Genomic DNA, 68,031 nt, shown 5'->3' with positions numbered 1-68,031 from the left:
ATCAGCTCCAGAACCATTTCTTTCAAGGCTGGGAAATCCTCCCTTGTGCAGGGAGCGATGGATTTTGGGGTTCAAGACCTACTTGCTCGCTACGGGGATGGACAGCCCAGATGTGGCAGGTAAGTAAGGGATACTCATACATTGTTTTGGCATAGAAGTCCAGGAAATATTTGAGCAGCTCATAGAAGATATGTCTACTTTTGATACTGTGGTAAGTGCTCTCAAAAAATACTTTGGGCCAAAGAAAAGTGTGATGTTAGAGCGATATGCATTCCACCAGAGATCCCAGGGACATGGTGAGCCCATTAAACAATACGTGAACAGCATTGCAGCAATTGGCATCTACATGTAAATTGGGCACACTAACCAACAAATTAATTCATGACCAATTAATTGAAAAAACTGCAATTCCACAGATTAGGGAACATCCCCTCATGGAGGATGATGATTTAACCTGGGAGAAAGCCATAACCTTGGCAGTCCAGATCGAATCTGCCATGTTAGATTCAAAGAGGTTACACACACAAGCACCCTTAGACTCAGGGTTGCAGACACAGCTTGCCCATTCAGCTTCAGTGCAAGGGTTACGGACAAGAAGACCTCATCAACCTCATCAAAATGTGCCCCATCATGTCAATGAGTCGATTCGCTTAATAATACCATCTGCTTCTAGTTGTTTTAGCTCCGGTGACACTTCAGCATGGATTGCAAACGGCAATCATCTCAAATTTTGTGAAACTGATCAAATTGATGAGTCAACGTGAGGATCATAACAGTACCCTTTGATCTTCCTAAATCCAGTAAATAAGGAAGCGTACTGGTATGTATAATCTGCATCATCAATGCCATTAATGTGTGCTCCGGTGGGGTCTTCAAGTTACATACGAACATTAAGAGCAGAAGTAGGCCATTCAGCCCCTCATGGCTGATCTGTTTGCTCAAATTCCACACTCCCATCTATCTCCAATAACCTTTGATTCCCTTGCCTAACAAAAACCTATCAACTTCCTCCTTAAAAATATTCAAAGACCCCGCCTCCACCACCTTCTGAAGCAGAGAGTTCCAAAGTCGCACAACCCTCTGAGAGAAAAAAATTCTCCTCATCTCTGTCCTAAAAGGGTGACCCCTAATTTTAAAACAGTTCCCCCTAGTTCTGGACTCACCCACAAGAGGAAACATCCTTTCCACATCTACCTTGTCAAGACCATTCAGGATCTTATAAACTTCAATCAAGTCTCTCCTTACTCTTCTAAACTCCAGTGAAAACAAGCCCAGTCTGTCCAATCTTTCCTCATAAGACAACATGCTCATTCCAGGTATCGATCTAGTAAACCTGCTCTGAACCAACTCCAACGCATTTACATCCTTCCTTAAATAAGGAGACCAGAACTGCACACAATATTCAAGATGTAGTCTCAACCATGCCCTGTCTAACCGAAGCATAACATCCTTACTTTTATTTTCAATTCCTCTGATAATAAGGGATCGCATTCCATTAGCCTTCTTTATTACTTGCTGTACCTGCATACTAACTTTTTGAGACTCATGCACTAGAACACCTAGATCCCTCTGCACCTTGGAATTCTGCAGTCATTTTCCGTTTAAGTAATACGCCGCTTTTTTATTCTTCCTGCCAAAGTAAACAACTTCACATTTTCACACATTATAATTCATCTGCCAGATTTTTGCCCACTCATTCAATCTATCTACATCTCTCTGCAACCTCCTTCCATCCTCTTCACAACATACTTTCCTACCTATCTTTGTGTCATCTGCAAATTTAGCTACCATGCCATCGCTCCCCTCATCTAAGTCCTCAATTGATATAAATTGTAAAATGTTGAGGCCCCAGCACAGATCCTTGTGGGACTCCACTCATCACATCCTGCCAATCAGAAAAGGACTCATTTATGCATACTCTCTGTTTTCTGCTAGCCAGCCAATCTTCTATCCATGCTAATATGTTACCCCCTAGACCATGAGCTCCTACTTCGCGTAATAACCTTTGATGCAGCACTTTGTCGAATGCCTTCTGGAAATCTAAGTCCAGTACGTCAACAGGCTCTCCTTTAACCACAGTGCATTTTATTCCTTCAAAGAACTCCAATAAGTTGGTTAAACATAATTTCCTTTTCACAAAACCATGATGTCTATTTCCAATTACCTTGAGTTTTTCTAAGTACCTAGCTATAGCCTCCTTAATGATCAATTCTAACACCTTCCCCATGACAGACGTCAAGCTAACTGGCCTATGGTTACCTGTTTTCTGCGTCCCCCCTTCTTGAATAGAGTTTGAATCTAAGCCTATCAAAAAGGTTTATCTCCATAAGGCTTCAGCCTTTAGGTACATAGAAAGCGAACCAGTCTAGGGAGACATTTTTGTGGTGTACTGGAACTGTGATCGTCCCTGAAACTGAAATGATAGAGTCGTCATAAGCTTGAAGCGTGTCTGTTGCAGGAGTGAGAGAGAATTGCAAAAAACACGGATGGTAGAGTTTGTCATTCAAAATAGATACTTTTGCGCCAACATTGATAAGAAGTGACACTTTTTTATTACAGTGATCATTTAGGAATGCTCTGGATCAGAAGGTGGTGCTATTCCAGCCAACATTAGCAGCATCCAGGTCTTGGAACACGATATACATCCTGTCTGGAGAAATGTGCAGGTGCTTGTTGACCAGCTCGAACAGAATTTTGGAGTAAGTTTTGTTCTGCTTGCTGCCGATTTTGCCGATGCCTGCAATCTCGACTGAGTGCTCCTTAAAATGACCTGGTGCTTTACTTTTTGTGATGGTACATACATGTTGTACCTCACTCTCAGGAAGAGACTCCCCACAAGTTGAACTGATGACGTTTTTTCTTTCAACGACCTGCACAGCTTTGCAGAATGGTTCCACTTTAAACATGAGTTACACTTTTGTCCTCGAGCTGGACATGGCGTGTGACTTGATGAGCATTTCCACAAATGGGCACATCTTTGAAGGTAACTGGTAGACTGTTGCCACGTAGCCCAAAGAAAGTATGTCGAGTATTTCTGATGTGTTATATCTTGCACTGTTTTCCTTTTAGATGTGGAGCACAACCAGATCAATCGTGCTCAAGTGTCTTTGACATCAGAGGTCAGTTCCCTCCGCGACACCCTGGTCCACTCCTCCATTACCCCCACCACCTCGTCCCCGTCCCAGGGCACCTTCCCTTGCAATCGCAGGAGGTGTAATACCTGCCCATTTACCTCCTCTCTCCTCACTATCCCAGGCCCCAAACACTCCTTTCAGGTGAAGCAGCGATTTACTTGTACTTCTTTCAATGTAGTATACTGTATTCGCTGCTCACAGTGTGGTCTCCTCTACATTGGGGAGACCAAACGCAGACTGGGTGACCGCTTTGCGGAACATCTCCGCTCAGTCCGCAAGCAGGACCCTGAGCTTCCGGTTGCTTGCCATTTCAACACTCCTCCCTGCTCTCATGCTCACATCTCTGTCCTGGGATTGCTGCAGTGTTCCAGTGAACATCAACGCAAGCTCGAGGAACAGCATCTCATCTACCGATTAGGCACACTACAGCCTGCCGGACTGAACATTGAGTTCAATAATTTCAGAGCATGACAGCCCCCCACTTTACTTTCATTTTTAGTCATTTTTAGTTATTTTTTCTTCCTTTTTTTTGCATTCCTTTTTACATTTTTTGCATTTATTTCATTTCATCTTAGTTTGTTCAGTTTGCTTACCCACTGTTTTTTTCAGGTTGTTTTTCTTCAGGTTTGCACTTGCTGATGTTCTATATTCAGTATATTCACACCTAATCTGTACTAATGCTTTGTCTTTCAAAACACCATTAACATATTGTTTGCCTTTGCTCCGTGACCTTTTGGTCAGCTATGTGGCCTGGTCCAATCTGCACCTTCTCCTTTGTTATCTCTTGCCCAACCCCCACCTCACTTGTTTATAATCTGTGACTTTTCTAATATTTGTCAGTTCCGAAGAAGGGTCACTGACCCGAAACGTTAACTCTGCTTCTCTTTCCACAGATGCTGCCAGACCTGCTGAGTGAATCCAGCATTTCTTGTTTTTGTTTCAGTACCCACTATCTGGCTGGGATCTTCGTCAATGGTGTATACAATCTGATGAGATCCGAGATAGTATAGTGAATCTCAAGGAGGTGGAAGTCCCGCCCAAGACCAATTAAAGGCCTGGGAAGTGTAAAATCCCCGTCTGGCTCCCCAGGCTCAACGGAGGTGGACTCGCCACTGACTTTTCAGCCGGTAGACAGGCCCTCCCGCCCAATGGAAAATTCTGGCTTTAGTTTCAGTTTCAACTCTTAAGCTCTACCCATAGGCTTAAATAATCAAACATGATCAATCAAACACTACAAGGCCTAATCCCCCAACCTTCTGATAGTTGAGCCCAATTGACACTGTTTCTAGATAGAAAACCCAGAATTTGAACTCATCATGGAAATGGTACTCAGAAGGCATCAAACCCAAAAGTAGATAGATTGGCACAGAACAAGAGTGACTAAGTGAGTGAATGTGCTCTTGCAAAAATAAAAGATGCCTAGCCAGAGATCAAAAAATGGTTGAGTCATGTCGAGAAGATTGCCACGTTAAACCACCAGTGGCACCAAAGGCTGACCTTACACTCTGAGAATCACAGAAAGTGACTAGAATCTTTCCAGTCTTTAGAGAAAATTAGTGGTTTTAATACTGATGTCAGCACTAATTCTCGCTGCTGAACTGGGTGCCAGTGATTACATGTTCATGTCTTGAACCCTCAATCCTTTGACTCAGAGGTGAGAGAGCTGCCAATTGAGATAAATTTTCAGTTATTCACATATTGGCACCTGCAATCTCTCCTCTCAGTCAGAAGGTTTCAAGTTCAAGTTCCACTCCAGTGACTTGAGCACATAATGCAGTCTGACAGTCCCAGTGCAGTATTGAGGGAGTGTTGCACTGTCGGAGGTACCAATGTTTGGATGAGATGTGAAACTGAGGCCCCATCTTCCCTCACTGACATCTCAAGCCATGTTTGATTTCTCAAAGGAGCATGTATCATTATGTTGTCAAAAAAGTATGAAGACAAGGAGAGAGAAGCATGGGAGGGGCAGACACTGTCGACCCCATGGGATGCCATCTAACCTCCAAGGGGCATGAAAACAAAAGTATTTGTCAATTCGGAAGCCAGCACCTCCAGATGTGCAGGACATTCGCTGAAACAGCTGTTGGGCACCTTGCATATGCAATTCGAGGTCCAAATGCCAATTGTAGTTCTCACCCCTAGTCCCGACATGGATTTTGTTGACCTCATAGAGACAGATAGAAATTCCAACTCCACATGGCAGAAACCATGCCCTGAATCCACCAAGTTCAGCGGCCAGCAAATTTGCTACTGTTTCAGCATATACCAGCAGAAGCTACAGCAGTAGTCCACTGGACCAGCCATGACATTTCATCCCCCCTCTGCCAGATGTTTCCTCACCAGATCCACTGCACTGTCTAGGATATCATCAGATTGTATCCACTATAGATGAAGCTCCCAGCAAGATAGTGGGAACTGACATCTGACGTCAAACAAGACACTTGAGCACGATTGATCTGGTTGTGTTCCACATCTAAAGGGAAAACAATGCAAGATTTAACACATCAGAAATACTGTACATACTTTCTCTGGACTATGTGGCAACAGTCTACTAGAGGTGTCATGAACACAAAAACTTCATCAGTGAACTGAAAGAATGCTCAATGACCTTTCTGGTGTACCCTGATTACATCTGGCTGAAGTGTGATTGTCTAACAAATATCATTAGACAGCTTTTCAAAAGGTCTTCACCGTTCCCTGTAAGGTAACAACCAAAAGGGAAACTTAAGTATATGCTACAAGACTAGCATCAAGTATTAATCTAGAAGCCAGTCTCCTAATATTTACTTTCTGATGAACATATCGCACAGATGCACCTAAGCAAGAATGTATGGCTCATGAAAGAAAGAAGTTGCATTTATGTAGAACCTTTCACGACCTCAGGACATCCCAAAGCACTTCTAGCCAATTAAACACTTTTTGAAGGTGTAATCACTGTTATGTAGGAAACTTGATAATCAATCTGTGTACACAAGTCCCTACAAATGCCACTATAATAAGTGAGATTTTCTATTTTAATTATGTTGGTTGAGGGATAATTATTGGTTAGGACTCCAGGAGAACTCACTTGCTCGTCTTCGAATAGTGCCATGGGATCTTTTATGTTTAACATCTCATTCAAAAGACCGCACCTCTAAAGTGCAGTTCCTCGGCACTGCACTGAAGCGCCAGTGTAGATTATGTGCTCAAGTCACTGGCTTTCTGACATGCAGGCGAATGTACTAGAAACTGAGCCAAGAGCCAGACACTTTATAATGGCATTATGGTGTGAACCAGAGACTTTAATAATAATTCATGGCCAGGCCCCTGCCCACTGGCTGAAAAATTGGGGGCGAGCCACCTCTGAAGGGGATGGAAGCCTTGCGATTTTGTGTAGCCCAGGCCCTTAATTGGTCTTGGTCAGGGCTTCCGGCCCTCTGAGGCAGGAAGTCCCACCTCCAAGGGCTGCCAGCCAATCAGTGGACCAGCAGCTGCTCAGTCCCAGCAGTGCCACGGGGACGGTGGCCACTGCTGGGACTGCACCCATTGAGAGAAGCAACATGGATGAAGCACACTTAAAATAATCTGTTTAATTGGAGTAGTCAAGGGGATTACTCTTCCTCGCAAAGAGAGGTGTTTGATCACATTCATCGCTGTGAAGTTTAATCCAGCTGTTCACCTGCAGATTATAGACGGTTACTGTTGAACCACTCAGTCCAAGCTATCACCTGAAATTTCCATGAAGGTGATATGCAGAAACCCCCGCACCACCACCCCACCTTCCCAGAGAAACAGTGTTAAAACTGGCTGGCCATACTTTTCTCCAAAAGTTCTGCGGATCTCTCACCTAAGATATAGCAGTAAGTTAGGAGCGCCCTGTGAAAATTTAGGATCTATTGCTACAAAAGGTGTTTCATTGTATTATGAATTTAAACTCTCTGGAGTCAATTTTCCTGACCATTGTGCCTCCAGGGACCTCTATTCTCCAGCTGCTATGGCCAAGTAACAGGACAAAGAACCACTATGTTTGGTCCCGATCTCCTTCACTTAGCTCCCAGAACTTCTGAGTCTACCCTGCATCCCACAAGGAGCAGAGCAAGTACGTGCCTGGAAAAGATTACAAACAGTCTGGTTCAGTTTGAGACAGTGGATGGGGAGGTGATGGAATTGGTGGCGAGGGAACAGAGTTTGTGGTGGGGGCTGAAGATATTGTAATCTGTCTTCCCAAAGTTTAATTGGAGGGAATTGCAGCTCATCCAGGATGACAGATAAGTAGTCAGGCAATGCAGAGTTGGTAGTAGGTTTAAGAGAGGTGGTGGTGAGGTAGAGCTGGGTGCTGTCAGCATACATGTGGAATCTGACATTTTATTCCTAGAAGTTATCAATGTGTGGCAGCATCTGAAATAGGAGAGGGCCAAGGATAGGCCCTTGAGGGATGCCAGAGGTAATGGTGCAGGGGCGAGAAAAGAAGCTATCGAGGGAGAATCTCTGGCTACGACTGTACAGGTAAGAGTGGAACCAGGCGAGAGCAGTCCCACTCAGTTGGACAAAGGAGTTGTAGGTGAATGGCTTGGCCAGCCATGTCGTAGGATACAGAGATGTCAAGAGGACGAAGAAGGATAGTGCACCACAGACACAGTCACAGAGGATATTTGTGATTTTGAGCAGAGCCCTGTTTCAGTGCTGTGACAAGAGTGGAAACCCGATGGAGAGGTTCATGGGTGGAGTTGTGGGAAAGATGGGCACAGATTTGGACCAGAGAAGAAATGGAGGTTGGAGGTGGATTTGGGCAGGGGTTAGTTTGCAAGGCCAAAGGGATCAAGATTTTGAGTTGAGGATATTGGCGGCAGATTTGAAAGGTAGGGAACAATATCTGAGGAGAGGGAACCATTAACAATATCCGCTAACATTGGGGCCAAGAAAGGAAGTTGGGCAGTCAATAGTTTAGTGTGTACAAGGTCAAGAGAGCTGGAGGTGGGCCTTGTGGATAAGGTGAGCTCATAGAGGGCGTAGGAAGAGAAACTAGAGAAAGCTATGGGTTCGGGGCTACGGTTCGGGGAACCTCAGGCGAAACTTGACTTGGTGGCCAAGGGGAAGCGAGGAATATGGAAGAGACAGCTGAACGATTGGTCTCAATCTTAGTGACAAAGAATTCCATGAGTCCCTCACAACCTTGCTCCTTTTTAACTTATATTTCTTCAAGATTTTGAGTTCCCTAGACATTACCCCTAAAATGGACTTTACCCTTTCACTGAGGACTTCCTTATCATTAATATGCATTGGTCATTACAGAGTGTTTTATGATCCATCTGAACCTTTCTTTTACTGGGTTCTGAGTAGATTAACGCACTAGTATTTCACTCCTCGAACCTGGATTTGAAGGCAGGCCAGACGTATGTCATCAATCCTTCCCTTCCTGCTGGCTGTAAGGGTTGTGTTTGAAAGAAGTCTGGGCAATCTTCAGCCAGTTCAAACTGGGCAGACGTACAGAACTCCCCACAATTCAGGCACAAGTTATGTTAAATTGGCAACCTTAGAGTGGTCAGGGTGGCAAATGGAAAAATGGATACTGGTGTAATTGTATGTTTTTTAATTCAATTTTGTGGTTGGAGCAAAGGCACATTGGATGGAAAATCACGGAGTGCGATGAGGACAGGGGTATACTTGATTTTCCAATATGCACTCACAGTGCACAAAGTTCCATAGCAGGAGGGCCAATAACAAAATGTACCCCATTGTTGGGTCTGGTTGGAAGTGCTAATTTCAGCAGCTTGTCCGACCTTGCTGTGATAGGCTCCCAGTACTGTTACCCCTTTCCTTAGTGGACAAAAATATTTAGCAACAAATATTTCTTGAGGGTGGCTAATAAAACACAAATGAGCTTAAACCATTTTACTCATTTAAGAATCTCAATGCAAAGTGACTACTTATACATTTTGCTACAATCAATAATTCTGTACTGAGGAAAAACAACTTAGGATATTTGTTGGGATTTCGGTCTTAGAAAATTCAATTAAATATACAAAGTGACTCCTGACAACACAGCGCCAACGGCATCAGAGCGCTCCCAGCTTTGCACATGTGCAGAACGGACACTTGGTGTCAGTATGGTGTTGCGCATGCACAGCCTATGTCAGCACCCAGCTTGCCAGGATTAATTCGCGCATGCATGCGAATACATCATCACGTACTGCAACGTCTGCTCGCTGCTCGCTCCCCACCTCACCACTTCTCCCGCCTTGGCCACTCGCTCCCCGCTTCAGCACACTCCCCTTCCCACCTGTTGGCCACTCGCTCCCCACTTCACCCCCCTCCACCACACAGGGGAAGCGGGGGAGAGAGAGGGTGACAAGATAGACAGGGAAGGGGAGGTAGACTGTGAGCGGGAGGAAGCAGGGAGCAGAAACGGGAGGGAGACAGGATTGGAGGCAGAGCAGAGAGGAGGAAGCACCAAGGCCGGGAGCGAGTGGCCAACAAGTGGAGGGGGAGATTGAAGCGGGGAGCAAGTGGCTGAGGGGAGGAAGCGGCAAGGCGGGGAGTGAGTGCCCGACAGGTCGAGGGAGTGAAGCGGGGAGCGAGTAGCCGAGGGGGGAGAAGTTGCAAGGCGGGGAGCGGGCGGTGAGTAGATGGGCACGGGAGGCAGCAGTGAAGAGAAGCACGATGGCAGGATGGAGTGGGGTACTGTTGGGGGTGGGTTGGAGGTGGCAATCACAGCCACTGTGGGCATTTGGGTTTCATTTGTTTTTGTTTTTGTGATAAATTGAGCAACGCCATCATTACTACTGACAGCTGCTAAAAAAGTCGCAGACAGTGACGTTTCAGTGCATGAGGCTGCATTTGCGCATGTACAAGTACTGCGCCACCTAGTGGTTGCGCTGTCAGCAAATGCAACCTTAAATAGAGGTGAAACCTACTTTTTGATGAGTTTTTCTTCATGTTGAAATTTCTACCTTCCTTAAAAAGAATTTTGGCAACATAAATTTTTAAATAAATGATACTTGAGAGATGCCAGTAGAGGTCAGTACATCAACAGTTATATCGAGAACTGTCAAGCCTTTAAGTTACTTTTATCTGCAGAGTGGACTATGCGGAGTGATTCCGCCAGAGTGATTTCCCAATCAGACATCTTTGAAATACAAACCTTGATTTTCCAAGGTGCATCTCCTATAAATGACAGTGCCAGTTGCATATGTTGGATCACAAAATCCCCCCTCTACTGTTCTTTTGTTGTTGTACAAATAAGATCCAGTATACAACAGCCAACGGTGTTTCCTGAAGTATGACAAAGTGAAAGGTGTGCAGTGAAATCTGTTCCTCCCCATAACAAAGTCAACAAAGCTTCAAAATCTTCCCTGGCGCAGCCAAACCTGACAGGCAAGGGAATAAATTGAGTGATACTCAATGTCTGCTGGGAGTATTATAGGGCTTCCTTTACTTCATCCTTTTAAACATAACACAAAAGATATTAGCCTAGCAGGATTTTCCACAAGCTCAGTTATTCTTATGTGAAGTCAGGGCTCTTTACAGATAGTTGATTAATGGTCAAGGGATGTTGTGGTTATTTCAGAGCCAAGCAGAGATACAGGCTCCCATGGACCATGAGGGACTAGGAAAGTCTAAGTAGTAATATTATGTACCAGTGCCTCTTAGATGGTGTGAGCCCATAACCAGCCCATGAAATGACAATGTATGAGATTGCCAAATATCCATCACAAGACCTCAAGAGTAATTTTGCTAGTTCCCATTCTCATCCCGGAGCCTCAGAGAGAGGGATGTCCTCCCTCAATAGAGCCAATTTCTCAGCCTGTAATCTGTCTGATGAGGCTCCATAACAGGAGCGAATCCTTCTAAAATACCCCTCCTTCAGTCTTCGCTACTTTATTACCATGGATCAAACAAAAAGATGTTATAACCATTTTTAAAAAGGTTGTATGCACTCGACCAGTTTCACGTAATGTTTGTTTCCCTCAGGCTTGATCACACACAAAGTGCATAATGGTGACAATTATTAACAGCCATCCAAAATGGATGTGAAGCCAACTTCCACCTGCTTGGCATGGATCTGGTGAACTGCGAGCCCCTAACCATGGATCCGATGAAGCTTGCCAGTTGGGGAGGACGGCCTGAAGTCAACGTCAAGAAGCTGGAACCATTTTCACATTCAGGCCACGTCAGTGTAATTCGATCAAGCGAGAATGGGATAGCTTACCACACGGGCCAGGGGTTTGTGGAGAATCCAGTGGATCCATGGGTGAGCCGACTTGGAAGATAGATGTAAAACTGGGGGAAGGAAGGCGTGCACCGGGTTGGGAGTGGGAGGTGATCCCGTGTGGTGTCACTCGTGGGCCCCACAGCAGTATGGAATATTTTTGTGGTGTCAATAATGGTGATCCTGCTTTACCTGGCCCCACACAAATAAAAGACGAAAGGTGATTTGGGGCATTTTTTTGGACCTGCCTTCTGCCTCAATGGATTGCCTCTGGCAGATCCCATAGCTGGGCCAGTCAACACCGGTATACTGGGCTGAGTTTGTGAGACATGTACCTTGCCCCTTTGTGCCTCAGTAATACAATTGGAGATCCCTGCTCATCTTAGGACTGCAACTTGCATATTAAAATAGCCTCCAGCCTGAAACAGGCATGCACTCTGGCTGCCCATCGATAGGCCCCGACCAAGATGCCTGTGATCAGAGTGCCAAATTAAATAGAGTAGATGGTGACCCATTTGCAGGCTGCTACCATCCCATTTATGTTGGGCAGCCACAGTTAAAACCATTAAGTAGGAGTAGTAGTCTAGCCTGAGCCATGATCTGATAGAGTGTATTTTTCCACTATCCAAAGTTGAGATCACATGTGATATATTCCAGTAAATTGGAGTGTAGTGACTCAGCCTCTGGGACTCAGTACATTTGTCTAGATATTGGGTAGGAGAAAGAACACTCAGATTCATAAGAGACAGTATATCCAATTACAGGAGTGATTGCAGCCACTGAACCCAAGGAGGATATCTAGCATAAAAATCAAAAAGTATAACATGCCCATCAACAGGAGGAAACTTTAATCCCATCTGGCAGGCTCGAATTTAAACAGGCTCCTCGAGTTAAAAGTCCAGTTTGCTACTCTCAATGCCCATTGAGGACAGTCACGCAGTTTAATTCTGACATGGGCTGACGCCAGCTGTTTTTTGACAAAAGCCAGATTTATTTGGCTTGTGATTCCTGGGGGCTGTGGAGACCGCTGTCTGCAGTCCAAGATACAGAGGAGGGAAACAGCATGCCTTTATTTTTAATGAGTGTATCAGCATGAATTGCACAGAGAAATGCCAGAAAATATTAAGGAATGCCAAAAGAAACACTAAGGAATATGCTTAAAAACCAAGGAACAGAGTAATAATCAATAAATAATTCAACAGTCTACCATTAATTGGCAGCTGATTATAATTTTGAGTATTTGGGGCATCGCTGATTTCTTGGAGTAAACATTGATGAGGTGAAATTAACAATATTAACAAACATGAATACATCCATTCACAATTCCTTGGTCTGCTATTTGAACAATGACATCAACCTGTTTTATGTAGGAATTTTGTACAGTTCTATCAATGTATACTAAAACCGCAGGGTGGAATTTCACTCCTAAGCTTTGCAATTACATTTCTTTCCAGACTTTTCTTTGACGCTGTTTAATTTTATTTGCATGCTAATCATTAGCAAGTACCTTTCCTAGGCGAGACTTTCCATTAAAATTAATTGAATGGAAACTCACGGATGGGGATGCAGAATTTCCAGATGTGCAACAGGGGTGCCCAAAGCAGGAAATCTTCCCTCTTGTATATGTACAATAATTTAGTTGGTGTTCCAGGTTTATTGAAATGCTTAATCTTGTGTTGATCTTCTTTCTCAGCTGTGGCTCAGTTGGTAGCTCTCTCATCTCTGAGTCAGAAGGTTGAGAGTTCAAGCTCCCCTTCCAGACACTTGAACATAAAAGTCAAAGATGACACTCCAGTGCAGTCCTGAGGGAATGCTGCACTGTCACAGGTGCCCTTTTTCAGATGAGACATCAAACTGAGGCCCTGTCTGCCCTCTCAGATGGGCATAAATGATTCCATGGCACTATTTTAAAGAAGAGCAGGGGACCTCTCCCTGTGTCCTGACCAATATTCATCCTTCAACCAACATTGGATCTTGCTGTGTACAAATTGGCTGCCATGTTTGCTACATTACAAGAGTGACTACACTTCAAAAAAAGTACTTCATTGGCTGTAGGGTGCTTTGGGATGCCCTGAAGTCTTTAAAATGTTATAGGTGTTTGATAGGCATTATAAAATGGAAGATTTTTCTTTTTCCTTCGATGCTGAACTGCTCAGTGAGCTGTAGTGTTGGGCTATTAGGTTAGATTGTACAAGTTAGCAAAACCAACACAGAGCTTTAAGCCACACCACAGGTTTGGGGTTCAGGCATGATGGTCAGCAAGCCCGCATGATATTCTGTCACAAGGCAGTGTGCACTGATTGCCAGGCCTGAAAGGTGTAATTTTATGACTTTGCACTCCTATGGGGAGCCTTGGCTTCTCAATGCATTACAGAAATTGAGGCATTAATTTAAATAGTTGGAAAATTGTCCGAACCTCCGCTCAGATTTCCAATATGTGTTGCTGGAAGGCAAGGCTCAGTGTCGGGAGAGTTTAGTTGGAACATTAGCCCAATTATGTTAATTCATAAATGCACTCCTGTTGACTTTAATTCCTGGATGAGGCCTTCTGTACTCATCAAGATGACATGGCTAGATTTTCTGCAACAGTTTTACATTAAATAGAATTTTACAGCCATTCAGCCCAACTGGTCTGTGCTTCTCTCACTCTACTTAATCCAACTTTATCAGCATGTCCTTCTCTTCCTTTCTCCCTCATGTGTTTATCTGGCTTCCATTTAAATACATTTATGCTGTACACCACAATCACTCCACGTGATAGCATGTTCCACATTCTTACCACTCCCTGCGTAGAAAAGTTTCTCCTGAATTCCTTATTGGATTTGTAATTGAATATCTTATAACCCCTAGATCTGGACTCCCCTACAAGTGAAAGCATCACTACATCAACCCTATCAAACCCCTATAACATTTTAAAGGCCTCTATTAACAGATCGCCGCCTCCCCCACTCCCCTCAGCTCCCCACCCCACCGCTTTCTCATCTCTTTTCAGTTACAAGTGGAAACAATGATCTCTGCGTTAGGAAGAACAGGGGCTGGTGACATTGTCACACCCACGTGGCTGAGTTTTGTTCGGAAGATGGGGGTCCTGGTGGTGGCTGGAAGATAGGGGGGAGACCCTGCCGCGGCCCTGTGTCGGACCCCTGTTATGATTCCACGTGGGTAGCCAGTTAGCTGCCTACTGTCCCTCTAAGGGACGAGTTCCCACCTCCAAGAGCTGCCAACCAATCAGAAGGCTGGCAGCTCTGCAGTACCAGCAGCAACACTGGGAGCAGTCATGACTGCCAGTACTGCAGGAGGCCCTGCAATACCAAACAGTCCAGAGACCCTGGGACCGGTGAGTGGGGTCGGGGTTACTGGAGCCATTCAGGCCCCAGCCATGGGGTGGGAGGTGGGGTTAGTGAGGATGGGAAGGCTTTTCCCAGGGCGGGGGGCGGCGATCGCTGCCAGAGGGACCATCCAGGGGCCTTGGATTGCCCCTAAAGGAGGGACCCCCCTCCCCACCACACCCCACTAGGAGGCTGCCAGGTTTTACCACGGTGGCAGGCCCCTCCACCTTCCATTAAATTGAGGTGGAGGTGGGAAGATGCCCTTATGTGGCCATTAATTGGCCACTTAAGGGCCTCTATTGGCCTGGGGCAGGAAGGCCGTCCTTGGCCTTCCCACCTGGACTAAATTAGAATGCATTGGGAAAGCGATGGGCACGCCACCCCCATCTTCTGATGCAGTTTATGGACCCCCCCAGCTTCTGTTCCCATTCTGAGGGGGCCCATAACATTCAGCTCCCATGGTTGCAAGTTCAGTTGGATTGTGTAGCTGTCTATTGTTGTTTCCCTTTTCATCCTTAGAATATCGCTTAATGTAAGGAAAAGGGGAAAGGAACCCTTCATGTGCAGTTAATGGATATTACTGCACAAAAAACCCCAATTTAAAGTGTTGTATTTTCAGTTATGAGAACGGGTAATAATGTACATGTCAGTTCTTTGCCATCTTTTCAGACAAAGCATTGGTTATGGTGTAAAATCTGTGTTTTCAGAGAATTATATATTTTAATGAAGGGAGATTATTGGAAACTTTTGCCAAGGCTCTTCATTTAATTCAGAAATGGGAAACAATTTGAACCTGATTCAAAGCAATCTTGGCTGATTTTTCCGATTTGCAACAATGATTTGCAGCAGAACTAAGGATCAATTTGCAGTGCAGCAACATGAGGCCACAACGTCATTAGAAAATTTATAGGATACTCATACTGGACTGGAAAGTGCAATAAAGAGTACTGGCAGTGGACCATTATTAACGATGTTGTGGAGCAACAAAGTTGTATTTGTTGTTGATTTTCCTCAGAACATGAAGGTTTATTTCAGGGTTTCCTATTGCAGCGTGTACATAGTAAATACAGGGAACTGAAAAGGGAAATAAGAATGGCAGGGTGTATGAGGATAGATCAGTGGGTAACATAACAAGGAACCCCCCCAACGTCTTTTATAAACATATAAATAATAAAAGGATAGTCAAAAGAAGGATGGGATCGAGTAAGGCCCAAAAAGATCTTCTTGTGGAGGCAGAGAGCTTGTTAAGGATATTAAAGCAGTGTTTTGCATCTGTTTTCACTAAAGAAGAGGATGCTGCCAATGCCACAGTAAAGGAAGAGGTAGTAGATAAATTGGATAGGATAAAAGTAAACAAGAGTTACTTAAAAGGCTGGCAGCGCACAAAGTAGGAAAAGCATCCAGTCCAGATGGGATGCATCCTAGGTGGAAATTGCAGAGGATCTGACCACAGTCTTGCAATCCTCCTTTGGTATGCGAATGGTGCCAGAGGACTGGAGGGTTATAATATTTCATCGCAGCTCAAATGAGAGGGGAGGTGGTGGTGTCGTGGTAATGCTGCTGGACTAGTAACCCAGAAGCCTTGGCATAATACTATAAGGACATGAGTTTAAATCCAACTTTGGCAGATGGTGAAATTTGAATTTAATTAATAAATATGGAATTTAAAAAAAAGAAACTAGTCTAATGGTGACCGTAAAACCATTGTTGATTGTTGTAAAACCCATCTGGTTCACTAATCTGCTGGCCTACCTGTGACTCCAGACCCACAGCAATGTGGTTGAGTCTTAAATGCCCTCTGAAATGGCCTAGCAAGCCACCTCAGTTCAAGGGCATATAGGTTGGGACAACAACATGCTCACATCCCATGAAAGAATAAAACAAAAATATAAACCTGGCAACTACAGGTCAATTAGCTTAACGGCAGTGGTGGGAAAACAATAATTGGCAATTGGAAAAATATGGGTTAATAAATGAAAGTCAGCACAGATTTGTTGAAGGCTTGATTGAATCCTTTGATGAAGTAATCCTTTGACAAATACATGAATAGGATGGGAATAGAGGGATACGGTCCCCAGAAGTGCAGAAGGTTTTAGTTTAGACAAGCATCAAGATCAGCGCAGGCTTGGAGGGCCGAATGGCCTATTCCTGTGCTGTACTGTTCTTTGCTCTTTGTTCTAACAGAGAGGGTTGATGAGGGTCCGGCTGATTTTGTGTATCTGGACTTTCAACAGGTGTTTGATAAAGTACCACATAATAGACTTGTAGGCAAAATTGAAACCCCTGGAATTAAAGGGGAAGTGATTGCATGGATAAGAGGTTGGCTAAGGGATAGAAAGCAGAGAGTAATAATAAATGCAAGAAATGCTGGAACCACTTCTTCCGAAGAAGGGTCACTGACCCGAAACGTTAACTCTGCCTCTCTTTCCACAGATGCCGCCAGACCTGCTGAGTGGTTCCAGCATTTCTTGTTTTTATTTCAGATTTCCAGCATCCGCAGTATTTTGCTTTTATTATAGTAATAATGAATGGTTGTTTTTCAGACTGGAGGTAATTGTGTAATGTTGACTCCCCAGGGGTCAGTGTCGGGGCCTCTACTCTTCTTGATGAATATCAGCACTTGGGTATACAGGGCATAATTTCAATGTTTACAGATAACATGAAACTCAAAAATGTATTAAACAGTGAGGAGGCTAGTAACAGACTTCAGAAGGACATCGACACACTGATGAAATGGGCAGACAAATGGCAGATGAAATTTAATGCAGAGAAGTGTGAAGTGATTCATTTTGGCAGGAAGAATGAAGGGAGGCAATATAGACAAAATAGTGCAATTTTAAAAGGAGTGCAGGGACAGAGAGACCCAGGGCAGTATGGCCATAAGCCTTTGAAGATGGCAGGACAAGTTAAGATGGCTGTTAAAAAATTGGGAAGGTGAAATGTTATGTTAAAATTGTACAGAACCTTAGTTAGACCACATTTGGAGTACTATAAACAGTTCTGGTCTCCATATTATAAAAGGGATACAGAGGCACTGGAGAAGGTTTCAAAAGAGATTTATGAAGATGGTGTAGTGTATTGTTCATTTATTGTTCATTTGTGCTTGGTGTAGCACTTGCAGTGTGTTCCTAGAGGAGTCAATAATAAACTTTCAGTTTGTAGCAGCAATCCAGAAGGTAGTTTTTCTTCCAGAGATTTACAATAGCAGATCTACAATGTGAGATCTTACAGGTGGTACCAGAGCTGAGAGGTTATACCTATCAGGAAAGATTGAACAAACTGGCACTCTTTTCTCTGGAAAAGACAAAACTGAGGAGTGACTTGATAGAGATCTTTAAGATTATGAAAGTGTTTGATAGGGTAGATGTTTTCACTTGCCGGGTAGACTACAACTAGAAGCCACAAATATAAGATAGTCACTAATAAATCCAATAGCGAATTTAGAAGAGACTTCTTTAGCTCGAGAATGTTTAGAATGTGGAACTCACCATCACATGTAGTTGAGGCAAATAGTGTAGATGCATTTAACACCTTCCAAAATGAGACATATTAATTTCATCATATGGAACATTATTATTTGAACGTTTACTGGACATGGAAATAACTTGTTTAAAAAGACCACAGAACAGTGGCTGAAAACATGGCTGCACATTTGCATTCTAAAGGACAGTTGCATGGAGAGACAATGGGAGCATTCCCTGATCCAATTAGCCAGATGAGATATGTCAATAGTAATGATCAAGAGCCATTGGGCATCATTGAATGTCTAATAGCCAGCATTCCAACCCCCACTGAGAGTGTCTGGTAAGCTGTGAGGAATCCACAAACCATGCAGGCGAGGCTGTCTCAAGAAAAAAGCTGGTCAAATAACTAACCTACTGGCCAACCTGGAGTTAATTGAATTGTGCTCACAGAACAGTTTTTGGAAGAGACTGCAATTGAACTTCAAGAAGAGAGCACTCCCTCTCTCTCTCATGCAAAGTTCCAGGGACCCATGGAAGTAACTCAAGCCTCAAGATAGAAGACTCCTGCAGCCTTCTGGTACCAGCTAAACAAGTTTGAAAGTGTGCACTGGGCCCCAACAAAAACTGCAAGACTTAACTTCAATCAAAGACTTACATCCAACCCAGACCAATAACTGAATTTCCATCTATTACTTAAAACCTTTTCTCCCTTAATTCTTTCTCTTCCTCTGTCTCTATTTGTGTGTGCGTTTATCGCGTATGCCTGCTAGCATGGTCGCATCACCTATTCTTAGTAGTTTTAACTGAGTTAGAGTTTTAAGGTTAATAAACTTACACCTTTCTTGTTTAAATCTGAGAAAACGTGTCTGGTTGATTTCTTTGCAATTACATTTAGAGAACAGTGAGCAAGGACTCACTGAGGGGAAGCTAAAAACAGTGTTTTTAAAAATTAAACCCTGTTATGGCCAAACCAGGAAAAGGCTGAGAGGGGAGCCCTAGACCACTTTCTCACTTGGTCGTAACAAAGGGGAATGTAGATAAGCACATGAGAGAAAGGAACAGAAGGATATGTTAATGGGGTTAGATGAAGAAGGGTGGGATTTGGTGCCTGTGGAGGATAAACACCAATGTGGACCTGTTGGCTTGTTTCTGTGCTGCAAATTTCATGTAATTTGTTTTAAAGACATAAGAAATAGGAGCAGGAGTAGGCCATATGGCTGCTCGGACCTGCTCTGCCATTCTGTAAGATCATGGCTGAACTTCTGCATCAATTCCAATTTCCCACCCTATCCCCATATCCCCTGTGCCCAAAAACTATCAATCTCAGTCAACAGAGCCCTCTTGGGTAGAGAATTCCAAAGATTCATAACCCTTTGAGTGAAGAAATCTTTCCTCATCTCAGTCTGAAATGGCTGCTCCCTTATCCTGAAACTATGCTTTCTATTCTAGACTCTCGAGCTGGGGAAACAACATCTCAGCACCTACCCTAAGCCCTCTAAGAATTTTATATATTTCTAAGACAGCACCTCTCGTTCTTCTAAACTCCAGAGAATATAGGCCCAATTTGCTCAATTAGAGTTGTTAAAACTTCTTACATATGGAGACAGTACCTGTTGAGGTTGTCTGTCTTTGAGGGTGGTTACACATGGTGACTTCCTGCCAGCAAGCTGTTCCATTTAGCCAATCCTCTTTGTAGGAATGAGAGTCCACATAACCTGAACACCTCAATATTGTGGGCAGTCTGTGGGACCAGCACACAATAGTTCAAATGGCTTTCTATTGAGCATGGGATTGTAAGTGCAAGGCATTAGCAACTCCACAGATAAAGACGATGATAAGATGTCAGAATGTAAGTGCCCAGCATTGTCTGTAATGATCTGGAATATGTGAGCTTGATCACTTGTGCTTATGGGCAATGGAACTGAGTTTAAGAGGCCAATATAACCTGGTAACTAGATGATTGGAAGAGATTGAGAAGGGCTAAGTGCATTTTGCTGGGTCCATGTTTGCTATTCTGCTATTACTTGCATGCATCTTTGCTTCATTACAATTTATTGATGATATATTTAGAATGTAGTGATGAAAGGTAAAAATGATGTATAAGTGTGAATGAATCACTGTATAGCAGCATTCATACAGGAATCATGAGTCTGGTGTCTGTCTCAATAATGACCTGATCCTGTATTATTACACTGTGTGTTGTTGCAAGTGTTTTGTTTTTGTATTGAAAGCTTAGAAATCTGTGTGTGTTTAAAAACTAAGGAAATGATTTTTCTCTGTGGACATCGATTGCTGAAACTTGGCGGGTTTGAAGTGAGTGAATTACACAGATTGCAAGGCACTTATTTCCAAGCAACTCAGCAGTGGAATGACGGTCAAGAGTTATGATTGTCATGTGACTTGATTGTTGCGTTTAGTTTCACGTTTGCATTGAAAAAGAGTTGGGCAAGGAGCAGGCAGGTTGAAATCTGGCTGTGACCTGCATGGAGACTAGAGGAAGACCTCTCTCTGTAAAGGAAAACTTGCATCTCTTGCAAAGAAATCCTGCATTTGAAATGTGTCTATGATTTGCCTGGAGAGACAAAAAATACCCAGAAAAAAGAGTTATTTCTCTCTGTAGAGGAAGACTGCTTTTCAGAGAAGAAACCCATGTATGCCAGAGGTAGCAGATTCCTATTACCTCCAGTCTTTGAAGAATCCCTGCCTCAAGAGTGACTCCTGTTGCCTCCCGTGTTTTGGGAAACCCTGAAATCTCAAGAAAGCTTCTACAGCTAGACTGCTGCTTTTTAAAACCCAAGCAGACCTGTTGCTACACCCTTTGCTGAAAGTCCTGTGTGAGGCCTGCTGCAGATAAATTGCCTTGAAAACCTACCCATCACAGACTGTTCATCAACCTCACCTGGAGAGACGTTGAGTGGCATCTGATTATCCAACTCTAGGACACCTCACCGTACCGAAAATATCCGACCAGAATGTGATAAACTCAATAATTTTATTTTTTCCTTTTTATTCCTGGAAATAACTGTAAACCAAAAAATCCTTTTTTCCTGGTTAACCATTATTTTTGAATGTATGTGTGTGTGCATGAGGGTTAAGGAAATAAGGAGCTTCTCATATATATAGATTTATCTCATTAGTAGTTGAGACTTATTATTTATTTTCTAATAAATAGTTAATGTTGTTTAAAGAAACCTGGTTTGGTGTGCTTTATTCTGGGGTCAAATAGAGTGTCTAATTTGGCTATTCTTTGGTAGGTGGAAAACTTTCTTGATATGCTGTTACCTGTGGAGTAGTGGGACTGAATTAATAGTGCATTACTCCCACCTTGGTCATAACAGTGTGTTTGTATAGCCTGTTGTTTAAGGTAACGAGATGAATTCGAGCGAGAAAGCAGTTCAACGCTCTTTAGAAGAACTAAGTTCTGGAGTTGGATATAGAATTGAAAGTGTGAGTTATATTAAACTATAGCCTGTTTTCCTAGGTGTTCTTCATGTCTCAGCCAGCTGTGCATCAACTTATTAAGCAAAAGGGGCTGTTATGCGAAATAAACTTACAAATCACACTGGCACAGCAAGATTTTTCTTAATTCAATGCTGGTAACTCCTATCTTTGCTCTGTTTCCTTGTCTGCTTAGACTGCCAGCTGGTCAAGCAGGTGGTGACAACTTGCCCTTGGCCTCTACCAGTGCTACTTTATGTCAATCATGAGGAGGCATACAAGTTGTCCAGTGATGTCTCTCCTACTGACATTGTGGCCTCTGCTCAAAACATCCTCGCTGATGCACAATGCCATGGGTGGGATGGTGGTTGAACCCATCTCACCTGGCACTGTTAAAGTAGCTGATTGCTGATCTAAGATAGCACTGAATGTCTGCCTGAGGACTGTCGGGTGAAAGCAACCACTTGCGTTATAGTATAGGGCAAATCTGAGCTTCCCAATGGAAATCCTCACATTGTTCCAAGAAGTGGAGTGGGAGGAGGCTCCTGTGGAGCACAAACCCCAGCATAGACCAGTTGAGCTGATTGGCCTGTTTCTATGCTGTGCAATCTAAGTATGTTTCTATGTAAGAACTACCGCCTCCTTCGTGTTCCTATTCCCATTCAATCCCTGCCTACCGCCATCTTAATTTGGTCTACTTTATTGGTAGCCAAGGTGTTCACCTTACACTGGCAGGAGCCTCATTAAACTGGGATGACAGTGGTCTAGTGGTAATGTCATTGGACTAGAAATCCAGAGGCCTAGGCAAATGCCCTGGGGACATAGGTTCAAATCCCACCATTGTAGCTGGTGGAATTTAAATGCAATTAATTAATAAAAATTTGAAATTGAAAGCTGCTCTCAGTAATAGTGCCATGAAACTATCATTGATTGTTGTAAAAAGCCATCTAGTTCCCAAATGCCCTTTAAGGAAGGAAATCTGCTAGTCTGGCCTACATGTGACTCCAGACTCACAACAACATGGTTGACTGTAAACTGCCCTCTAAAATGTTGTCAAGGGTAATTAGGGATGGGCAGCAAATGCTGGCCTTGCCAATGATGCCCACATCCCATGAAAGAATGAAAAGAAACATGAAAATCGGGGTCCTGCCGTGTCATTAGGGCTTCGATGCCATTTTAATGGTCTATTGATCTCTGCAAAACTTGGTGGGAAGAAAGAGGAGGCCCATTTAAGGTCTGTCAGAAACTTTCCTTTGTGGGGCCAGAGGGAGCTAGAATTCTCAACTGGGCCTCATGTTGCTTATGTCATGCTGATGAGAGGTACACAATGAAAAAATTATGTACTAAAGTAGAAAAGTTATAAAAATTGACTTTGCCTTTTTAAGGCAATGGACAATGCTGAAAAAAATGGCTGCATGTATATTCGAACATTGCCACACTATCTGTTTAGAACAAAGACTACTTTCAAAGCTAAGAGGTGTCAATTGCACCCACCCTAAACCCATCCTGAAACATTCCTGAATTGAATGGGTTCTTCTGAAACAAAGAAGGTATAAAGTGGAAATATCATACAAGATTATTCTCATCCTGAACCCATCAAGAGATACTTTTGAATTGCATGAATTCTTGTGAAACAAAAAAGGTGTGAAATAATCATATCCTAGGCCATTGTTGGTCACCACTGGGAGGGAGATCCACATGTTCCAACAGAGGCAAAGGTGTGAAACCATTTTTGACCTTAAAGGTAGCTCACTGAAGATAGAGAGGGAGACACACAGAAAGAAGCATCACCAAGAAGCCTGTTTCCAGCTAAGGGGCTGTAAGAAATCCAGCAAGCCAGAAGGAAGATGCCCTGCTGTAGTATTCTATATCTTTATTTATGCAGCAGTGAATTAGAAGTGATCCATTGTCTTCAACTGAACTTTCAACCAGGAGAGAAACCTGCAAACACCTCAGACCTGCAACCAATGAGAACTTGACTTCCGAGAGAATTCAGTAGGTTTACCTTGATCCCCGAAATTGACCCCACTTACCCCTTTTCCTCTCAGTCTGTTTCTTCTTGTGTATGTGTGTGTGTGTGTGTGTGTGTGTGTGTGCGCGTGCGTGCGCGCGAGTGAATGTATGAGTGGGTGCAGTTGCGTAAATTTCGGGATAAGGCATATTGCTCAATAAATAATTAATCTTCTGTTTTAAACCTACAAGAATACCTGTCGCTGTCTATTTATTTGACAAATAAAACACAAAGGGGTTAAACCTTAATCACAAAAACACATGCTGGTCAGGTGGGAGTTGAACAGTGAGAACCACCCACACCCCTCACCACGTGGCCGTAACACTTACCTTGGCGCCAGTTTGCAGTCTCCGGACCATGCAATTTTCGACCCGCTCAAAGCCGACCAACTGCTACTTTCCACTTGTTTCAGGCCAGCAGCTGGCTGGCGGGGTGAATACGTGGCCCAGGAATTAAAATAGCCTGGGCTTCAGGCCAAGATTTCAGTCAAGATTGATGCTGCAGTCCATAGTACCTGCAATAAGCATATTAGTGAATCTTCTTAGTTTAGAAGCTTTGTATTTTGCTTTGGAATACTGAAAGTGTAGCAATGCTGCAATGAAGAGAGATTAGTTCCTTTTCAAGCAGAGGAGCTTAGATGAAGAATATTGCAGGACAGCACCAAAGCTGAAGTGTAGGTGAGTTAACGAATAGATGCTAGAGCTTGTACATGAACGGTTAGTTTGAAGAAGGTCAGGAATTTGCCACTTCTGCAGGACCGGGAAAGACTGAATTTGAGCAGGAAATTGCAATCAGCCTTGATCTAAGCAAGGTGGTGTTACAAGAGGGAGGAAAAATCAATCTGCACTTTAGGAGAAACTGGAGAGGGGAAAGCTCAGAGGAGTGCAAACTATATGATCAACAGATTGCAGGGAGATAAGACCGGTTGATCTAGTGAGGTGGGACATGGGGTACACTTTCCAACTTATGTCCTCGACTACTTCAAACAAAAAATTGTGCAGAACGCATGCCTGAGTTTACGTGTGTTCCCGGAGAGCGAGGCTCCTCATTTAGAGTGTGAAAGCCAGAAAATTACCTTCAGAATGAAAGGTCTGCATTGCATTAAAATCTCAGTGCTTTGCAGATTTGCTGTTTTTGTAAAAGGAAAATGCAAACCTCCAGGCATTGGATTTTCCTCTACAATCCTGCATGCTATATAAATGCAAGTTGTTGCTGCTGTTGTTGTTATTGAGGTCATACTGGAAATTTGGAATTTCAGACCTACAGCCACCTTCCTGCCCGAGAGTCCATTTAATTCTTTCCTCCCCCTCCGCTGCTGGCTACACCTTCCCCCCCTTCTATTGAAAGTAAAAGCTGGTGAGGGGTGTGGGCCTTGGTTTACTGCCTAATTTTAAGACCATCTTCCCCCTTAAAATTAGGTCAATGATCTCTATACCCATGGGATTGGCAGTAGCAGTAAGACCATCTTCCCCCTTACTGCTACTGCCAATCCCACGGGTATAGAGATCATTGACCTGAAATGTTGGGCTGGATTTTGTCGAGATTGTTGGGACACCGCGAGCTCATTCTTGGGTTGGGAACCCAGAAGTGGCCATGGTGGGGTGTCGGTCACGAGCTTCCTGGTGGCGTCCAATTAAGAAACTGCCTCTGGAGCCCCGTCTGTTTACAGACAGTGGGGGCTGACAATCAGAATGCCTGCAGCAATGTCAAGCTGGCAGCCCCAGTGGGAGAGGTGGATGCTGCTGAGGCGGCAGGCAAGCATGAGGGCGCCTTAACATGGAGGTGCTCTTGGCTGCCTGTACTGAAGTTATAAATGAAAATGCCCAAAGCCAGTAGGGCCATCGGGTTGGAGGGAAACTCCTCTGCAGGCCTATTAATGGACGAGGCTGTGGTCTTCCATCCCCAGGGCCCCATCATTGTGGCACGGAGCTTCCGTCTCTGTGGGCCTCCTGGCCTGCTGCTGGGAGGCTGCCTCAATTGTGCCAGCGGCCTGCTGCATAAGCAGCAGGACTACTCCAATGACAGTAAAATACTAGCACCAGCTCAAAATGGCCTCTAAGCGCGGCCTTAATTGGTTGCCTGCCTCCATGGAATGGGCAGCCAACCCAGTTTCCAGTCTGCCCCAGGAAAGTCGCCCAAAGGTGGGAATGCGTTGGGAAGCCATGCCAATGTGGCTTCTTGCTATTTTCTCCATGAGTCAGGGAAAATCCAGCCCTTTAACTCTGTTAAAGAGATACTGACTGACCTGCTGAGTATTTCCAGCACTTTTTTGCTTTTATTCCACTGGATATAAGGGGATAGAGTGGGAAAGTAGAGTGAAGGTACAAGATCAGTCTTTATCTTATTGAGTGGTGGTGCAGGCTTGAGGGGTCATATGGTCTACTGCGGCTCCTATTTCTTATGTTATAAGGGAGCGGTGGGCCCCAACTTGGAAGAAGAAGGCCTAGTTAGGGCGGCACAGTGGCGCAGTGGTTAGCACCGCATCCTCATAGCTCCAGGGGCCCGGGTTCAATTCTGGGTACTGCCTGTGCGGAGTTTGCAAGTTCTCCCTGTGACCGCGTGGGTTTTCGCCGGGTGCTCCGGTTTCCTCCCACCGCCAAAGACTTGCCAGTGATAGGTAAATTGGCCATTGTAAATTGCCCCGAGTGTAGGTAGGTGTTAGGGAATATGGGATTACTGTAGGGTTAGTATAAATGGGTGGTTCTTGGTCGGCACAGACTCGGTGGGCTGAAGGACCTGTTTCAGTGCTGTATTTCTAAAAAAAGAACAGTTGAGACATCCTCTCTTTCCAATTCAACTCCCATATACATATTGTAATATAATACGCATATAGGAATTAGGAGCAGGAGTAGGCCACTCAGCCCCTTGAGCCTGCACCGCCATTCAATTAATTCATGGCTGAATTGATTACTCCACATTTCCACCAACCCCCAATAACCTTTCACCCCCTTGCTTATCAAGAATCTATCTACCTCTGCCTTAAAAATATTCAAAGAGGGTCTGAAAGGTTATGCTTGAGAGTGTAAAGAATACCTCCTACCATGATGATTCAAGAGATCACATGTGAGAGAGACTTGAAGTTAGATGTCGCGTGGCTTTGGATGAGTCACTCAGACTATTGTGAAGATGTACATAGTTATATCATAAATATTAATGTTCTAACTACTCTAGAATCTCTCTCAGCTAGACTAACAAAGGTGGCAGCATTCCAAACAAATGTACAACACTTATCTATGTGGACCTTGCTCACTGTTGAAAGCTGGGAGCTTCCTTCATCCTCAGGGCCCCTCTGCCCCTTTAATGTTCCTTGCTGCCTGTCTGGTACTGCAGTGGCAATCCCACAGTCTCACAGTTCCATTATCCTCTTCAACACTGGTGGACTTTCACTTATCCATGGTCTTGTTAGCTGTGGTTCAGTAGGTAGCATTCTTACAGCTAAGTCACAAAGGTGTGCTTTCAGCTCTCACTCCAGGACATGTGCACAGTAGTTAGGTTGACACTCCAGGGCATTGTTGGAGGTTTTGTCTTTTGGATCAGCTGTTAAACCCAGGTCCTGTCTTACCTCTCTGGTGGATATCAAAGATCCCATGACACTATGTGAAAAGGAGCAGGGGAGTTCTCCCTGGTGTACTGGCCAATATTTAACACCAAGAAAACAGATGATCTGTTGATTATCATTTTTTCTGTTTGCGGAGCATGCTGTGTGCAAATTTGGCTGCCATGTTTCTTACATCACAACAGTGACTACACTTCAAAAGCACTCCATTGACTATAAACCGCTTTGAGACATTCTGTGATGTTAAAAGGTGCTATGAAAATGCAAACCTTTCTTCTTTTTCATGGTGACAGACATCCCACCAGGGGCTGGTTCTAAATGCCAAATGGCTCCTGGTTCAGGGTGGAATCCAGGCAGAAGCTCAAACCCACAGCTACTCTGCAAAAATGCAAACCAGCATTTCCTTGGAGTTTTCAAGTTGCAAGCTTCTTGTAAGTTCTGACTTTTAAAATGTTTCAGAGATATTGTACTAGTCGCAGCAAATTTGGAGTTCCTCTGTTCATTTTAGCTGTGTTCACATTACTACAGTAAATGGCTTACACTGGTCTAGACTGCTGCTTTAATTATCTCTTTTTCCCCCAAAAGGCGCACAGCAACTTTAATTCCATCAATATCCTAATTAACAGTTATGAAAAATGGATGAATGTATCACTCAAAATATGACAAAACATTATCTCTTGAAACAAAAAGGTATGAAATAATTACAATAAAAATTGGAACCCATTAGTTTCTAGGGGTAAGTCTGCCATCCCATACTCTAATGAGAAAGCTGCATTCACAGACTATTCAGGTTTGGAAGTGGAGTTAAGTCATTGTAGTGCCAATTCTCTAACCTACGCTCCCTGTGCGTCTGAGTTAACCATAACCATGGCAGAATCACCCCTACTGTCCATTGTGAAGTTAGGTCGTTCGGTAACTAAAAATTTTACAATCTGTTGCAGTAATTTAGATTAATAAAAAGAGTTAACAATAATCTTATGTAATGTTATGATAAACCTTTATAAATATCTGGTTTGACCTCATCTGGAGTACTGTGCCCAATTCTGGACACCGCATTGTTGGAAGGATGTGAAAGCTTTAGAGAGGGTGCTGAAAAGAATAGTTCCAGGGATGAAGGACTTCGGTTACCTGGATAGTTTGGAGAACCTGGGGCTGTTCTCCTTAGCGGAGAGAAGGTTGAGAGGAGTTTTGATAGAGGTGTTCAAAATCATGAGGGAGTTAGACAGAGCAGATAGAAAGAAACTATTTCCATTGGCGGAAGGGTCGAGAACCTGAGGACACCAATTTAAGTTGATTGGCAGAAGAAGCAACAGCGTCATGAGGAAAACCGTTTTTACACGGTAAGTGTTTAGGATCTGGAATGCATTGCCTGAGATGGAGACAGATACAACTCAGGCTTTTAAAAGGGGATTGGATAATTACCTGAAGAGAGAAAATTTGCAGGGCTATGGGGAAAGAGCTAGGGAATAGGACTAGCTGAGTTGCTCTTGCCAGTATGGACATGATGAGCCGAATGGCCTCCTTCTGTGCCATTCTATGATTCTAGTAATTCTTATTCTAAGTTTGACACACATTCATTGCATTAAGAGATTGCCAATGAAAGTGCCATCTGATGTTTCACAATGGGATACCAGCATGCAAACCTGGCTAAAATTCATCTCCCCACTGTCTAACCAGCAGCATTAAGCCATAGGTTAAATTCTTGGACAAAACAGCACAGGGAGGAATTTCACACCTATGCACTATTTCAGATGTCTATCTGTCATTTTCATAAACCCATCCTCAGATCTCCCTCCTGCACATGTTGCAATAATTTAGGCAGAATTCTTTTCTTTGGCATTTTTTTTATTTTTGCGATAATATAAAAACACTCTAGTAGCTTATTTATCTGAAATGGAAATAAATTAAACTATCCATGCATGTTTATTGTAAGATGTTGCAATGCTGTAATAACATGCATATGGCACTATTCCATTAATATGAGCTTTCTAAACTCTAAATTATTGTATAATAAAGCACATTTGATGCATCAGGAGCTAGTTAAACATAGAAATGCCCTCTATCATGCTGTATAGGTTTTTCTATTGTATCTAGGAATATAAAACAATTGCATTTCAGAACATATTTTTGTGGTGATTTAGTAGATACCAGGATTATCGGATCAAAATATGTTGATGCATCTTGTCAGTTCCCTCGTGAATGTCCAGTTAAATCAACAAACACACTGGGAGCAGGGGGTGGGGGGGTGGGTGGGTCATTTTCCAAGTTGGCGTTTCTGATGGGGTGCCTTTGCCATCGTTCCTGCATATCGGGAGTCGATTGAAGGCATTGAGTGATTGAATTTACAAGGTGAGCTGGCGATGGGCGAGGTTCCCAGGCAGCTGTATGAACTCCCAACATTTCCCCCTATATATAGCAAATGTTAATGTACCATTAATCCTTCATTGGGCCCCTTTACACAGTACTACGCCGACATCTACTCGCAAATTGAGAAACTGTTTCCAGTGGCAGGAGAGTCAGTAACCAGAGAATAAGCATTTAAGATAATTGGCAAAAGAAGCAGGCCAAGGGGAGATGGGAACTTTTATTTTTGCAGTGAATTGTTATGATCTGGAATGCCCTGCCTAAAAGGGCAGTGGAAGCAGATTCAATAATAACTTTCAATAAGAAATTAGACAAAATATTTGAAAAGGACAGATTTGCAGGGCTATGGGGAAAGACCAGGGGAGTGGGGCTAATTGGATAGCTCTTTCAAAGAGCCGGCAGAGGCGCGATGAGCTAAACAGCCTCCTTCTGTCCTCTTCTCAGATGCCAAACTGCTTCCAGCATTTTATTGTTTCTTTCCAACATTTTTCAGAATTGAATTGTAATATATCAATCTATAAACTTATTGATCAACTGAAAATATTGAAAAAGACAGTTTTGGGGGGTTTTTTTGTCTCTGTTTTGCTATTAATTTTCTCTCATGATTTTTAAAATATTACAATTTAGATTATTAGATTAAAGCGTTGAATCCTAAGCCATTCCACAGCTCGTTGACTGGCTACCCAGTCATGGTGTAGTTGGAATGGGGATGATATCCAAAGGCTCCTTCGTGCAGCTGGCTAATGCACAGGAATATATTTGACATAAAAAAGCTGCAAAGGATTCATGTGCATCTGGAGAGAGAAGAGGCAAGTTAGCTTTTTGGATAAAACCCTTCTTCAGAACAAGTTCTCCCCAAGACATCCGATAGAAACGTTAGGAACAGAAGTAGGCTACTCAGCCTCTCGAACCTGCTTCGTCATTTAGTTAGATCTTGGCTGACCTCAACTCCATTTACCTGCCTTTGCTCCACACCCTTGACACCCTCACCTAACACCAATCTACCTTTATTAGTCTTGAAAGCTCCAACTGTGACCCAACATCCACAATATTTTGCAGGGAGTGAGTTCCAGATTTCTTCTACTGGTTGCTGACTGATGTGGATTTTCAACATTTTCTGCTTGTGTCCCAGATTTGCAGCATTTGCAGTTTTTCTTTGTATTTGGGATATATCCTGATGGCACATTAGCAGGTTGCCTTAGTGAAGTCCTGAGACGGAGTCACAATGTTCATGTAGATCAGAGGAAGAAGATGATGGAGTAACAAGCAAGTTATTTAGCTTTTTTTCATAAAGAAGTGTGCACAATATGGATTAAAATTCCAAATTTGATTTTTACCATAACTAGACAGATCTGCTCGAGATGACACAACCTCATCCTAAAAGGTGCTTTAAATGCATGTTTTGTGAACCCTCTATTAAACAATAAGCACTTAATTCAACAGAGATAGGATCAAAGTGAAATATCAGCATCAGGTAGATTCTGCTACTTTGACATAATAGCAGATAGCACTTCAGTCTGGTCAAGATATTTGAAATACCGTAGGGAACAAAATGGACCAAAGAGTGCAATTTTCCAGTCCAAACTTGCAAAGAATTAGATCTCTAACTGCAAGTGAAGCTTTGGAAAATCTACCCTAACAATTATATTGGGAGACAACTGTTCTTTTACTGGCCAGAGATTTTATTTTAATGTAATACCTATTAGTATTTATTCAAAACTAATGTACTTGAATTTCTGCCAATGCTTTTCTGCCACTACTGGTTTATTTTTCATCCCCTTTTTTCCAGTTTAGAAGGTATACAACTAGGAATCATCTCAAATTGCAAGTACTAGACCAGCAAGACTTGCATTCTTTTTTCCTTTCTCTCTCTGAACTGATTTGGAGAGCAGGTTTTACTTCTTTAAATCACAATCCCAGCAAGGAGCCTAAAGCACATCAAGAGCTCGAGTGGAATGGGGGGTTTGATTCCATTGCCGTCAAGGCGGAGATAACGGAGACGAGGCTGATGATCCCTTGATGGCGTCTGGTCAATTGTGTTGACCGGTATGGGGCAGACTTCAGCTCCATTAATATCTGTGGGTAAAATGTAACACAGCCGTAGGTTAATTTTGCCTTCAGGAGAAAAACTAAGTTACCGTTAAATTTACTTTCATTATCGCCCTTCATTTTCTGTGACACTGAGACCTAAGTATTTGAACATGCCCAAAAATGGGGGCAATCTCAACAGCTGAATGGGTAGGTCCAAGACACACATGATATTGGGCCATAGGCCTCATTATCATGGGGGAAGTCAAAGTGATCTGTGTGCACCTGATAGGAAGCCCCTGGCGTTAATATGATGTGTAGCTCACTTTCTGTTTTTCCTGCCCGTCACATTGGAGGCTTAAGAGGACATTTCGCACCTGAAAAACGGGTGCGGCACCGCTGAATTTCTAGGTCTGACTCTCTTAGGATGAGGAAATCCATGATGAGGAACCCAGCAATGATGACAATGGAACATTGGTGAGTTGTGTTTAATGAGAGGCAGTTATAGAGTGGGAGGGCAACACTTTGAGTACCTATAGTGTATTCTTTGTGGATACAAATCTGAGTCAGTCTGCTTTCAAATGGAAGCATATTGGTGGAGGGTGGCCTAGACAGTTTGTAGGAGTTTAACACTTAGATACACATTGCTGTCTCACTCAAGGGATGTTGTAATGTTTTGGATCACCAGTTACTTGTACTGCAGTCTGACTTTGAGTATGTGCAGTGGCGATCTCAATCACACCGGACTATCTCTTATGAATATTCCCAACATTGGTGTAAATTCTCTGGAGGTGAAAACCTTAAGAGACTGCAGTTGTTTGCTTCAACTCACTCGGAGGAAACCATAACAGAAATATTCTAAAACCTGTTAGATGCTCACATAAATCAATAGACTCTGGGAGATGATTTCAAACAGTGGCAACATTGAGGCCAATAACGTGGTTCTGGCACAGCAGCAATGGGACATAGAGCATATTTAAAAATGAACGTGTTTCTTAATTCATTCTTGGGAGGTGAGCATCGCTGGTAAGACCAGCACTTATTGCCCCATCCCACCTTCCCTTAAGGAGGTGATAATGCATTATCATCTTGAGTCACTGCAGTCCATGGTGGAAGTGCTCCCACAGTGCTGTTAGTTGGGAGGTCCAGGATTTTGACCCAGCGATGATGAAGGAGCAGTTGATATATCTCCAAGTTAGGATGAAGTGTCACTTTGAGATGAGGGAAAAAAAAGGCTTAATTTTATATTGTGCCTTTTGCAACCTCAGGATGTCCCAAAGCACTTTACAGCCAATTAAGTACTTTTGCACTCAGATCACTGTTATAATGTAGGAAGTGCCTGGTTCCCATGCACTTGCTGCCCTTTTCCTTTATTTTGATGGAAATTGTGGGTTGGAGAGCTGCTGTTGAAGAAGTGATCTCTGTAACACTTTCAAACAATTCCAGCATTTAGTATGTTATGTGCCCAGAATATCATGGTGGTTGGGAACAAGATTATCAAGCATCAGCAACCCTCAAGAGTTTGCTGATGTCCTAAAAGCTGTGCCTGGTTTTGGGGGCTAGAATGTATCATAATGACCTTTTTGGTGGATCAGCATTCGGAGGCTATGCAGCAGGAAAGCCAAGGATGACAGGTGCCCTTAATTGAATAGGATCATACATGAGAATGTGGTAGCTTTCATTTAAATTCTGACTGAAAGCACCCGTTTATGGCAGGGATGGACTGAAGTTTTTCAGGTGCTGCAGCTGTGATATTGTACTTTGACTTAATTTGGGTAAATTTTAGGGCTTCAGGTAACCTTGCATGTAGTCGATGCACATGTTCTTCATACTGAAGGCACTGGTGGCGTGCATTGCTCTGTGCTGTACACATCTAGCATTGACTGAGCCTCAGGACCGGATAATGTGATAAGAGGTGTCTTGTACTATAAGATCCGAGGAGTGGCACAGGTGCAGCCTGTATTTAGAGGAAGATTAAAGCCCAATTTTAACCCCATTCACCCGGCAGGTGTGGGATGGGTGGAGGATGGCAGGATGGGGTTTTAAAATGGGGTTTGGGAACATTCCTTACCCATTCATGCCACACACAAAATTTTACTGCTGATTATCTGGTTTTGGGACAACTGCCCACTCCAGACATTTATGGGGGGCAGAGAGAGGCAAAGTTGTGGTCCGATGACATTATTGTGATGGCATGTGACTTTAACTTTGGATCAGCTAAGGGCTGCATAGTCCCAGACCCAATCACGATCTTTCTCAGTTCCTGCTCTTACCGCCCCCTCCCAGCTTGCCCCCTCACCTTGCCAGGTGGTGGGAGTTTGGGGATCCGGACAGATAGCTGCCTGCATTGGCCTGCCATGCCCCTGGTTCCTGCCCTAGGTTAAAAATGCAAGGGTGGCAAATATGCCAACACAAAGGATGACCACCAGAACTGCTCAACTGAATACATTTAATGCGCCATTAATTACACTTTACAATCCTACATCTTTAATTGTGCAGAAAGTACGATGTAGCTGTTGCTAGCTTCCCCCGTTAAACACTCTACACATATTTAATTTTACATAAAGCGTGATGAATAGAAGAATAATGATCCATATAGCAATGAATTAAATAACAATCACATTAAGAAATGTAAGATAATGCATATAAATATAACAAACAGAATTATACATGAAAAACATAGGGGTAGCTATTCCTCTCTAGGCACCAAGTGGGCACAGTGGACCTGAAATGTGTTGCAGCCGAGAGGACCCAATGGTACATGATTTTTCTTCCCCCAGCCGTTTGCAAGGCCCAAAAGAACTTCCCTCCACCTCACTGCAATACCAATGCTGGGCCTGTGTCGAGTGCAAACACACAACCAGACATCATCTGAATATTAGCATATGGAATCACAACAAAGAAGTTGCAGGAGCAGATACGTTAAGCACTAGAGGGTAAATTTTACAAATGGATGCTACCAGTGTGGAACCTTGCTTGTGGGACGCGCATGTCGACAAGTCAGGGGTGCACTCTGCTTGGTTTTCCATTAATCTGTTGGGGGCCTAAATTTGGCAGCAGGTAATGCTCACTTCCTGTGTTAAAAATGTCTGTACTTTTATGTTTCTGAAGTAAGGGTAAGAGAGGACAATGTATCGATACAAAAATAATACAATATGAATTCAGCTGAGAGAGCATGGATTGAAGTCAAGAATAATAAAAGAAAGCCGGTGATTATTGGCTGTCTGTCCCTGAAGGATAGACTTGGAAATGTCTTCACATGTAATGGAGGGCTGCAGAAAGGCCAGAACATTAATCACAGGGAGTTTCAATTGCCCAGATATTGACTGGGAAACGGCAGAAGACAATCCATGTTTGCAAAGGTGGTGCATTGCTGCCTTAGTTAATGGTCAGATAATCAGGAGCTCCACGAATTGAGCTGCACTGGCCTCTGCACCTGATTCTCTGATGCACGCTGCCTTTAAGTGGTGCACTGCCCCGGGAGCAAAGCTCCTGCTGAATTGATCCTGCAAAGAGTAGCATTAGGGATAAGAGTCATAGAGTCATAGAGAGATACAGCACTGAAACAGGCCCTTCGGCCCACCGAGTCTGTGCCGACCAACAACCACCCATTTATACTAATCCTACATTAATCCCATATTCCCTACCACATTCCCACCAATCTCCTACCACCTACCTACACTAGGGGCAATTTACAATGGCCAATTTACCTATCAACCTGCAAGTCTTTGGCTGTGGGAGGAGGAAGGCTTTCAAAATGCACAAGGATTTCAGTAGTCAGGGAGATCAGGTGAAGATTTTGAGGAAAGTAGGTTTGTTGGGACCATCTCAAACAACAGTAAATGGTTTCCCCAAGTACATCTGCAGTAAATAAAGGCTAAAAGAAAACTGGACTCTATGGACAAGGAATGTAGCAGAGTTATTACTTTGTAGGGTCATTTTTCCATGTGTGGGAGATCAGCCAGGAACCTTGCCTGCGGCTACGCACTTCAGGATATTGTAGGCATGCTGCCCATGATCTTCAATGCATTTAACAATGGATGCCAGATTCAGGGCATGGTTGCCGCAATTTCCTGCTTTTTGCAACCAGCTGACAAAGATTGTACTCAGAAAGTTGTCCCTTATATCTGTTTCTAACCCAGCAAAGGAGGGCAATTTGTTTATAAGTTCAGACATCAGATTTTCAGGAATGGCAGAGAAGCAACTAGATAGTACGTAAATAATGAAGGGTATGATTATAAAGAGGCTACATCTATATTGTGTTAAAAAAAATTGTGTGCCAGCATTCCTTTCCTGTCCCAAAAATATGATTTCCTGTTGTGCCAATTTTCGATGAACACTTTTACATCAACATTTCAAATCAGCATTCATAATGGGAACTCCCCATCTATCCTCTGTCAACAATGGAAGGTCATGATTCAAACCTCCATCCTGTAGTGACATTGTGGTAGCTCCTCTGTCAGTCTCCCACCTGTTTACATTGTAGATGCAACACCTGCCCTGCTGCAACCTCTCCATTTGATGTTCCTGTAAACTCCCAATTTTTGAAACCAATTTTGAACTTCTTGTGCCTGTTCTTTTTAAATATTATATGTGCATTTTTGTCCTTCTGCTTTTTCTCCTTCAGTCTAGGCTGACACTCTAGTGCAGTACTGAGGGAGTGCTGCACTGCCGGCGGTCCATCTTTTGGATGAGACGTTAAACCGAGGCCCCACCTGCCCTTTCAGGTGAACCTAAAACATCCTAAGGCAGTATTTCAAAGAACAGCGGGGGTGTTCCTGGACAATAATTATCCTTCAGTTGGCATTACTTAAAAAAAAACAGGTTATCTGTTCATCACCTCACTGCTGTTTGTGGGAGCTTACTGTGCACAAATTGGCTGCTGCATTTCCTACGTTATAACAGCGCCTGGGCTTCAATTGACTGTAAAGCACTTTGGATCATCCTGAGGTCATGAAAGATGTTATAAAAATTCAAATTCTTTTTTCCTTTTTGTCTGGAGCTCAGATCTTCACTGCCCTTCAAGGACCATGGGCATTTATTGGCACTGATAAAACAGAGAAAGCACCAAGTCCAGACTGTTTGACCAACAAGTCTTAAAGGATGTGGGCAATGAAGTGTACGAAGCTTTGACTGACATAATTTTGACTCCTTTTGAGCGATCCAATAGATGATTATTGGAAATAGCTTAACTTGTTAAAGAGCAGCCAGCATAGATGGCAACAATGAAAGTCTTGCTTGACTAAAATTCCGAAGTATTTCAAGGCAAATGAAAGTAGATTATATACTTGGAACTTCAGTCCGCTCTGAATAAGGTTTCACCTCAGTGATTACAGCAAGAAGACAAGGAATAATGCATGCTGCTGGATTCAAGATTGTTTAGAAACAGAAAATCAAGGTTAGTGAGAAACTCAAATGTAGAATTTTTAAAATTTCTTTCATAGGATGTGAGTATCACTGGCAAGGCCAGCATTTGTTGCTCATCCCTAATTGCCCTTGAACTGAATGGCTTACTAGGCCATTTAAAAGTCCACTGCATTGCTTGGAGTCATACGTAGACCAGAATAGGTAAGGACAGCATCTTTCCTTCCCTCAAGGGTATTAGTGAAGCAGATGGATTTTCATAATAATTGATGATCGTTTCATGACACTATTATTCACTATCCAGATTCTTATTAATTAATTGAATTTAAATTCCAAGAGCTGCCTTGGCAGGATTTGAACCCATACCTTAAGAACCAAACCTAGGGGCACTGACACTACCACTACACTACTATCCCTCCTCCACAGAGCAGTCAGGTGGAAGTCTTTTACCCAACAGATAATAGAGATGTGGAATGAGCTACCAAGAAGGACTATTATCATATAGTGTAATTATGATTATAATGAATGGAAATCCCTGCAGTGTCCACTGATTTCCATGTCTAAATTCCTGATGTTCACTTCTGATAGGCAAAGTTCTGCCTCAGGAGCACAAATTCATAATATCTTCCCGACAATGATTGATAAGAGTGGACTAGGATGTGATATGTAACTCCAAAACCATAAACCTAATTGGAATACACAAGGTAACAGGGACACCAGTGGACACCAGCCCCTATGTGTCATATCTGCGAATTTCTGAATCTCTTATTACTGCAGCTTGCCCAGCTTGTTAATTATGCTTGAAAACTATTTACTGTAGTTCTCATAACAAGATTCCATAATAACTTGTTACTTACTTCTGATTTGGTTGTGGTCAAGGTACAAATGTTCAAGACTGAAATGGATGGGCGGAACTGCTGTAAGTTGATTGTGTGACAACTGCAAGTCTAGTATGGATGACACGTTAAAAACAGTTTCAGGAATTCCAGTGTCTGAAATCTTATTATGATTTAGCCTGACAGAAGACAGCTTGGGCAGGCTGCTGAAGTAGTTCTGGGGTATTGCTTTAATGGAGTTATTGTCCAAGAAGAGTTGAAGAGTTGAAGCGGGGATCTGTGGGGGCATTTCTTTGAGCCCATTTTTGGCCAAATTGAGTTGCAGTAGATTCTTCAGTCCTTGAAAAGTGTTTGCCGCAATGACAAAGTCTCTCAGATTGTTCCCCTGAAGGTCCAGCAGTGTCAGCTTCTCTAGGTTGGTGAAAGCACCCTCTGGTATGCTGGAAATCTTGTTCCTGGCCAGACGCAGATGCTCTAGGCTGCTCGGCAGGGGTGCAGGTACTTCTTCAAGATTATTATCTTCAAAGTACAGATAGAGCAGATTTTCCAACTTCTGAAAAAGACCTTTAGCAATGTTGCTGCTTGTGATCTTATTTTTATTTAAGTTTATCCACTTCAACTGAGTTTCGTTCTTGAAGGACTTCTCTGAAAGTGCTTCAATGCGATTGTTCTGTGCATACACATACAAGACCCTTGATGGTACTTTAGGCATCTCTTTGAGGTTTTGGCTGTCACAGTACAGGGCATTAGAAAAGTTAGGAGGGCATCGGCACTCTTTAGGACATTCATAAAAGTATTCCAGACGCTGTAAATAATCTGATACATCCTGGCACCAAATGCCACTGTTCAGGAATAAAGCAAATAGAACAGGCTGCACCACAACCTTCATGTTTGCAGTTTCCCTAGAAAAACAATAAGGTGGAAAAAAATCAATTGTTTCTTGGCACTTTTGTTCAGCATAAAATCAAATATATGTCACGTGGAATTTTATATGTGAATGTGACGGGCAGGATAATAACAGCTGGTCCATCAAGATTGGCCCACACCTCATGATGACTGGAGGATCATGACTACAAACATCCCCCCTGCCCACACCTCCACCCCCCAGTGCCCAGGATAGGCAAAAGACCCAGCATTGTGAGACCACTGGAAAAAAAACAGGATCAATAATGGAAAAAATACCTAATTTGTCCCTCATACATTCATAATTTCCTTTGTTCAAATTTAACACCCTGGCTTCAGATTGAACTACCTCACTTTCAAACATAATGCAAAATTCTATCATATTATGGTCACTCATCCCTAAAGGTTCTTTTACAACAAGGTTATTAATTAGCCCTTTCTCATTACATAATACTAGATCTAAAATAGCCTTTTCTCCAGTTGGTTCTTCAACATACTACTCTAATAAACCATCCCTAACACACTCCAGAAACTCATCTTCCACAGCATTTGTGCTGATTAGGTTTACCCAGTCTAAATGCAAATTGAAGTCACCCATGATTACTGTATTATCATTTTGCATGCTTCTATAATCTTCTGATTAATACCAGGCCCCACACTACCATTACTGTTTGGTGACCTATAAACAACTCCTGCCAATGTTTAAAATAAAAGCAAAATACTGCGGATGCTGGAAATCTGAAACAAAAACAAGAAATGCCGGATTCACTCAGCAGGTCTGGCAGCATCTGTGGAAAGAGAAGCAGAGTTAACGTTTCGGGTCAGTGACCCTTCTTCGGAACTGACAAATATTAGAAAAGTCACAGATTATAAACAAGTGAGGTGGGGGTTGGGCAAGAGATAACAAAGGAGAAGGTGCAGATTGGACCAGGCCACATAGCTGACCAAAAGGTCACGGAGCAAAGGCAAACAATATGTTAATGGTGTGTTGAAAGACAAAGCATTAGTACAGATTAGGTGTGAATATACTGAATATTGAACATCAGCAAGTGCAAACCTGAAGAAAAACAACCTGAAAAAAACAGTGGGTAAGCAAACTGAACAAACTAAGATGAAATGAAATAAATGCAAAAAAGATTGTAAAAATTGTAAAAAGGAATGTCAAAAAAAAGGAAGAAAAAATAACTAAAAATGACTAAAAATGAAAGTAAAGTGGGGGGCTGTCATGCTCTGAAATTATTGAACTCAATGTTCAGTCCGGCAGGCTGTAGTGTGCCTAATCGGTAGATGAGATGCTGTTCCTCGAGCTTGCGTTGATGTTCACTGGAACACTGCAGCAATCCCAGGACAGAGATGTGAGCATGAGAGCAGGGGGGAGTGTTGAAATGGCAAGCAACCGGAAGCTCAGGGTCCTGCTTGCGGACTGAGCGGAGATGTTCCGCAAAGCGGTCACCCAGTCTGCGCTTGGTCTCCCCAATGTAGAGGAGACCACACTGTGAGCAGCGAATACAGTATACTACATTGAAAGAAGTACAAGTAAATCGCTGCTTCACCTGAAAGGAGTGTTTGGGGCCTGGGATAGTGAGGAGAGAGGAGGTAAATAGGCAGGTATTACACCTCCTGCGATTGCAAGGGAAGGTGCCCTGGGACGGGGGCGAGGTGGTGGGGGTAATGGAGGAGTGGACCAGGGTGTCGCGGAGGGAACGATCCCTTCGGAATGCTGACAGGGGAAGGGAGGGGAAGATGCGACTGGTAGTGGCATCACGCTGGAGGTGGCGAAAATGGCGGAGGATGATCCTTTGGATATGGAGGCTGGTGGGATGAAAAGTGAGGACAAGGGGAACCCTGTCACGGTTCTGGGAGGGAGGGGAAGGGGTGAGGGTAGAGGTGCGGGGAATGGGTCGGACACGGTTGAGGGCCCTGTCAACCACAGTGGGGGGAAATCCTCGGTTGAGGAAAAAGGAGGTCATATCAGAAGCACCGTCATGGAAGGTAGCATCATCAGAGCAGATGCGTCGGAGATGGAGAAACTGGGAGAATGGAATGGAGTCCTTACAGGAGGTAGGGTGTGAAGAAGTGTACTCGAGGTAGCTGTGGGAGTCAGTGGGCTTATAATGGATATTGGTAGACAACCTATCCCCAGAGATGGAGACAGAGAAGTCGAGGAAGGGAAGGGAAGTGTCAGAGATGGACCATGTAAAGGTGAGAGAAGGGTGGAAATTGGAAGCAAAGTTGATAAAGTTTTCTAGTTCGGGGCGGGAGCAGGAAACGGCACCGATACAGTCATCAATGTACCGGAAAAAGAGTTGGGGGAGGGGGCCTGAGTAGGACTGGAACAAAGAATGCTCGACATATCCCACAAAAAGACATGCATAACTAGGACCCATGCGGGTACCCATAGCGACACCTTTTACTTGAAGGAAATGCATGGAGTTGAAGGAGAAGTTGTTCAATGTGAGAACAAGTTCAGCCAGGCGGAGGAGGGTGTTGGTGGATGGGGACTGGTTGGGCCTCTGTTCCAGGAAGAAGCGGAGAGCCCTCAAACCATCCTGGTGGGGGATGGAGGTGTAGAGCGATTGGACGTCCATAGTGAAGAGGAGGCGGTTGGGACCAGGAAACTGGAAATTGTCAAAATGACGTAGGGCGTCAGAAGAGTCACGGATGTAGGTGGGAAGAGACTGGACCAGCGGAGAAAAGATAGAGTCTAGATAGGAAGAAATAAGTTCAGTTGGGCAGGAGCAGGCTGACACAATGGGTCTGCCGGGACAGTCCCGTTTGTGGATTTTGGGAAGGAGGTAGAAGCGGGCTGTCCGGGGTTGGGGGACTATGAGGTTGGAAGCTGTAGAGGGAAGATCTCCAGAGGAGATGTGGTCAGTGACAGTCCTTTGGACGGTGGCTTGATGTTCGGTGGTGGGGTCATGGTCCAGAGGGAGGTAGGAAGAGGTGTCTGTGAGTTGGCGTTGAGCTTCTGCAAGGTAGAGGTCGGTACGCCATACAACAACAGCACCACCCTTGTCTGCAGGTTTGATGACCATGTCGGGGTTAGACCTGAGAGAACGGAGTGCCTCAAGTTCAGAGGGGGACAGGTTAGAGTGAGTGAGGGGGGCAGAGAAATTGAGACGACCAATGTCTCGCCGACAGTTTTCAATGAAGAGATCAAGAGCGGGTAAGAGGCCAGGGTGAGGGGTCCAGGTGGAGGGAGAATGCTGGAGGCGGGTGAATGGGTCTGCTGGTCGGGGGGAGGACTCCTGGTCGAAGAAGTGAGCCCGGAGGCGGAAGCGACGGAAGAAGAGCTCAACGTCATGCCGAGCGCGAAATTCATTGAGGTGGGGGCGTAAGGGGATAAAACTGAGACCTTTGCTGAGTACAGAACGGAGGGGGAGAGGGGGAGGTCAGAGGGTATAGTGAATACACGGCAAGGGGTCAGATCAGAAGGGGTGGGGTCAGAGGGAAGTGAAGCGGAAGGAGGATCTGGAGGGGCATTAGTCCCCATCAGCTGCTGGAGCTTGCGTTCCTTAACACCTGAAAGGAAGAAAAAAAGTTTTTTGTTAATGCGTCGGATGAGACGTAAGATGAGATGAAACTGCGGAGTAGAACAGATTTGAGATAAGGTGAGACGGTGCTGCTGGAGAGAGAGGTCCAGTGTGTGCATATGGCGGCGCATAGCACTGAGTGTGGATCTCAGGATGCGGCGAGAGTAGCAGTCCGAGGAATGTTGTATTTCTCGGAGATACCTGTGATCCTGGGTGGTTTCAAAGCATGACGGGTGAAACTGTAGTTGGAATCCACGTGGAATCAGTCGGAGCCGGAGACAGTCACTGAGGAAGGAGATGTGGCTGTGAAAACGAGTTTTGGTAGATACCTTATCAAACACCAGGAGGGAAATAGAAAGCAATGAAGGTGAACAAGGTAAAAGAGACAAACGAAAATCCCGTCAGTTCCGAAGAAGGGTCACTGACCCGAAACGTTAACTCTGCTTCTCTTTCCACAGATGCTGCCAGACCTGCTGAGTGAATCCGGCATTTCTTGTTTTTGTTCCTGCCAATGTTTGCTGACCCTTGCTGTTTCTTAGCTCCACCCAAACAGATTCCACATTTTGTTCTTCCGATCTGAGATCCTCCCTTACAAATGTACTAATCCCATCCTTTATTATCAGCACAACACCACCTGCTTTTCCTTTTCACCTGTCCTTCCTAAATGTCGAATATCCTTGAATATTCAGTTCCCAGCCTTGGTCACCCTGTAGCCATATTTCCGTAATGGCAATTAGATCATACCAATTTACCTCTATTTGGGCCTTTAAATCATCTACTGTTGTGAATGCTGTGTGTATTCAGGTAGAGCACCCTTAACCTTGTCTTCTTGACATTATTCTACATTCTAAGCCTCATTGATGCTTGCCTTGTTTTGCCTGCTTTCTAATGTCACTTGCTACTTTTCTACCTCCTGTTATCAGCTTTACCTCCTTCCAATTTGAGCTACCCCTCAGGTTCTCATCCCCCTGACAAGCTAGTTTAAACCCTCTCCAACAGCACTAACAAATCTCCCTGCAAGGATGTTAGTTCTGGTCCTGTTAAGATGTAGCCCGTGCATCTTGTACAGGTTCCACCTGCCCCAGAACCAGTCCCATTGCCTCAGAAATCTGATTCCCTCCCTCCTATACCAATTCTCCAGCCACATGTTCAATCGATTAATCCTCCTATTCCTATGCTCACTAGCCCGTGGCACTGGGAGTAATCCTGAGATTACTGCTTTGGTGGTCCTGCTTTTTAATTTCCTTCCGAACTCCATAAAATCTGCTTTCAGTACCTCATCCCTCTTCTTACATATGTAATTGGTACCAACGTGGGCCACAACCTCTGGCTGTTCATCCTCCCCACAGCCGCTCCGTGACATCCTTGACCCTGGCACCAGGGAGGCAACACACCATCCTGGAGTCACGTTTGCTGCCACAGAAAGATCTGTCTGATCCCCTGACTATCAAATCCCCTATCACCATTCACTATCCACTCTTCTTCCTCCTCTCCTGTGCAGCTGAGCCACCCGTGATGCCATGGATTTTTCTCCGACTGCACTCCCTTGAGGAACCATTGCTCTCACCAGTATCAAAAATGGAAAACTGATTAGCAAGCAAGATAGACTCAGGGGACTCCTGCACCTCCTGCTTGGTTCACTTAGACTGCCTGGCGGTCACCCATTCCCTCTCTCCCTGCATGCTCCTAACTTGCGGTGTGACCACCTCCCTAAACATGCTATCCATGTGGTCCGCTGCCTTGTGGATGCACAACAATGACTCCAGCTGCCACTCGAGATCCGAAACCCAGAGCTCAAGCTTCTGCAGCCGGTGACACTTCCTGCAGATGTGTTCATCTAGGACACGTAGTGCATCCATGACTTCCCACTTGGCCAGCCGATCTGCCATACAGTAAGTTTCAAAACTTTTTATTACAATGAGAAGTAGAATAACTTACCAGTTACTCACCAATCAACTTCCTCTCCTGTACCGAAGAGAGAGGCATCTACTAGAGGCTGAAAAAAGGTAGAAGAAAGTAAGATAGAAAGGAGCTCCACCCACCAAACTCACACTTTACACTCTATGCACTCAAATTTATTTTTTTCTTAATTTATAGTTCCCCTCCTTACTGAATTCCCTCACTTACCAAACTCCCTCCTTCACATTCTGTATCCTACAACAGCACTTAGTACAGACAAGCAGCACTGAGGGTCTCCTGAACTTATACTCTGAAAACAATGCTGTGTCTGCTCTGCTAGAGCTCAGAAATCAGTTTAAGCTAGCTACCTAATTAACTAGCTACTGCTACTTAGAGAGCTTGTATACCCCTGTTTAAACTGTAAGAAACCTAACTTACCTCTTAAATTAAACAATTATTTCAACTGCTTCATCAATGACCTTCCTTCCATCATAAGGTCAGAAGTGGGGATGTTTGCTGACGATTGCACGATATTCAGCACCATTCGCAACTCCTCAGATAGTGAAGCAGCCCATGTCCATATGCAGCAAGACCTGGACAACATTCAGGCTTGGACTGATAAGTGGCAAGTAACATTTATTTATTTATTTATTTATACAGCACTGAAACAGGCCCTTCGGCCCACCAAGTCTGTGCCGACCAACAACCCCATTTATACTAATCCTACATTAATTTCATATTCCCTACCACATCCCCACCATTCTCCTACCACCTACCTACACTCGGGGCAATTTACAATGGACAATTTACCTATCAACCTGCAAGTCTTTGGCTGTGGGAGGAAATGGGAGCACCCGGCGGAAATCCATGCGGTCACAGGGAGAACTTGCAAACTCCGCGCAGGCAGTACCCAGAACTGAACCCAGGTCGCTGGAGCTGTGAGGCTGCAGTGCGCCACTGTGCCGCCCCTGCCACACAAGTGCCAGGCAATGACCATCTCAAACAAGAGAGAATCTAACCATCCCCCCTTGACACTCAATGGTATTATCATCGCTGAATCCCCCACTATCAACATCCTGGCAGTTACCATTGATCAGAAAGTGAGCTGGACCAACCACATATATGTTGTGGCTACAAGAGCAGGTCAAAGGCTGGGAATTCTGTGGTGCGTAACCCACCTCCTGTCTCCCCAGTGCAAGGCACAAGGCAGGAGTGTGATGGAATATTCTCCACTTGGCTGGATGGGTGCAGCTCCAACAACACACAAGAAGCTCAACACCATCCAGGACAAAGCAGCCCGCTTGATTGGCACCCCATCCACCACCTTCAACAATGACTCCCTCCTCCACCGACACATAGTGGCAGCAGTGTGTACCATCTACAAGATGCACTGCAGCAACTCACCAAGCCTCCTTAGACAGCACCTTCCAAGCCCATGACCTCTACCACCTAGAAGGACAAGGGCAACAGATGCATGGAAACAGCAGCATCTGCAAGTTCCCCTCCAAGCCTCACACCATCCTGACTTGGAACTATATTGCCATTCCTTCAGTGTTGCTGGATCAAAATCCTGGAATTCCCTTCCGAACAGCACTGTTGGAGTATCTACACCCCAAGGACTGCAGCAGTTCAAGAAGGCGGCTCACCACCTTCTTCTCAAGGGCAATTAGGGATGGGCAATATATGCTGGCCTAGCCAGTGACACCCACATACCATGAACGAATAAAAAAAATGATGTGATCTCTGTCCCACTCAGGAACCAGTCCAGCACCCATCTAAAGGCATGCAGAGAGTCAACACCCACCACAGTGGGACTAATTGCGGTCAAATCTGTTGACAATTACAGTACAAACAGTACACCAAGAATTTTTTCCTCTGATATATCTAGCTCCTTGTATTGGAATTGCATTCCACATGGTCACCTTTTTATAGCCATTCAGGTGAAATGAAATTGTTTCAAGAAGAAGGCCCACCATCTTCTCAAGACGACTAGAGGATGACCTTAAATACTCACTTCCCAAGATCAAATAAAAAATGATCTCCAAATGTCACCAAGACAAGCATAAAATCATTTACAGCACAGAAGGAGGCCATTCGGCCCATCGGGTCAATGCCAGAATTATTGCATTACTACAGCATTATTGTAGCAATCAATATTGCAGTTTTATTAAAAACAAAAGTGTCAACTTTGGCTCAGTGATAGCACCCTAGGCTTTGAGTCCAAAGATTGTAGATTCAAGCCACATTCCGCGAGAGTTGTGCAATCTCGGCTGATGTAAAAGATTTCATGCCACTACTTGAAGAGCAAATGGTGTGTCCAATATTTATCTCTCAACTGGCACTACTAAGAAGCAGTTTGGGGGTAAAGTTGGTCTATACCAGTAAAGTGAAACAGAGTCATAGTGAATCGGCAGCCCGTTTTACACCACACCTGACTTTCTTTTCCATCAATTGGACAAAGTGTAAAACGGGCTGCAGTTCACTTATGAACCTATTTTGCCATAGTGCCATAGACTAATTGCATCCCCGTTAACTGATCATCTATCACATTGCTCCTTATGAGGCTTTGCTGCATGCAAATTGCCTACATAACAACAGTGTGTTTCAAAAGTAATTAATTTGCTTTGAAGCAATTGGGAATGTCCTGAGGACATGAAAGGAACTAAAATACTTATTTAGGCAACATCTGAGATAGTGTGTACCGTTCTGAGCACTGCACCTGAGAAAGGATATATTGGACTGAGAAAGAGTGCAGCACAGATTCACCAGAATGTTACCCAGTCTCCAAGAGTTAGATTATAAGGAGAGATTACATAAAGTAGGTTTGTATTCCCTGAATATAGAAGATTAAGGGATGATTTAACTGAGAGTTTTAGGATTTTGAAAGGTATTGATGGGATATAGAGAGAGGAACTTCTTCTGCCAATAGGGGAGGCCAGGACAACGGAACATAAATGTTAAAATCAGAGCCAGGCCATTCAGGAGAGAAGTTAAGAAACACTTCTTCGTGCAAAGGGTGTGGCAATGTGGAGCTCTCTCCCACAAAAAGCAGTAAAATTAATTATTTTAAATCTGAGATCACTAGATTTTTGTGAGCAAAGGGTGTGAAGGGATATGGAGCCAATGTGGATGAAGTTAAGATACAGATCAGCCATGATCTCATTGAATGGCAGTACAGGCTTGAGGGGTTGCTAATTGGCTATAAAATGCTTTGAGACATCCTGAGGCCATGAAAAGCGTTTTTATTCTTTTTTCTTTCTTTCTATATCATTGATGAATCGTGGGAAGAGCAGGAAAGCTAGATGGGAACACTGTATGAATTCAGCAAGCACTGCGCCCCAGAGAGAGCTACTGCCATTTGTTATTACTGCCTGTTCTCTATTGCTCAGGCAGTTTTCAATCCAATCAGCTACTTTGGCAATGTCTCAATGAGCCTTGACCTTTGGAAGCCTCACATATAAAAGATGAGGAAATGTCACACATAGTTGACGGCAATACTGCAGGCATTAGTGAGAAATAGCGGAGGCCCAGCTGCAGCAAACACTGAAAACAAAAAGTGACTCGCAAATTACAGGACTATTAGGAGCAGCTATTATTACAAAAAACGAATGGAAAATATTCTGAGAGAAAAGTCCCTCAAAACCAATACACAGAGGGGTCACATCATGAATCCTTAAACAAAAGTAAGCTTTTTAAAAATTCATTCATGGGATGTGGGTGTCGCTGGCTAGGACAGCATTTATTGCCCATCCCTAATTGCCCTTGAGAAGCTATCAACAGAAATACCAATGCATGGTTCACCATACACTGGCTGGAAACATTTAGATGAGTCACAGAAAGCAGTCACAAGCTGGGGAATATAAATATCCCCCTGCAGCCCTCCTTGTCTGAAAATTGATACATCTGGTGAGGGTTTCAATCAGTGGGTTGTGGCGTGCTGAAGAAATTAATGTTCAACAGCAGTTAAACAAGCACAGGTGCCAGAAAGTTGTGGGTTCAAGCCCCACTGCAGAGACTTGAGCACATGGTCTCAACTAACACTCCCGAGGGAGTGCTGCACTGTCAGAGGTTCTGCCTTTTGGATGGGATGTTAAACTGAGGCCCATCTGTCCTCTCAGCCTGATGTAAAAGATCCCATAGCGCTTTTTTGAAGAGGAACATGGAAATTTTTCCCAGTGTCCTGGCCAATACTTATCACTCAATCAACATCATTAAAAAGCGATTATCTGGCCACTATCTCATTGCTGCCTTTGGGAACTTGCTGTGCACAAATTGGCTGCTGAGTTTCCTACATCACAACAGTCACTATACTTCTAAACTACTTAGCTAACTATAAAACAGTTTAGGATGTCCTGAGTTTGTGAAAGGCACTACAGAAATGCCAGTATAATACTGCGGATGCTGGAAATCTGAAATAAAAACAAGAAATGCTGGAACCACTCAGCAGGTCTGGCAGCATCTGTGAAAAGAGAAGCAGAGTTAACGTTTCGGGTCAGTGACCCTTCTTCGGAACTGACAAATATTAGAAAAGTCACAGGTTATAAGCAAGTGAGGTGGGGGTGGGGCAAGAGAAATGCCAGTGTTTTCTTTCTTTCATAGTTTCACACTCCAGGAGAAAACAGCTCAGAGGACCCACGGGGACAGTCCCCTGCAGATTAAAAGTCAGAGGAGAGGTTGGGAGTAGGAGAGAGCCCAGGGCAGTGAAGACCCAAGATTTCCTTGTAGAACCTGGAGGAGCCTCCTGGTCCCACATGGAAGCCTGGTCTGGCTGCTATTTCAGGCAGGTTTTGTCCTACAGTGAAAGCCACTACTCAAGCCTCAGGTTAAAATAGCAGATCAGATCCCAATGACATCATCGGAGCCCTATCTGCATATATAAGGAGGGCCCCAGCTGGCCTGGGTGGGACCAGTATACACACGACCTGTAATTTAAAATTGCAGTCGGCAGTTTGGACTGGAAAGGTGTAGGTAAGTCCATTTTAACCAGAGTGGGGTGGCATTTTAACTTTCCCTGCCAGAATTGGGGGGGATGTTAAGATTTCCCCCTTTCTTTTTTCAGTAAAGCATAAGACCATGAGCAGCCATGGAATGAGAAAAAAACAATCTGTCACATTGAGACCATTTACAATTTATAGCCCCACTAGTCAAATACTCTTCCACATCACTTAGTATCCTGAGGGAAATTTCTGCCTAAGTAGTCCTTGATCCTCAAAAGGGAATCATGTGAAAATATAACCAATCTATTCAGTATCCTGGCTATTCAATCTAGACCAACTGTCTCCAACGAGGAACCAATATATCAAAATATGATGGGGAATATGAAATTGTCCCCCCTCTGCAACCTCAGAATTTAAAAAAAAATGTCTTTGACTGGTACACTGAAAGAAACATATCCATATTGAACAAAACTATCTAATGGTGTGGAGAAACATCAGAAATTTAAAATTCAGTATCAACAGTATATTTTCAGTGATACCAGGATACATTTTGTTCAATATGTTGATACAACACCAACAACTTGCATTTATATAGCACCTTTAGCATACTAAAATCTCCCAAGGTGCTTCACTGCAGCATTGTCAAACAAAATTTGTCACTGAGCCTCATTAGGAGATATTAGAACAGATGACCAAAACCTTGGTCAAAGAGGGAGGCTTAAAGGACACAAGAGGAGGAGAGGTTTAGGGAGGGAATTCCAGAACTTAAGGTCCAGGCAGCTGAAGACATGGCCACCAATGGGGGAGTGATTAAAATGGGGGATGCTCCAGGCCAGACTTGGAGGAGTGCAGAGATCTTGGACGGTTTTGGGGCTGGAGGAGATTACAGAGACAGGGAGGGGCGAGACCATGAAGGGATTTGAAAACAAGGACAAGAATTTTAAAATCGAGGTGTTGCCGGACTGGGAGTCAGTATAGGTCAGTGATAGGTGAATAGGACTTGGTGTGAGTTAGGATACGAGCTGCAGGGTTTTGGATGAGCTCCAAGTTTACGGAGGGTGCAAGATAAAAGACCAGCCAGGAATATTCGTCTCTAGAGGTAGCAAAGGAATACACACATGCTTATGTTTATATACATTTAATCACCTTGAAAAGTAAAGTCATCTGGATTACATTTTCTAAAGAGTAAATTACCCCCATTACCAACCCAGCATCATAGGGAAATATAATAGCTGGCTGTCATTGTTGCTTAATGAACAGTTCAAAACGGCAGTGAGTCCTGGTGGGTACTTTTTCAATAATTATTGATCCATTGCTGAAAACAGAGACATTTTGTCAAAGCTTTTCATCTTGCACTCATCAGGACAACTCGCAAGAATACCAATGTAAGGGAAACAACAAATGTATACTATATGAGAAGAGAGTGCTGATTGGTTGGCAAATGGACTCTACATTTCGACAAAATGTCTCTGTTTTCTACAATACTCAAGTTCTGTACTACCAAACGACAATTATTGATCCAGCAATGCATAGCTGGCTTCTTGGGAACTCAAATATCAATCTTACCTTATGACTAAATAAACAAAGATTGAACAGAAATAACCTGTAGTGGAGAGCCTTGTTCTCTGTGTTTATTTTACTCCTTATTTTTGCTGATTAACTGGTACATTGATAAAGGAATAAAGCGTTTAAGTGAATCATTATTCCAATTCAATAGACAAAGTTTCCATTGTAGTTAACACGACATAGGCTGGAACTGTTGCTCTAATCAGTAGACCACATTCAAGAAAAAGTTTAGGGAGAGAATAAATTATAGGAAGTAGTAATCTCCCAAAAAACAAATGAGGCTGTCAGCTGAATGACATATCATGAAGTCCATTAACTAGCACCATTGTGTTGTTCTCTGATTTATACCATATGTGTTTTTTGTGTTCTCCCGGCTAATATCATGACCATTTAATACCTGCACCCTTTGTTTTAAATGTGATGGTGTGGTTGCCGTTATTAATGTGAACTGGGGCTGATATGAATGTGCAATGCAGTGCTCACCATCAGACACCGGAGGAAACAATGGCGGCTATCGGGATTCAGGGCAGGAGAAGGTAAACCGAGTGGAACAGGAGAAGGATGGCACTTGGGGAGACTGCAAGGGGCTTGCGAAGTGATAACTTGCTGTCCTGCAGTGTGAGTCTCAAACTGAGACAGTGAGAGTAAGGATGACAGAGACATATAAGTGAGCCACTACTTTCAGAACACATGTGCTGAGTCCAATTGCATAGCCCCAATCACTAGCTTAGCATTCCAACTACCTGTGCTGATTTGTAGATCAGCAGTCTGATTGACATGACTATATCTCACTCCTTTAAGAACCCATTCCAGCAATTGGAACACAATCACCAAAAAACATAACAAACAAATGTAAATATTTTCATTTGTCCAGGTATTTTTGATAAATTTAAACATTCTCAATCAGAACCAGTGAACATAACAAAAATTCAGCCAAGGTTTTCTGGAAAGCGAGTGGAGAATTCAGCACAGAAGAGATTTGAGCTGATAATCACAGTGCATTTTTGGATTTAGGAGATGGTTTGAGTTTAACATGTGGACTAAAAGACATCACCTTGTGTATTAAATCTGTTTCCACCTGTGTAAATCAGAGCCAAAGATTATTAGTTTTCCAGCATAGAAAAAAAATGGAAAAATTAGGTGATAAAGTATAGACATCAAACAATTACAAAAACTAGAGATATTTGAAAATCTATAATTATTGGTTTTTTTGTTTTCATTGAGATTATCCAAAGCCAATTTCATATATGTCCAATTATTTAATTACAGTATTCTCTTAAACAGTCTTTTTAGATGGTTCTTACACAAAAATAGACGATTCCTTATCAAAGCAATAACCCTTCCCTATTTTTTCAGATACTATAGTGCATGGCACCAGGATGTGTGCTCTTCACATTGAGAATCCCAAGCTCCTATAGATTCTGAAAAATCTGATCCACGCTTTGAAAAGGTGCAATAACAGTTTACCTTGGATTCCAGGAGTTCAGCTCTACCTCCTTTGAATAGCTTTTCCCTTTGTGAGAGATTGCTCCTGCTATAGGGAATGTTGAGTTATTTCAAATAGCTTTCATCCAATCTTGAGTTCCTGAAACTAAGCAGCAACAAAAAGCTCTCCAGGGTCTATCTTTAACCTCTTGCTCTTACATGTACAGCAGAGCTTAATCTGTGGACACACTTTCCACTTTTCTGCAGTCTCTTACACCATTGTCAGCCTGTTACACGTTAGCTGAGCCTGCATGCTGTGTTTTATTAAGGCAACGTAATATATATACACTGATAAAAGTGCTTTTTTTTTTAACCCTGAAATAGCAAGACACCTCAACATTTGAAGCTAAGAGGTGGGGTTGGGGGGCGGGGGTTAGAATTTGTAACAGCTGCTCATAATACAATTAATCTTTCAATATGAGCTATAGATTAAATATTTCACTTAATGTGTTGGAATAATGCAAAATGTCATCACTTGAAAAGGATATAAATTAAAATAGAACCACATGGAATGGTAGTGGAAAAAGCTTCAGATCTACTAATTTTATTCAGTAATAACATTTCATATTGCAGTCACATTGCTGAACAACAGGGTAAGGAATCCCAGCTGTTTTGAGAATGTTCTTTTTTGGAGTCAGGATATAAACCAGATGCAAGGATATTTAAGTATAACATCTAGGATAGCCGATTCATTCATTCATCCTGTCAATGTCTGAAACAAGGCTTATTAACTATGTGCATTGAACATATACACTGTAGATCATTAAAATCAATTCAGATCACACACGTGCTTCAGCCACATCTGGTAGTTGGCCTTTGCCTGCAACTAGAGAATTACCATCTGTCTGGAGCCTTACCTTGGAGGTCCTTTCAATGCAAGCCCCATCCACTCCCTGTTCACTGACTCACCCAGAGTCAGGGAAGAGAAACAAACCTAATCAGAACGAGTAAACAGGACAACGCTCCCTAGTTCCCAGTCCCTGCTCTAAATGAACGTCAGAAACCAAGAACAACATGCCTCAACCCTTCAACCTGTACACTTCTAGCACAAGCCAAGAATCCTTAATGTGCCAGTATACTCTTCCTGTAGTCAATGCGTAGCAGATAAGTTGTTGAAACGAGGCCCCGTCTTCCCTCTCAGGTGGCCATAAAAGATCTCATGGGACAATTTTAAAGAAGAGAAGCAGACTTCTACCCAGTGTCCTCGTCAATATTTATCCTCAACTAACATCAGTAAAAGAGCAGATGATCTGGTCATCTATCATTTGTTGTTTGTGGGAGCTTGCTGTGCGCAAGTTGGCTGTTAGGTTTCGCTACATTACAACAGTGACTAGACTGTAAAAGCACTTTATTGGTTATAAAGCACTTTGGATGTCCTGCAGCCATGAAAGGCGCTACATAAATTCAAGTTATTTCTTCTCTTTAATACAAATGTTTTGTAGCTTTATAAAATATCTACAATAATTGAAGGATACATTCACGGATGCCAAACTCACAGCAGGGAGCACAGAACAGAAAAGGGGTACAACACTGGGTGTTTCATGCTTCTTTTGAATGCAGCACTCCATTAGGAAGTGATCAATGTCACACGATTTCATGTCGCGTTTGCAGACGTCTTTATAACGGAGACATGGATGGCCGGTGGGTCTGATACCAGTGGCGAGCTCGCTGTACAATGTGTCTTTGGGGATCCTGCCATCTTCCATGCGGCTCACATGGCCAAGCCATCTCAAGCGCCGCTGACTCAGTAGTGTGTATAAGCTGGGGATGTTGGCCGCTTCAAGGACTTCTGTGTTGGAGATATAGTCCTGCCACCTGATGCCAAGTATTCTCCGAAGGCAGCGAAGATGGAATGAATTGAGACGTCGCTCTTGGCTGGCATACGTTGTCCAGGCCTCGCTGCCGTAGAGCAAGGTACTGAGGACACAGGCCTGATACACTCGGACTTTTGTGTTCCGTGTCAGTGCGCCATTTTCCCACACTCTCTTGGCCAGTCTGAACATAGCAGTGGAAGCCTTACCCATGCGCTTGTTGATTTCTGCATCTAGAGACAGGTTACTGGTGATAGTTGAGCCTAGGTAGGTGAACTCTTGAACCACTTCCAGAGCGTGGTCGCCAATATTGATGGATGGAGCATTTCTGACATCCTGCCCCATGATGTTCGTTTTCTTGAGGCTGATGGTTAGGCCAAATTCATTGCAGGCAGACGCAAACCTGTCGATGAGACTCTGCAGGCATTCTTCAGTGTGAGATGTTAAAGCAGCATCGTCAGCAAAGAGGAGTTCTCTGATGAGGACTTTCCGTACTTTGGACTTCGCTCTTAGACGGGCAAGGTTGAACAACCTGCCCCCTGATCTTGTGTGGAGGAAAATTCCTTCTTCAGAGGATTTGAACGCATGTGAAAGCAGCAGGGAGAAGAAAATCCCAAAAAGTGTGGGTGCGAGAACACAGCCCTGTTTCACACCACTCAGGATAGGAAAGGGCTCTGATGAGGAGCCACCATGTTGAATTGTGCCTTTCATATTGTCATGGAATGAGGTGATGATACTTAGTAGCTTTGGTGGACATCCGATCTTTTCTAGTAGTCTGAAGAGACCACGTCTGCTGACGAGGTCAAAGGCTTTGGTGAGATCAATGAAAGCAATGTAGAGGGGCATCTGCTGTTCACGGCATTTCTCCTGTATCGTGGGAGTCGTGGGAGTCAGTTGCCAGCATTCGCCAGAGCTGGCGGGCAGCCATAAAGACAGGGCTAAATTGTGGCGAGTCGAAGAGACTTAGTAGTTGGCAGGAAAAAAGACAGAGGCGCAAGGGGAGAGCCAACTGTCCAACAGCCCCAACAAACAAATTTCTCTGCAGCACCTGTGGAAGAGCCTGTTACTCCAGAATTGGCCTTTATAGCCACTCCAGGCGCTGCTTCACAAACCACTGACCACCTCCAGGCGCGTATCCATTGTCTCTCGAGATAAGGAGGCCCAAAAGAAAGAAATTAGGAAGTGAAGTCACTGAACCTTACCACTTTGGACAATTTGATGAAAAATAGTAAAATAAAGTAACTTTGGCAAGACCAAATCCAGGTGAAAACGTTAAACATTCTTTCAGTGTGTGAAAGCAATACATGACGGAGGTTAGTTCCTGCTTATCAACAAGTTTTTCACATAAACATTTTATTCCATGTTTGTCCAACGTCCATTTTCACCAAACAATGACAACTTGCATCTATATAGCACCTTTAACGGAGTAAGATATCCCAACGTGCTTCACAGGAGTGTTATTGGAAAAAATCTGACAGCTAGCCACATAACAACAAGTATTTATATAGTGCCTTTAATGCAGTAAAACATCCCAAGACACGTCACAGGAGTACTATCAAATAAAATTTAACACCAAGCCGCATAAGGAGATATTAAGGAAGATGACCAAAGGCTTGATCAAAGAGGTAGCTTTTAAGGAGAGTCTTAAAGGTAGTGAGACAGGGAAATTTAGAGAGGGAATTCCAGAGCTTAGGGTCGAGGCAGCTGAAGGCATAGCCAACGATGTTAGAGCGATTAAAATCAGAGATGTTCAAGTGGCCAGAATTAGAGGAGCGCAGATACTTTGGAGGGTTGGGGGCTGGAGGAGATGATGGAAATAGGGAGGGGGGAGGCCATGGAGGGATTTAAAGACATGGATGAGAATTTTAAAATTGAGACGTTGCTCAGCTGGGAACAATTTAGCTCAGCAAGCACAGGGGCGATGGGTAAATGGCATTTGGTGCGAGTTAGAACACAGGCAGCAGAGATTTGGATGACCTCAAATATATGAAGGGAAGAAAATGGCACAGATATGTGGTCAATAGCTCATCTTGGGGTAGAATACAACACCAAGATTGTGACCAGCCTGTTTCAGCCTCAGACATTTGCCAGGGAGAGGGATGGAGTCAGAGGCTAGGGATTGTAGTTTGTGGCAGAAACCAAAGACAATGGCTTTTATCTTCCCAATATTTGTTGGAGAAAGTTTCGGCTCATCCAGTACTGGATGTCAGATAAGCAGTCTGACAATCCGAGTCAGTGGAGGGATCAAGAGAGTTGGTGGTGGGGTAGAGCTGAGTGTCGTCAACGTACATGTAAAACTAACACTGTGTTTTCGGATGATGTTGTCGCGAGACAGCATGTAGACGAGACATAGGAGGGGGCCAAGGATAGATCCCTGGGGGACACCAGAGGTAACAGTGCGGGAGTGGAAAGAGAACCCATTACAGGTGATTCTCTGGCTATGATTAAATAGATAAGAGTGGATCCAGGCAAGTGCAGTCCCACCCAGCTGGATGACAGCGGAGAGGTGTTGGAGGAGGATGGTGTGGTCAACTGTGTCAAAGGCTACAGACAGGTCAAGAAGCATGGGGACATATGCAATAGGCACATAGGATGTCATTTGTGATTTGATAAGATGCGTTTCAGTACCGTGGCGGGGCGGAATCCTGAGGGATTAAAACATGGAGTTTCAAGAAAGATGGGAATGGGTTTGGGTAATGACAACACATTCAAGGACGTTGGAGAGGAAAGGCAGATTGGAAATGGGGCAGTAGTTTGCAGGGATAGAGGGGTTAGGGAGAACAGGGAATATTCTGACAGGTGACAAAAAGCTTGGTCAAATAAGTATGTTTTAAGGAACATCTTTAAGGAGAGAGAGAGATAGAAAGGCAGAGAGGATTTGGAAAGAAATTCTAGAGCTCTGGGGCTAGACAGGTGAGTAGGGGTTTCAAACCTGATTGCTGAAAAGAAGTGAACTCCACATTAACAACATAAGTCTTGGGTATTGTATTAAAAAGCAAAATGCTGGAAACCTGAAACAAGAATAGAAAAGCTGGAAACACACAGAAAGGTGAGTCAGTGTCTGTGGGAAAAGCAGATGGTCGATGTTTTAACCCAAAACTGTCTTTTGACCAAGGCTATGATCTTGAAATGCGAACCTGTCTGTTTGTTGCTCAGACACTGGTCTACTCTGTTTTCAGGTTTTCATCTGTTTTGATTTTGCTTATCACTCTGTCAATGTTTAGGATAATGCCTGGATAACGTTGCCAACTCTGTTGGACTTATTCCTGGACGCATCCATGTCCAAAAGATAAATTTTTAATTCCTGGAGACTCCAGGGCAATCCTGGAGGGTTGGTAACCCAATGCCTGTGGTGTAAGACTTGACTTCCTAAAAAGCAGGTTTTTCCTACAAGCACAGTTCAGCCTGCATTGTAACAAAGGTTGCTACTGTGAATTTGCTACTTCTCACGATTTGCGCTGTAGAATCATAGAATGAAACAGGATAGAAGAGAAGGCCATTTGGCCCATCATGCCTGAGCTGGTCAAAATAGTGCCATGAGATTTTTTACATCCATCTGAAAGATAAATGCAGGACATTGATTCAACGTCTAATCTAAAATACGGCACCTCGGATAGTGCAGCACTCCCTGATTACTGTAATGGAGTGTCAGCCTACAATATATGCTCAGGTCTCTGGAGGGGATAATAAACCTTCTGACTCAGAGGAGAAAGTGCTACCCACTGAGCATCAGCTGGTCCTTTTAATGCAGATTTGCACATTAATTTCCAAACATGGTTATGTGTGTACGGTGCAGCTGTGTGACTTTTCTATCTCCCATGGCTTCACAGAGATTTGGGCAAACATTTAAACGTTTGCTCTTGAAACAGAGTTTCTTTTGTTTCAAGAAACATGTTCTTGCAGCGTGTAAGCAGAGCTCCAGTGGTGTAATAATTGGACAGTTCATTTGGTGCGCAACTGTGTTCTTTTTGGAACCTACTTATGTACACTTTCAGAAAGCACATCAAAAATTACACAAAATTAAGTCTTCTGCCCTGAAATCTGTTCTGCTCCTGAGCTACTGAAATATAACACAGACCTATTATGAAATTGGAAATGGAATATTAAAATTAACAGACATTGTACTAACACTTCAAACCTCTTGAGTACCTCTGGGCACCCATTAAGATTTATTACTGTGCCAGTAAACCGTTGATTCAGAAGAAATAGTGTCATACCCTCTAGTAGCTATGGTTATGGTAGCAGAGTTTATTTTTTATTGATTTTAGTTTATTTTTATTTTTTCCTGTGGAATGTGGGTGTCACTGCTGAGGCCAGCATTTATTGCCCATTCCTAATTACCCTTGGGAAGGTCATGGTGAGCTGCCTTCTTGAACTGCTGCAATCCATGGGGTGTAGGTACACCCACAGTGCTGTTGGAAGGAAGTTCCAGAATCTTGACCCAGCAACAATGAATGTAATGTAGTCCCAAGTCAGGATGGTGTGTGACTTGGAAGGGAACTTGCAGATGGTGTTGTTCCCACACATCTGCTGCCATTGACCATCTAGGTGGTAGAGGTCACGGGTTTGGAAGGTGCTGTTGAAGGAGCCTTGGTGAGTTGCTGCTGTGCATCTTGTTGATGGTACACAGTGCTGCCACTGTGTGCCGGTGGTGGAGGGAGTGAATGTTGAAGGTGGTAGGTGGGGTGCCAATCAAGCGAGCTGCTTTGTCCTGGATGGTGTTGAGCTTCTTGAGTGTTGTTGGAACCCATCCAGGCAAGTGGAGAGTATTCCATCACACTCCTGCCTTGTGCCTTGCAGATGGTGGACAGGCATTGAGGAAACAGGAGGTGAGTTACTTGCCGCAGGATTCCTAGCATCTGACCTGCTCTTGTAGCCACAACATTTATGTGGCTACTCCAGTTCAATTTCTGGTCAATGGTAATCCCCAGAATGTTGATAGTGGAGGTTTCAGCGATGGTAATGCCATTGAATGTCAAGGGGAGATGGTTAGATTATCTTTTGTTTGAGATGGTCATTGCCTGGCATTTGTATGGTGCGAATGTTACTTGCCACTTATCAGCCCAAGCCTGGATGTTGTCCAGATCTTGCTGCGAAATGGGCATGGGCTGCTTCACTATCTGAGGAGTCACAAATGGTGCTAAACATTGTGCAATCATCAGCGAACATCCCCATTTCTGACGTTATGATGGAGGGAAGGTCACTGATGAAGCAGTTGAAGATGGTTGGGCCTAGGACACTACCTTGGGGGACACCTGCAGTGAAGTCCTGGGACTGAGATGATTGACCTCCAACAACCACAACCATCTTCCTTATGACTTCAACCAGCAGAGTGTTCCCCCTATTCCCATTGACTCCAGTTTTGCTCGGGCTCCTTGATGCCACTTGATAGCACTGCTGACGACATCTTCCATCACTTTTCTGATGATCAAGAGTAGACTGACAGGGCAGTAATTGGCTGGGTTGGATATGTCCTGCTTTTTGTGCACAGGACATAACTGAACAATTTTCCACATTGCCGAGTAGATTTTTTTTATCCATTCATGGGATGTGGGCATCGCTGGCTAGGCAAGCATTTATTGCCCATCCCGAATTGCCCTTGAGAAGGTGGTGGTGAGCTGTCTTCATGAACCACTGCAGTCCATGTGAGGTAGATACACCCACAGTGCTGTTAGGAAGGGAGTTCCAGGATTTTGACCCAGCGACAGAGAAGGAATGGCGATATAGTTCCAAGTCAGGATGGTGTGTGACTTGAACGGGAACTTTCAGGTGGTGGTGATCCTATGCTTTTTCTGGCATTGTCCTTCTAGTTGGTAGAGGTCGCGGGTTTGGAAGGTGCTGTCGAAGGAGTCTTGGTGCGTTGCTACAATGCATCTTGTAGATGGTACACACTGCTGCCACTGTGCGTCGGTGGAGGGAATGAATGTTTGTGGATGTTGTGCCAATCAAGTGGGCTGCCTTGTCCTGGATGGTGTCGAGCTTCTTGAGTGTTGTTGGAGTTGCATCCATCCAGGCAAGTGGAGAGTATTCTATCACACTCCTGACTTGTACCTTGTAGATGGTGGAAAGGCTTTGGGGAGTCAGGAGGTGAGTTACTTGCCTCAGGATTCCTAGCCTCTGACCTGCGCTTGTAGCCACGGAATATATATGGCTACTCCAGTTCAGTTTCTGGTCAATGGTAACTTCTAGGATGTTGATAGTGGGGGATTCAGCAATCGTAATGCCATTGAATGTCAAGGGAGATGGTTAGATTCTTTCGTGTTGAAGATGTTTATTGCCTGGCACTTGTGTGGCGCGAATGTTATTTGCCACTTATCAGCCCAAGCCTGAATATTGTCCAGGTCTTGCTGCATTTCTACACGGACTGCTTCAGTATCTGAGGAGTCATGAATGGTGCTGAACATTGTGCAATCATCAGTGAACATCCCCACTTCGGACCTTATGATTGAAGGAAGGCCATTGATGAAGCAGCTGAAGATGGTTGGGCCTAGGACACTACCCTGAGGAACTCCTGCAGTGATGTCTTGGAGCTCAGATGATTGACCTCCAACAACCACAACCATCTTCCTTTGTGCTAGATATGACTCCAACTAGCAGAGAGTTTTCCCCCTGATTCCTATTGACTTCAGTTTTGCTAGGGCTCCTTGATGCCATACTCGGTCAAATGCTGCCTTGATATCAAGGGCAGTCACTTTCACCTCACCTCTTGAGTTCAGCTCTTTTGTCCATGCTTGAACCAAGGCTGTAATGAGGTTCGGAGCTGAGTGGCCCTGGCGGAACCCAAACTGAGCGTCACTGAGCAGGTTATTGCTAAACAAGTGCTGCTTGATAGCACAGCCGATGACAACTTCCATCAGTTTACTGATGATTGAGAGTGGACCGATGGGGCGGTAATTGGCCGGGTTGGACTTGTCCTACTTTTTGTGTTTAGGACATACCTGGGCAATTTTCCACATTGCCAGGTAGATGCCAGTGTTGTAGCTGTACTGGAACAGCTTGGCTAGGGGTGCGGCAAGCTCTGGAGAACAGGTCTACAGTACTATTGCCAGAATGTTTTCCGGACCCATAGCCTTTGCAGTATCCAGTGCCTTCAGTCATTTCTTGAAATCACGCGGAGTGAATCGAATTGGCTGAGATCTGGCATCTGTGATGCTGAGGACTTCAGGAGGAAGCCAAGATGGATTATCAACTCGTCACTTCTGGGTGAAGGTTGTTGCAAATGCTTCAGCCTTATTTTTGCACTGATGTGCTGGGCTCCCCCATCGTAGAGGATGGGGATATTTGTGGAGCCTCCGCCTCCTGTCAGTTGTTTAATTGACCACCACCATTCACGACTGGATGTGGCAGGACTGCAGAGCATAGATCTGATCCGTTGGTTGTGGGATCATTTAGCTCTGTCTATTGCATGCTGCTTCCACTGTTTGGCATGCAAGTAGTCCTGTGTTGTAGCTTCACCAGGCTGACACCTCATTTTTAGGCATACCTGGTGCTGCTTCTGGCATGACCTCCTGCACTCTTCATTGAACCAGGGTTGGTCTCTGGCTTGGTGGGAATGGTAGAGTGGGGGATATGCCAGGCCATGAGGTTACTGATTGTGGTTGGATCCAATTCTGCTGCTGCTGATGGTCCACAGCGCCTCATGGATGCCCAGTTTTGAGTTGCTAGATCTGTTCGAAGTCTATCCCATTTAGCACGGTGGTAATGCTGCACAACACGATGATGGGCACCCTTTGTGAAGACAGGTCTTCGCCTCCACAAGGACTGTGCGGTGGTTACTCCTACTAATACTGTCATGGACGAGGTCAAGTAGGTTTTCCCTTTTGTTGGTTCCCTCACCACCTACCGCAGACCCAGTCTAGCATCTATGTCCTTTAAGACTCGGCCCATGAATGAATAAAAAAAGCCCCAGAGATGGCGATGATGGTGTCTGGGTCATTGTCTGTGAGGTATGATTCTGTGAGTATGACTATGTCAGGTTCTTGCTTGACTAGTTTGTGGGACAGCTCTCCCAATTTTGGCACAAGCCCCCAGGTGTTAGTAAGGAGGACTTTGCAGGGTCGACAGGGTTGGGTCTGCTGTTGTTGTTTGTGGTGCCTTGGTCGATGCCTGGTGATCCGTCTGCTTTCATTCCTTTGCTTCCGCTTTATAACAGTTTGATACAACTGAATGGCGTACTAGGCCATTTCAGAGGACAGTTAAGAGTCAACCACATTGCTGTGGGTCTGGAGTCACATGTAGGCCAGACCAGGTAAAGAAGGCAGATTTCCTTTCCTAAAGGAAAAGGACATTCGTGAACCAGATGGGTTTTTACAACAACCGACAATGGTTTCATGGTCACCGCTAGACCACCCACATCCCCAGAGTATTAGCCTGGGCCTCTGGGTTACTAGTCTAGTGAAATTACCACTTTGCCACTGCCTCCCCTGGGCTAGTAATCCAGAGACCAGGGCTAATCTCTCTAGGAATAGGAGTTCAAATCGCACCACAGCAGCTAGTGACTTTGAATCCATTGAATTAAATAAATCTGAAATTAAAAAGCTTGTATCAGTAATACATTGTTACAGAAGGCCATCTGGTCCAATTATGTCCTTTAGAGATAGAAATCTTTAGCTGGTCTGGTCTATATGTGAATCTTAGTCCTTCTGCATTTTGAAATGCCCTAACAAGCCACTCAGTTGTACCAAAGTTCAAGAAGGTGGTTCACTGTCACCTTCTGAAGGCAATTATGAATGGGTAATAAATGCTGGCCTTGTCAGTAAAGCCCATATCTGGTGAATGGATAAAAAAGTAAACTTTGAATGTGATGTAGAGACTCTCACTATGTCTAGGGCTCTGCTTTCAGTACGTTACATTAAATAACAGTGGTCAGATTGCACAACTTGTAAACATTGTTTTGCTCTAATTGTTAGAGTACCAAGCACTGTGCACATGTACCACCCTTACATTAATAACAACTTAGATTTATGTAGCGCCATTAATGTAGTAAAACATCACCAGATGCTTCACAGGAATTATCAAGCATTATCAAACAACATTTAACACTGAGCCATATAAGGAGATATTATGACTGGTGACCAAAAGCTTGGTCGGAGGTAGGTTTCAAGGAGCATCTTAAAGGAGGGGAGAGAGGTAGAGAGGTGGAGAGGTTTAGGGAGGGAATTCCAGAGTTTAGAGCCTTGGCAGCTGAAGGCACAATCGCCATTGGTGGAGAACAATAACTGGAGATTCGCAAAAGACAAGAATTGGAAGGTAATAGGGCTGGACGAGGTTATTGAGTTTATCAGCTAATAAGAATTATCCTGATCAATGAAGTATTCCATTCTAATACGTAAACTATATTTCTGATTTAACTGTAGTCAGTTTGCTGGTGCCAGACTAGGTCTTGTTTTTGCTCTATCTCAAGTGTTTCCAAGATCTCTGTCTTCATTTGTCTTCACACGTATGTACCATCAAACTTTGGGCCCACATATCAAGTTTAAATCCTTTTCATATTAATTTGCTCACATCTCAAGTTGCTGATGCTGAAGTATCCGATTGGGATTTATCCAGCAATTAAATTAACGCACTAAGAACAGCCTCTGTCCAATCTTCTAGGTCTACATAATCCATGTACCAACAAATAAGAATGGAGTTGCCTGAGCTTCAGGGATTAGATCACCAGAGTTGTAACTGGTTCAATGTGTTACTGGTCTGTCTGATGGACAAGTTTGGCCGGGACTATTTTTTATTTGGTCGCCGGTGAGGTCTGTCCAGCATATTTCAGATCCTTGCCTTGAGCATTTTTGCCCTGGCTGTCTCTACATCTGGTTCAAGTTTAGTAAGAATATGTAAATATCCATAAATTCATAACTATAATGTAGATGATAATTCCTGTCAGATGGCATAGCAGACAATGGTTTCATAGTGCTGTGTTTTATTGCCTCAGTGCTATGTTGGCGAGGCTTGGCTGGAAGATACTCGACCTACCAAAGAGAAAAGAAGAAAAGTAGGGAATGAAACTGGATGGAAGATGATGAGGTGAATATGACCTAAGAGAGGCGTAATTCCCAGTTTGGTACAGATTCCTGCTGGTCCAAATCTTCAAATTATTTCTTGGATAAAATTAAGTTATTATTTTGGCCAAAGTTTATTTTTAGTAGAATTATTGTGATTTATCAATGTAAATATATGTTTACACTCCATGATTATACCAAAATGAGCCTCTTCAGCAATGAATACTTTGTTTGTCTTTGAGATGTGCTGGCCATCATTCTTTCTGAACTTATTTTTCAAAACTGAAGTATTATGGAACACATTAAACTGAAACATAAGATACAAAGTGGAATAAAATAAAAGGTTAATTCTTAGTTAAACTAGGACTACAAGACAGGGCTGAAGAAAGCAAAAAATATCTTGGACTTAAATAATGCCAACCACAACCTCAAGATGCCCCAAAGTGCTTTACAGCTAATGAACTACTTGTTGAAATGAAGTTACTGTTGTAATATTGGAAACGTGGCAGCCAATTTTCACACAGCAAGATGCCACAAACAGCAACAAGAAAACTGGCCTGATGCAAAAACAGCGTACTGTGGATGCTGGAAATCTGAAATAAAAGCAGAAAATGCTGGAAATATTCATTAAGTCTGTGGAGAGAGAAACAGAGTTAACCTTTCAGGTCAATGACTTTTTGTCAGAAACAGAGGACTGCAAGGAAAAAAAAATTGCAAAAGCAAATACAAAAGTGCAGAAGGGGTTCCTTAGCCCATTTAGCTCATTCATTCAAAGAAACCTACACATAATATATTGTATTACAAATGACATGATAATCTGTTTTAGTGATGTTGGTTGAGGGATAAATACTGGGCAGGGCATTGAGCAAAACTCCCCTGCTCTTCTTCAACTAGTGAGATATCTTTTACTTCCACCTAAGAGATCAGATGGGTAAATGTCTCATCCAAAAGACAGCACCTCTGACAGCGCTGCACTCCCTTGGTATTACACTGGAGTGTGTCAGCATGGATATAAGTACAAGCTGGCAAAAGGCAAGTTCAGGAAGCAATTTCACACAATGGTTCTCAGGGTATGGTAGTGGGGGCAAAAACTGGACTCATTCAAAAGACAGACAATGTGGTGGGAGCTGTAGGGTTCTGAATGAAGGGTATGGCTGTCAGACTGGACATACAGCAGGTGGTGAGAGAACCGACACAAGCAAAAAACCTACGAGACCTCATCCTCACCAATCTAATTGATGCAGATGCATCTGTCCATGAAAGTATTGGTAGGAGTGATCACCGCACAGTCTTCACATTGAGGGCACCTCTATCGTTTTGGATGGCACTACAAGTGTGTTCAAGAGCGTAGATTCAGAACAGATACTGCAGCATAAAACTGGGCATCCATGAGGTGCTGTGGGCCATCAGCACCAGCAGAATTGTATTCCACCACAATCTGTAAACTCATGGCCTGGGATATCCCTGACTCTACCATTACCATCAAGCCAGGGGATCAACACTGGTTCAATGAGGTGTGTAGAAGAGCATGCCAGGAATACCCTAAAAAGGAGGTGCAATGTGATAAAGCTACAACACATGCATAATAAACAGCAGAAGAAGCAGGTGATAGACAGAGCTAAGCAATCCTACAACCAACGGATCAGATCAAAGCTTTGCAGTCGTGCCACATCCAGTCGTGAATGGTGGTGAAAAATTAAACAGCTAATGGGAAGGGGAGGCTCCACAAATATCCCCATCCTCAATGATGGTGGAGCCCAGCAAATCAATGCAAAAGACATGACTGAAGCATTTGTAACCACCTTCAGCCAGAGTGCCGAGTAGATGACCATCCAAGCCGCCTCCTGAGGTCGCTAGCATCACAGATACCAGTTTTCAGTGAATTCAATTCACTCCACGTGATATCAAGAAACAGTTGAGCACACTGGATACAGCAAAAGCTATGGGCCCCGACAACATCCCAACTGTAATGCTGAAGAAATGTGCTTCAGAACCAGTTTGGCCTCTACAGCACAGGCATATACACGACAAAGTGGAAAATTGCCCAGGTATGTCTGGTCCACAAAATGCAGGACAAATTCAATCCAGCTGAGAGTGACTGCCCTTGACATCAAGGAGGCATTTGACCGAATGCGGCATCAAGGATTCCTAGTAAAATTGAAGTCAGTGGGAATCAGGGGGAAAACTGAAGTCATACCTATGGTTGTTGGAGTCCAATCATCTCAGCCCCAGAACATCGCTGCAGGAGTTCCTCAGGGTAGCATCCTAAGCCGAACCATCTTCAGCTGTTTATCAATGACCTTCCCTCCATCATAAGGTCAGAAGTGAGGATGTTCGCTGATGATTGACAATGTTCACTTCCATTCGCAACTCCTCAGATACTGAATCAGTCTGTACCCAGATGAAGCAAGACCTAGACAACATTTAAGCTTGGGCTGATAAGTGGCAAATAACATTTGTGCTTCACAAGAGCCAGACAATGACCGTCTTCAACGAGCGAGTGTCTCACACTTCCCCTTGACATTCAATGGGATTACCATCAAAATCCCCGGGGTTACCATTGACCAGAAACTGAACTGGACCAGCCACATAAATACTGTGGCTACAAGAGCAGGTCAGATGCTTGGAATTCCGTGGCAAGTAACTCACCTCCTTACTCCCCAAAGCCTGTCCACAATTTACAAGGCACAATGTCAGGAGTGTGATGGAATACTCTCCACTTGCCTGGATAGGTGTAGCTCCAACAATATGCAGGATGCTCGATACCTTCCAGGGCGAAGCAGCCCACTTGATTGGCTCCCCATCGACTACCTTAAGTGTACACTCACTCCACCACTGGTGTACCATGGCTACAGTGTGTAAAATCTTCACAATGCACTGCAGCAACTTGTCAAGGCTCCTTCAACAGCACCTTCCAATCCTGTGACCTCTAGCACCTAGAAGAACAGGACAGCAGGTGCATGGGAACACCACCACCTGCAAGTTCCCCTCCAAGTCATGCACCATACTGACTTGGAAATATATCACTTTTAATTCACTGTCGCTGGGTCAAAATCTTGGAGCCCCCTTGCTAACGGCACCTTTGCCACATGGACTGCAGCAGTTCAAGAAGGCAGTTCACCACCACTTTCCCAAGGGTAATTAGGGTTGGGCAATAAATGCTGGCCTTGCCAGTGATGCCCACATCCCATGAACGAATAAAAAGAAATGTGACTCTGTGTCAATATTTTTTGATAAAGCTTCTGTGAAGCACCGAAGGACATTTTACTACATTAAAGACACCATAGAAATGTAAGCTGTTGTTGTTTTTGTTGTTGTTTGGTCCATCAATGCTTCCAATTTAAAATTATTGTCCCCATGTTTAAATACTTTCATGGACTAGCCCTCTCTTATCTCTGTAATCTATAAAGATGGCACCAGATACGTAAAGTTATACCTACCAGGAAAGGATGTGAAGGCTGGGTCTCTTTCCTCTTGAAAAGAGAAGGCTGAGGGGTGACCTAATAGAGGTCTTTAAAATTATGAAAGGTTTTAATAGTGTAGACAGAGAGAGTGTCTGCACTTGTGGGGAGAAGCAGAAGTATAGGCCATCAATATAAGATAGTCTCCAAGAAATCAAATAGGGAATTCAGAAGAAACCTCTTTACCCAAAGAGTGGTGACAATGTGGAACTCACTACCACAGGGAGTGATTGAAGTAAATAGTACAGATACACTTAAGGAGAGCCTAGATAAGCATACGAGGGAGAAGGGAATAGAGGGTTATGCTGATAGAGTTGGATGAGGAAGGATGGCCGGAGAAACCTATATGATGGGTCTAATCCAATGTTTTCAAAGTGTGGTCCATGTACCACTGGTGGGCCACAAGGGTCCTCCAGGTTGTTCGCGGGCTGATCTAATATGTAAGTCACTGATGTGCTTCGCCACGACCGAGGCCATACGAGAGAACAAGACAGAACCCTTATCCCCACCACTCGTGTTACATCACACAACCAGATCGGCTCCCGTGTGCATGGCCCAAGTCGTCATAAGCGTGAGCAACAACAATGTAGTTTTATAAGAAAACTTTATGTTACTGTTACAACATACAACTGCGAGATCAGATTTTCAACACTTGTGGGACTGAAAATAAAGAGGAACCGGCTAAACGTGGAGCCCGACATGAAACTGAAGCTCTCCAGCTTGGAACCAGAC

At 43.8% G+C, this 68,031-nt stretch overlaps 1 protein-coding gene across 1 annotated transcript; it reads right to left on the bottom strand.

The window, feature by feature from the left end:
- Positions 1-29,108: 29,108 nt before the first annotated feature.
- Positions 29,109-52,042, bottom strand: kera (keratocan). The gene is made up of 3 exons (XM_068051176.1): positions 52,018-52,042; positions 37,734-38,614; positions 29,109-31,560 (listed from the first exon to the last, which is right to left on the bottom strand). Exons 2-3 carry the CDS (start codon positions 38,599-38,601, stop codon positions 31,388-31,390), a joined length of 1,041 nt encoding a protein of 346 aa, XP_067907277.1. The 5' UTR covers positions 38,602-38,614; positions 52,018-52,042; the 3' UTR covers positions 29,109-31,387.
- Between the last annotated feature and the right edge of the window lie 15,989 nt (positions 52,043-68,031).

This window comes from Heterodontus francisci, chromosome 18 (genome assembly GCF_036365525.1).
Source record: "Heterodontus francisci isolate sHetFra1 chromosome 18, sHetFra1.hap1, whole genome shotgun sequence".
Classification (NCBI taxonomy): Eukaryota; Metazoa; Chordata; class Chondrichthyes; order Heterodontiformes; family Heterodontidae; genus Heterodontus; species Heterodontus francisci.
The sequence above is the reverse complement of the archived record's forward strand: the minus strand, read 5'-3'. Positions and strand labels throughout refer to the sequence as shown.

Excerpts from the sequence above, each read along its gene's own strand:
- kera (XM_068051176.1), bottom strand. The coding sequence starts at position 38,601 with ATGAAGGTTGTGGTGCAGCCTGTTCTATTTGCTTTATTCCTGAACAGT. Across the intron at positions 31,561-37,733 it reads TGACCACAACCAAATCAGAA|ATATTAATGGAGCTGAAGTC; the intron begins GTAAGTAACAAG and ends TTTTACCCACAG.